Source organism: Colossoma macropomum, unplaced genomic scaffold (assembly GCF_904425465.1).
Source record: "Colossoma macropomum unplaced genomic scaffold, Colossoma_macropomum, whole genome shotgun sequence".
Classification (NCBI taxonomy): domain Eukaryota; kingdom Metazoa; phylum Chordata; class Actinopteri; order Characiformes; family Serrasalmidae; genus Colossoma; species Colossoma macropomum.
The window spans coordinates 25,795,892-25,856,839 of record NW_023494803.1 but is presented as its reverse complement, the minus strand read 5'-3'; the positions used below and the strand labels follow the sequence as shown (position 1 = coordinate 25,856,839).

Below are 60,948 nucleotides of genomic sequence, written 5' to 3'. Positions count from 1 at the left end.
TCCATGACAACGCGAAGCATGATATTTGAATTCCTGCCAGAAGTCCGTTAATACCTCGCCTGGGCAGATCCAGCGCTATATTTATTTGACTGACATTGTCTAAATTGAAGTTTGACACTCTTCACCACTCTAACCTTTATGCAAATGAAAAAATCACCCAAATGTGATGGACAGAATTCAATTAACTTGGAAGACAGAGAATAATCTACTGAACTGAATACATCAGCCAGTTGAAAGGTAACATAATCATCATGCTGGGGTTCGGTGGTGGTGGATGGGAGCGAGAGAGCAGGGGGAGAGGGAGGGATGGGGGGTGGTGGTGGCTGAGGATGTAGATATAGCCCATTTCCCCCCCGTCTTATCTAATGGTGCAAGCTCTATTTCTCCAAAGCGGAGTCTTCAGTCCAGTAAACTCTTGATCTCAAATGAGAGGTCTGAAACACTGTTGCTAAGCAATTAGGGGCCTTTATTGAGCAGCTGATTCCTGCCGCTCAGTGTCCATCAGTGCGATTTCGCCTCACCTAATAGACTTCTATACTCATGAACAGAATAGCCCCTGCGCTCAAAGAAAAATGGCTCAGAAGCAGGTCTGCAAGTGAAAGCAATGAAAGTGGCTTGGCCCCCACTCAGGGCCTGTCCAAAACAACTGTTGCTCTCTATACTTGTCTTTAAATACTATCTCTGTCTTAAAGAGATATCACATGGGAGAGACTGTAAGACAGAAAGAGAGTGAAAAAAAAGAGAAAATTATCCTTTTAGAATTTATCACTGACCTTAAATAAACAAGACAACTGATAATACTGTGTTCACTGTTTAGCATGGCGTACATATGCTGTAGAATAAAACATATATTTTATTTCTTTTAATTTCTCATATTCTCATAATTCTCAGATCCTCATAAATGCTTTTTTCACATCATCTTTTAAGTCTTCTCTTGTGTTTGTAGCATTTCCCTGCTGCTCTCAATGACGTGTGCACTCTAACAGTCGTCTCACACGCTATAACAGTCATTCAGCTCATTTGGACTATGTGCATCAGTTACAGATCGGACTTGTTGCCAGGTGGGGGCACCCTTAACCAAGTTTTCAGATACTTCACTGCTATAGTGTTGGTCATCACAACACCAGGATTTCAACAAAACAAGCCTTCTTCAGTGTTCCTGACCATAATAACCATACATATTTATTGTACATACGATGATAAACAGTTTCAAAACACTGATTAATCAGCTTAATTTATTATAAGGATAAGAGGCCCCACTTAATTGATTAAAGTGTCCACCTCTACTGAATTTGTTCCATGTGAATCACAATATAAAGCTATAGGATGCAAAGCTGTACACTGCCCTAATTTCCTATATGTTTTCAGAGGTATTCTTCAAATACACATTTGCCTTCAGTACTACTACACAAACACTAGATGGCTCTGTTGTGATGCATGAGAATTAGTGGCTGCTCATTAGTAGTTAGATTTATTCTCACATTATTTCAGCAGCATTTTCTTTGTGTCCTTTTTGCCATTCGCTGTGCTTTGCAAAGGGATTAGTTATCTTTTAAGTGTCTTGGGCTATGCTAAATTAACCAGAGGTGAATGCTTATTGCTAGATCACTCAGTGGTGCTACTTTGAAATTCAATGTCATTTCAAAATGCTGCAGCTGAAATGAAAGTCACTGAATCCTTGATATTCGTTATAAAGAAATGCTACTTAAAATCCCCTAGATATGTAGGAATAATTGATACAGGTATGAGCTAAAATATGGAGCTACGCTAAGAGCTAAATACAGGGTATTCCTCAAGTGTTTCCCTCTCAGACAGAAAGGTAAAACAATGTCATCTTTGTGAGGCAAAAAGCACAGCATTCTGCAATGCCTGTAATAGCAATTTATGTCATTTTGTTGGTGCATTAACACCTTCCATTTGTACCATTTATCTGCTAATTCAATTAAAGCATCATTCAATCAGGTCTTTTTTCTCAACAGATTGTTTTATTCTTAAAATGAACCAGCAAGGAAATGCTGCAAAGTCAAATTGCATCCATTAGCGATGGTTAAGTGATTCCCCACCATATCTGTTACATATAATGTAACTTCCATTAGCCCTCCAACTGACTACAGTGCGCCATTTAATTAAATATAGCTTTTCAAAGAAACCCATGCAAGCAATTTAGAGAGTAGCACATTTGAAGCTTGCATGAGGTTACTAGTGCTTTTAACCACTGGTACGAGTGCATAGACTGTTAATTAACATATTTAGAATTAAGTAGATTTGTTATGCACTAATCAGTCCCTAATTGACTAAGAACTATACCCTTTCAAACACTGGACGGCAATCACAGCCACAAGGGCCCAAATATTACATAATCATTAATTATGTTCCTGATAATAAATAAATAAATACATTTACACAAAGCTCATCAATATGATTGGCTAATGGCCGCCCAGAGCTGTCATCAGAGCTGGGCGAACACTGGGCATTTTGTCTGCAGAGTGAATGATTGCCCTTAGCAGATTGAAGTTGGCTCTGATTGCGCCACGTAGAAGGTAGAAAGCGACTGGGACAGACAGACCCGGGGCAACTTCTCAGATTGAAATTCATACAGTGAAAGCCAGCAACGGCATATTGAAAAAGATATATGTATGCAGAAGCATGTTGATTGATATATACTAGTAACTATTCATAGCCATGACTCTTCTGTCTAGAGGCAAGTGCACGCACTCATGTTCAACTGTTGCCGGCAACAGATTTCCACAGATCACATAACCTCAGTGAACCGCATTTGTTATGTGTTTGTAAATGGCCAACAACCTCTTTTCACAAATGTTGATATGCTCCGATAACGTCGCAGATAAAGGAAGAACACAGCTCGTCCGGTCCTGTCTTTTCAAATCATATTTCTGTTTATTTCAAATAGTCTCTCTAGCACCCTCTGCAACTGAGCCACAACTTTCTTTTTAACTGAGTGGCTGTGGCTTTCCTCCTCCGGTTTAAAAGGGCAGTTCTTCCTTTGCTGCCGAGACAGCCTTGACCCCTCTGATCTCAGTAACATGGCCAGTATTGACGTGCAGCTGCCCATTGAGCGCTGCAGCCCACTGAACAGGCCTTACACTGAACCTCTGCTTTTTCTTTACCCAGGTGAGCTTAGGAAACTCAAAGACCCATGCAGGGTACTCCCACTATCAAGGCTTTCTTTTCAAAAAAAGAAAAGAAAGTGTCTAAGAGAGAGAAAAAAATACACACAGCCTGAAGTGTTGATATTAAAAGTAACCAAGAGGAATATGTTTGAAAGGTGATACAAAATCTGAAACGCAATTAATCATGATGTACGAATGCCAGTAAGAATGCAGCGTTAGGCCTACATTCTTAAAAATAATGGCTCCTAAATGGTTCTTTGCTTGGGCATACGTTTCTGGCACAGAACATTTACACTATGTGGAGATTCTGTGAACTTTAAAAGGTTCTCCATACTTGCGTATCTAATTTATAAACATGGGGGCTTTATTTGTATAACATTTTTTACAAACCGATTTGATCTTAAAATGACCATTCACGTATAAAAAGTGAATCTGAAACTAAAATGTCTTTAAATAAATCTGACGTACGAACAGCATCTTCAAGTGTGCTACAGGCAATAAGGTACAAGATTTGTCAATACAGTGTTTTTATAAATCATCTGTACACAAATGCTGAGAACTTAAGTAAAAACATAGAACGAAATTCAAGTACGAAGTATTTCAGCAAAAATATACGTCATACTATAAAGCACCAAAATGTCATTAGGCAGACAGAAATGACTTAACATATTCTGGTGATACAAGGCCCAGCACAAAACTGCAATGCTGATTAAACAGCAAAGCGAGTGAAGCATATCAATAATGCCTGCAGTGTATTAGAAGCTCATCCTTCAGTGAGATTTACCGAGTGTCAAGCTGGGCTGGATCACGTGTCATACGCTGAAGCTGAAACAATGTCAACACGCAGATGAGCACAGCAGGAGTATGCCTCATTGCAGACCACACACACACACAAACACACCAGCATCTCAAGTGAGCTGTGAGGTTCAGCCTCTCTCTATCTTTGAAGCTGAGTCTAATTGAAATGAACTGCTGCAGAGCATCCTCAGCTCAGCCGTTCACTTATGTTCATATAGAGACCTAACCATGACAACAACAGACAAAACAAACCAAAGAAAAATCAAACAAAACACAGAAAAGCTTGCCATGTAGGGAAGCGCTATTGCAGATCTTTCTAGGATGCCACTAAGGTGTTACAAGTGGTAAGCAGTCAGGAATGAAAGACTCTAGTGGTCTATGTCACTGTGACCACTGTAGGATCAAATTCATACAAAAGGAAGACAAAAATAGAATAGAAAGCCGATAAAACTGTATTTTTATTGACATTGTTATATTAAAACTTTATGACTGCAATGCAATTTTATTCAAATACCATTTGAAAATGCCCTCTACGTTGTATACACATTTCATGATGAATGGACCTATATACTTGACCCAAAATAACTCTGAATAACATCTTAATGGTTAATAACAATTAATGTGACCCTTAAATTATTTTATTTATTTAATTTTCACTCAAAAAGTATGTGTTATTTATTTTTCAGGACATCTTTCTGATTAGAACTTAAGTTGCATAAGGAAGGGCCAAAGTCAAAGAAAAATAAGTGAAACTAATTTCAAAATGATTCAAATATACAGAAAAAATGGGACATCTAACAACCGTGCAAGACCTGGAAGACTACCAAATATGGCATCTTCAGATAAACAGTACTTAATGCTTTCATCTTTGAGAGAAAATAAAAATCAAGTTCCACTCTGGCTTCAGATCTGAAAAAAAATCCAGGTGTTCCTGTCCATCCTTCCTCTGTGTAAAGACAACTCAACGCTATGGGTCTGAAAGGACGTGTAGCTGTCAAAAAGCCCTTCCTGAGAAAATAGATGAAAAAAGAAGAACATTGTAACTGGACATCTGAGATGTGGAGTAAGGTGTTATTGACTGATGAGTCTAAAATTGCAGCTGGGATTGCTTGGACTGTGACAAGCAGAAATGCAACCAACTTCTAATAATGAACTTTGGAGTTGTGGAAAAATATCCCTGCAGACTGCTTTGACAAACTGCAAGCAAGTCTCCTGAAAAGTATGAAAGCTGTAATAAAAGTAAAGGGTGGACACATTAAAAGCTGAAATTAATATCACATGTAGCAGCTGAGACTTCTGTATAATTGTCTGTAAATATATGCTTTCTGATTTTTTCCCCCTTTGATAATGAAAAATGATTAACTTATACATGTAATGGCCATTTTGGCTGAATATTAAATAAATTAAGAGTGGTCTGATTTTTGCACACTACTGTACATTCAAGTATTTCTAAGTATGTTCCTCTGTTAAGTTACCACTTTTGATTTACAAGGTTTTGTTATGCAATAATAGCAGACCATCAATTATGGCTAAAACACTTGCATTCAAAATGCTTATGTTATATTTTCACCAAAAGTGTACTCTGCTTTTATTAGTGGTTCACACTACATTTGATCCCCGAAATTAATCAAGGGCAATTTGAATTTGAAACATATGTCAGCTTCAAAAATGCTTTCTTCAAAATACCCCAACATTTCAGGTTCAGTCCATGGCTCGGATGAATCAGGTTGGGTTCTGTAGAGGTAGAAGTGGAGGCCTGGGTTTGTTTTCACAGCTCTTCTCGTCTCCCCACCACTGCTAGACCAGAGACAGTTCAGCACCACAGAGTGCTGAAGGAACACGAGTGGTGCTTTGTTTGACTTCCTCTCAGCCTCAGAGACACCAGCAGGGTCTGGTAATGAGTCTGCAAACAGGACTCGCGAGGAACGCCATGCCACTCATGACTAATTGTGCTCCCTCACTTTTCCTGAAGAGGACTGGGAAGTCACTTCGCCTGTAGCTAGTTTTGACACACTTTAATAGTTTCAGTGGAAGCTGCTAAAGGTAATTTGACATGGCTGTGAACAGGAGCACATACTTGAGGCTGTAGAGGTCACAGATATATCCATGGCTTTAGCATTTCTATTTGTCCAACCTTCTAATGATTAGAAAATAAGATGCAAAACTCAACAGATAAATGTTTGGCTGATAAAAATGGTCAATATCAGGTTCCATGTATTTATTGACAACAGAAATGTTGCTAATAAATCACTGAAAATGTGTGGTGTTTTCATTAGGAAGAATGGACAATGTTAATTGCTCTTGTTTGAGGGTAGAACATTGTGAGAATTCATGTTATTTATCCATTTTAAGGTTCAAAGGTGATGGCTTGGTTTACATATTTTTTAAGAATTTATTTTGGGCATTTTACAAATCATCATACAAATCATATTTAACAGTCATATGAGTCAGTCAGGTATAGTTTAACTAAAGCTTAATATATAAAAGATTGTTCAATATTATTGTTCTTTGATTTTTATACTTAAAATCATTATTGGTAACAAAATGTTATTATCTATTGGCCCCTAATAAGAACAATCCCTCCAAATGGCACATAGCCATAATTGCAATCACAGACTGGATGTTTGTTTGTTCTATTTTTGTTATTTTTCATGTATTTGACAAGAGGTCTGGGTGTCACACTTCTGAAATGCTCTTTAGAAACACTGCCACCCATGGTGACAAACGCCACCGATACCCTGAAGCTATTTTTAAATATAATTCATAAAAGAAATGCCTGCCATTTACAATTTGTTTACAAGTTACCATGTCTGTATTTTAGGGATAAGCAAACATGAAAGCATGCCTTCCCTCCCATCATTGGAAAAGACCTGAAAAACACACTGATTATGGCAAATTACAGGCCCAGAACAAGCTTGCTAAAAAATCCTCCTCTTCCTGTTGGAAAAGGGGAGCAATATTATTCCACCCAAGCACCCCAAAAACAGATCAAATAGGACTCGGTGCTGTGTGTTAGCTGCTCAGGAAGGCTGGTAAGCCTCTGTTTTATTCATGCGCATGAAAGCTCTGCCAGCCAAGAAAACCCCTGCGGTCTCTTCCAGCACATCAAGGTTTCACGCCTGCGTACGCCTGGGCCTGGGTCGCCGCTCTTACACACCGTATTAAAAAGCAACAGGGATTAACGGGCCCCGAGTCAATTTGAGGATTGATTGACGGGTTCTCTACTGTAGCATGGTGGCAGCCTGAAACAGAGCTCAGGCCACCAGTGTAATCAAAACACACCCGTTCTGTTCGTGGAAGTTGATCTGTTTTTTTTTTTTTTTCAGTGGGGGGGGCAAGGTTTTAGGAGGGCCTAAAAGAGACAGAGAAAGTTTGCACATCTGCTGAACTGCATTGTTGCTGATAATCCGGTGGAAATTGAAAGAGAGACACACCGGCCCCAGAGAAGAGGCGATGCAGTGGATGCAGGAGGCTTAACGTCGGGCTTTTGCGACTGCTGGAGAAGTTTGATGATAGCCACAGGGGTCCCAGACTTGGAAGCTGTGTGGGAATGGGGCTGAAAGGCCACATCTTCAGAAATAGCATTAGATATTCAACACAATGTGGGTTTCAAAGTTTTCTCCACTCACAGCATGACAATAAGTAGAAAAGGGCCTATTTTCCATAACTGCCATATGCTGCCATAGCAGACTGTTTTCGCCTGCATCTGGATAAATAGGGCTGTGCTTGGATAATTGCCTCATTTTGAAACATTAATTACGATCCTGAAATCTGTGCAACGTTATGTAACAGGTGTAAACAATAAGTGTGGTATCATGCTGGCACACTAAAAAACAACCTGACAAACGCGCGCACGCACACACACACACACACACACACACACACACACCAGTGAAGATGTTCAAGCAGGCCTGACACTTAATAAGCAGAGAAACAAACACAAATGAGTCACTTTGCCAGCAAGAGGAGAAATAATTGGTCCACTTCCCATTATGCTAATAAACAAGCAATAATGATAAACAGTTCTGAGACTGATAAAAAAAAGGAAATATATTTCTCAACGGGAGGCTTTCTGCACCATATACCCCTCCCCTTTTTTAAAGCAATTAGATATATCTCACAACGTGAGACAACAACAATGTAAAGATTGTTTTTTTTTTTCAAAGCCATGTGCATTTACAGTTTGGAGGACGTCCCTTAATTGCCCTCTCTGAATTTACCGTCCCAGGCTCACCGTCATTATGGCTGTACTGAAGTCCTAATGAGTGGAATTGTCATCCACAAAGACGCCCCCCTTTTTCCCTGCTGTGTGAGCACATTAGGTCCAGACAGCTCATTTCCATTCCCCTGCCATCTCTCCAGAAATGACGTGCGATGCTTGAAACTGTTTATTTCCAAATTCAGACCTCCTCCGCGGCAGCCATCGGCTTCAATTACCAGTTTTCCTGAGCGCAGCCATCAGGCAGCCTGACACTGAGGTCCAACCTAATTCCCACCTTCTCCAGAGTCAAGAGCATAATGTGCAGATAAAAAAGGTGGAAAATAGCCTGTGCCTCATTAGCATGCAGCGGCTGCCTGTTCATTTGCTCGCTCGCGAATGAAAGTTCTGACACTCGGGTGCCTTCCGCAATATGAGAATGGTCCTCTTCAGACAGTGCGCTGTCCTTACTGCAATGGGAGGTCACGGAGGGAGGGGGCAGCAGTGAACTCTGCTAGATGCTCCCTGCTACAAAGGGGCTGGTCAGGAGAGAGGAGGGGGGTGGTGGGGGGTGGAGGGGGTATTGATTCTGGTAGCAGCTCATTACCTGCTGAATCAACACATTACGGCTGCGTTTGAAGCGTGTGCAGACGAATTGTTTACGAGTGTCTTTAGCGCAGGCCAAAAGCTAGCACTGGCAGGGCGCGACCGCACTCATTAGCTTGCGACCCATCCGATTAGATGTTATCCGATACGCTGCTATCTGCTGCGTCTGTTTGACCAGGGCTCCTGGCCTGCATTGGCCTCAGCCCATTACTGCCCTCACTCTCTCTCTCTCCCTCTCTCTCTCTGTCTCTGTGTCTCTCGTGCTTTTTCTTCATTTTCGCTCACCGCTATCCATGAATGTATCCATTAGCCCACCGATGTGTAAATTGTTTTCACCTGCACTGTGGGCAGATGGGGGAGAAGGAGAGGCACCGGACGCGTGATTTCCTATGCATGAGCTTTCTAATCAGCTGCAGAGTAACATGATTCTCCTGCTCCTCATGGATATAGGGAGCGGAGGGGAAAAAAGAGGTCTCTCAAATGCACAATCTGCAATCAATATGCATGCTATGCTATGGGGATATTGGAGGCAGGGTAGCTGGTGACTGAGTTCATCATATGAGCTTGCCTTATGTAACTGAGATAGCTTAATGCGAAGGATGCGGCGCCCGGCCTGATCCCCATCCACTGGAGATGGGAGTTCAGATTGGGCTGGGAGAATTGCAGGATAATTTGACCCATGGAGACAAAGCCCACATAAGCACATTTTCCAGTGGCAGTGTCAGCACAGGGCAAACCACAGTGAGTGAGGATGCGAACGCAGCCTCACACACACACAAATAAATGGTGTCTGAAGTCAATGCTCCATGTAACCCCACAGCTCTTTTTTTCAGGGTGGGTCATGGTGTCAAATAGGACATCCAGGATGGAGCTGATTGACCAGAGTCGAGGTTAGAGGGGGAAAAAATGAGTAAGTGATAAATAATAACCTGACAAGCATACAGTGGAGTTGACATTACAATTATCTAGGAACAATACTGCAGGTCATTATTTACTGCACAGAAACACAGAGGAATAATATTGTAGACATAAAAACCACACACTATTTGGTCGAATATTTAATTTAATTATAGTATATATAAAATAATAACGGGTATTTGGTGTTTAAAGCACATAAAAAAGCAAAACACAGCCATTATCAGACCTGGGCGGCTCACTGTTGCTCTTCTACAAGTTTCTAAGCAGGTGTCAGCAGAAGCAATCATTCAGTCTATGACTGTGATTTGTGACACCAAATTTACAGAGCTAAAAATTCAGATAACCAATAATATCAGCCAGTTTAATTAAATGTGGTCAAAAATTCAACTCTAACAGTTTTAGTTCAAAAGTGTTTTACTGATTGACATTATTGTTCAGATGTCAACTATGAATTGTAAAATATATGATGCCAGTATGATGTCAGCTCTCACTAGAAGATTACTACCCAACCCAAGCATAACAGGGCATAACAAAACATTTGGTTTCAAGCCAGGTTTCATATACAACATTAGCTTGGGTCAAGCTTGTTTTCTAATGAGTGATTTTTTTTGAGTACTCCAAAGTAGTCTTGGTATACTCTGAATAAAATATATGTCTGATTTATTTTTTACTTTAAAATCTACAGCCACTGTTTATTTTTTCTTATCTATCAGAAACGTTATAACAACCATCAATAATGACCAGGTTTACTAACTAAAACTCAAAATGATCCTGGTGATAAATTGAAAGTGTAAGTAAGGCAGGTAAAAGTACAGAAACACTAGTGGGACAAATATTAGAGTTTCATTTCATTATATATGTTAGTAATTAGTACTTTATTTCGGACAGTGTTTTGTTGCATACTACTTCATCTGGATGACAGATTAGGGTCTTCAAGGCATGGAGTTTTCACAACTGACACTCAAACAGACTTTTTTATTTTTTCATTTGATCGTGGACTTGTCATTCAGAATTTTATTGAAATTTTGAGCACTGGATGGTGGCTTTCCAGGAGCAGAATTTGGAGATATCTGGTATGAACATGAGGCACGACTGCATTTGGATTAGTGTCCCAACACTAGGGAGTGAAAAATGGGGAGTTGGGTGAAAGTTTCTACCTGGTTGTTGTTCAGTTGGACTTATTGATTGATAAGTTATAGTATAGCTGAAATAATGTTGTTTTGAATATAAAACACAATTTGCATAATACATTAACAAATTAAATAATTCTAAACAAAATAATAAAAAAACAGGTGATGATGGAGGCATCCCAACACTACTTTTGAGCACTTATATACTTGAAGGAATATGTCTAGGTAAATTCTGTGCATTTCCATGCATTTTCCCTCTTGCATGCTCCTTCTCTATTTCTAGCATAGCAGGTCTTGCTAATTGTTCGCCATAGACAAAAGAAAAAGAAAGCTTGCTAAAGGGAAACTGCTTCAAATTCCAAATGAATCAGGGACATTGTGGAAACATTAAGACCTGGTTGTTACATCAGATAAAACAGGACCCGTTGTCATGTACGGTGTGGAGCTTGCAGTAGAATTTTGAGCTATGACAGCAGGAGGGCTGTCTCTTGAGCAACACGTCATAGTTCCACAGCAGCTACTAGCCAGATACAAATGGCAGTGTCCGAGCACTTTCTCACACCAGTGAAGCCATTGTCATCTACAGCAAAAGCTTAGCTATCCCTTTTTCAGGGAAACTCAAGCTCTTTGTAAGAAAGCATAGCACTGTAAAATCGTGTCTGCCTTAAACTATGTTAGTGTGTGTGTGAGCGAGTTTAGGTCAACTTTAGCAGTAACAGATGGGCTTGGTTGGGTCAGGTCTCAAAGTCATGGCTACATGTTGAGATCAGGCTTTAACTTCATGCCTGTGCAGATCTCTAATTCTCCACTGTCACATTTCTTAAACACAAATAAACAACAAACACACATTGATTTTCACACATACCGATATATCTGTGGGACACTGGTATAGGTCGATATTACTGACCAATATATATCAGTCACGCCCTACTTAGAGTTAGTAAAAAGAATTTTCCGACATCCTTAGGCAACTCAATGAAAGTTAAAGTAATGACATCTGTCTCAGGCTAGCAATGTTAAAGTGTCATTGAGAGTACAATCAATACAAAATCAGGTGCTACAATGTTAATGATTGCTATATTGATTTCACACATGAAGCAAGATCAAAAGCTATTTAGTTCCTAGTATTCAGTATATAGCACAATGTCGAGGCAACAGTGACAAAGTATAAGATGCAACAGGTGTTGAAGATCCCCTTTGCTGTAATGCAAAATGAACACTGACACTAACTAGCATAATCATTGCTAACACTATTGTCAGCCAGAATTAACATTATTGACAAAACTAACACAAACACTGCAGTGGCATCTTGAATGTGTGCATATTTCCTCAGTAATGTCTAACAGCATGAGGAATTCATCTAGCATGACATCAGAAATATACCGGAAGCAGAGTGAAAAGATGGAAACAAAAAGGCAGTGTTCTGTCCCTAGAGCTTTGTCTAGTACACAGTGCATACTATTGTCTCTTCAGACAGCACTCAAGACAGAACTGCTGCCCATACAAACACAACAGCTGAATCAATGAGATTACAAGGCCTAGAATACCACAAATACTCAGTAAAAGTCTTGGGGGTCACCACATTTCACAAAATAGAGCACTGTTGTGAGACAGCAGAAAATATTTTATCATTTATGTTCTGCTCAGTCTGTCTGTTCCATATCCATGTCCCTTACATATGCATGCGTCAGAGAAAGAGCAACAGTATCTTTCTACTGATGAAGGCCTACTCATCTTTTGCTTCCTGGTTTTTGAATGAGAAATGTTATGTTCATAAATGGAGACGTATGTACTTCCTTAATAATCACACCTATATGCTTCATGAATTCCTACTTATTTCTCTGACTGTTATTATTGTGTCATGCATCATGTCACCTTGATTTCTAAGCAGTATCATTATGTGATCAAGAAGTGCAACTGTAACACAATCAGTCCAAATTAGTGAAGAGAACATATGCTTTTATATATGTTTTCTTCTCACGTAACTACTTTGCTTTGCACATTGTGTGTGCATTAAAGCAAAATAGCTCCACTCACTTTTACAGGGACATTGTATCAAATTCTAAAGTCTGTGTACTGTACGGTGGCTGAAAAAAGCCATGATTTGAAATCAGTCAACATGATACCTAAAATACAAATGTGATAATTAAATGTGTGTAGCATTCTTCAACTAGAATTATTACATAGTAAGCTGCACAGTAAGTCATACTTTTATCTTTGCAGCGAGCTTCCGCAATAATTAGATTGGTGGGAACGTTTTAGAAGCCAAACAAGTGCTTTCCTGTGCTGAGCTTGACAGTAGCAGAGAGAAAGTAATAGAGCAAGCGGAGAACAAGTTACTTGACCATTCAGCTAAACAGCCAGTTACAAAACATACACATGCTTCTAGTCAGTAAAAGCGGTTAGAACGTGATGACTATTCAAACTCTCAATGTTGTGTATGAAGTGTGTGAAGCAATAATGGGTACTGTCACAATACATGTGCATCAAGATTTTGAAGGAATGAAATATATAAATATTCAATTTGCCTATTTAAAAAATGAAACATATATAAGATACAGTTTTGTCAGTGTTGCTTGGCTACAATATACAGCACTGTGCAAAAGTCAGAGATAATTCTTTATTTGTTTCAATTTCAGTCAACATGGCCAATAAGTATAAATAATTTATTTTTTCAGGAGGATAGAAGATAACCCAGTTGCATGAGAAAGGGGAAAGGAAAAAAGTGAAAAATAGGAGTTTCCAAAACTATTAACTGTGTAAGACCTGGTAGACCAAAACTGTCACGATCACATAAACACTATTTAAAGCTTTCATCTTTGAGATTAAATTAATATTCACTCTTCTTTGAGATCTGAAAAAAATCACAGGTGTTTCTGTTCGTCCTGCCACTGTGAGAAGACAACTCTCAAATGCTGTGGGTCTGAAAGGATATGTAGTTGTCAAGAACCTGTTCCTGAAAACAAAAAAAAATAAAAGAATAACAAAGAAGAATATCTGCACATCGAACAAGGCAGATGCTGGTGTTCTCATGAGAAGCATAAAATAAAACCAACCAACTTATTAGACTGAACTTTGGAGGTGTGGAAAAAAAATCCCTGCAAAAATATCTAAATATTGAGGAAAAATTATGTTATTTTTAGTTCTTGAGGCTTCTGTGTAAATTTTTGATAAACATATCTTTTTTGATTTTTTCTTGATGCTGAAAAATTAATAACTGACTCACACTGACACAATAACTTTCTCACAAAGAACAAACCAACGATAAAAACGACACACGCACACATGCATAGTACACACACACTAGTTTAATACCATTACAACACATCACAAACACATTAGTGTGATGCCATTATAACATACCTTTGATGGACTTTATCACTGGATTCCGTCAGCTTTTTTAACCTTTAGCTTTTACTCGCAGCCATATAATATTTGCATATTGATAAATCACCAGCAACATCAAAATAAAAAAAAACCACACATAATAGACATACGCCACATTGTACAATCTAAGCCAGGTGCTGATGTAAGCCACCCCACTGTCAACAGAAAAGAAAAAACTAAACAATATCATTGGCTGTTCAACTATCGGTTTGTTGAAAGATCAACTGAGGCAGAATAACAGTTGGTAAGTTTTCTGCCCCATTAAAATGCTGCTCTAGGTAGCTGCCTAGTTTGCCTATGTGGTAAAGGCAGTCTTGACAGTGTTTAGTCTTTAGGTTACAAGAGCAATCATTTTATTTCTCTGCTAGTTACATTCAAATACTAGAAGACACTGCAGTGAGGATAACCTGAATCCAGTATACTAGATTCTTTGTGCTGTTCTGTATGTTCTGTTCTTGTTTGCCATCATGTATAAACATATAAGTCTTTGAAGTCCTCTCGTTCACTATAAAACCTTATTATTATTAGATTCACAATGAGTGATGGAAAAATAATGTCTTGAATGATTCAAGTTGGCCTTGTTTATTTACTTACAATGTACTGCAGTCTATCTACATTTTACAGCCATTAAGTCATTTTTCAGCAACAGGACAAAAGCAGAAAATACATATTTAACATAAAAATACATATTTTCTTTTTTGTTCAGTATTTAATGTGTCCACGCTTTGCCTTTATTACAGCTTCCATTCTTTTCGAGAAACTTGTTTTCAGTTTTTCAAAGAAATCTACAGGGATATTTTTCAAAGTTCAGCCACAGACGTTGGTTGCATGTTCTGTTTCTCTCAACTCAAGTAATCCCAAACACATTCAGTGATGTAGAGGTCTGGACTCTAGAGAGGCCATTCCATCATTCTGAGAACATCAGCAGCTTCATTGTTTGATTTGCAAATGTTCTTTTTTGACAGTGTTCTCTCAGTAACAGCTTTTTGACAGCTACACATCCTTTCAGACCCATAGGTTTGAGGTATATTCTCACAGTGGAAGGATGGACAGAAACACCTGTGGATTTTTTTTTTTCAAATCTGAAGCAAGAGTGAAGCTTGATTTTCTCCTCTCTCAAAGAAGAAAAAGTTTATCTGATAGTAACAGTTTTGGTGGTCTGTCAGGTCTGGTTGTTAGGAGTCCCATGTTCTCTGTATCTTTTAATAATTGTTGAACTCTAATTTTGGAAATTCTGTTTTCTTCCACTTATTTTACTTTGACTTTCCCCTTCATCATGCAAGTGGATTATCTTATATCTAATCTCCTAAAAAATAAATAACTTGTACTTAGTTGTCATTTTGACTGGAAATCAAATAAATGAGAGGTGGTCTCTGACTTTTGCACAGTACTATAGAAACTCAACAAATCACATTTTACACTGTGAATAAAAAGAAAACAATATTTTGTACTGCCTGTTAGACTACAATTACCTTCTGAAATTTCACTTTAGATAAATGCACAAACACTAGAAGGCATAGTGGGGTATTCTTTCTATCTCAGAGGGGGGGGGATGACAGAATGAGAGAGATATTAGTAAGCTGCCAATTTTGTGAAATGTACCCAAAATGAATTAGAGGTAATTGACAGATTTAGACCATCCATTTGATTTGAACTCTGATATATAACAGGAATGGGGGAAAAACTCATTAAATGACGTTTGTATTACAGCAAGCAATGTCTACATGCCAGGCTATCCCTTGATTTTTTTTTTTTCACATTTCTGCAGTAATGGACAGCTTTCACACCTAGGTGTTACTAGGCAGATTCTATGCAGGTTACCTTTTTGTGACACTGCATGCTTTTAGCAGAGTCCACTCCATTCTGATCAATTTGGCCCAATTAAAATGCTTTACATTCACTAGTGCATGTTTTCCAGAGGCATTTCAAATTATCTCTCATAATTAGACGCAATGACATCGCCAACCTACAGAAGCCTTTGTTTTTGAATTAGCTTTATACCACATCAATTCAGAATGTGAGAGAGGTCATCTATTGCACAAGTCAACTCTGAATTCTTCTATTGGAGAGCGACAATTACTGTCACTGGCAGGGGTGACACAACGTCTTGACATTTGTTTGGGAGACAGGCTGTGTCCAATTCCCCCTTAATCTTGGGCTTTGAAGAAAAGCTTTCAGAGGACTGCTTCTCATCAAGCCCCACTCCATTTTACTTTATTAACGTTTCTAACACAAATTTAAAAAAGGGAGGGTTTTGCACCTTTTTATCCACTTGACAGCACTTCACTAATTGCTTCTCCCTCTCTCTCTCTCTTTATCTCCCACTCTCGCTGACACACACATGCGCAGAGACAGTCACATGAATACGCTGCACAAAAAATGCACACAAGAACATATCCCTATATGCACACTGAAAGATAATTATGTATAGAAATAAATATAACACTTCTGAAGTGGCATAAATGTGCTAAAATTATGTCTCAAACGTTCACATTTTCAGAGTCAACACTGAGTCCAAAAGGGGACTACAGCCACTTTACTAAGCATCTTAGAGGAGGACTGTATCCTACCATTGCATACAATTACTCTACACTTCCTCTGCTTTGCATTGCTAAGGGGTAAAATAAAGCAAGTCTGATATAGAGGCAATAAGGATTGCCTTTTAGATAATGCTAAACATGCTCAGTTGTAATATTGTTCCCTTGCAGATTCTAGAATTTTAGATTTTTCCTATTAAGAATCCAGATCATTACTTGCAAATTGCACATTCAACCTTTTTGATATACCAGTGTCAAAATGATACCTCAATGATGCTAACCATAAGTGTCCATTTGCTGGAACAATGATAAAAGCTTGGTCAAATTCACTTTCCTGATGGCATAAACCTATTATAAAACAAGTGACCATTGAATTAACACAGAGAACTTGAAAGCTTTTATACTCTGATGTAGAATACATTCAGAATAAAAATTAATTCACCTCATTTGCAATTGCTCTGGGACTCTCTTGAGCCTCACGGAGACAATTTGCTCAGAAAAAGGAGGAGGATCTTTATTGTGCGCTTACAAAAAAAAAAGTGTCTGGGTGCACACGTCTTTATATCCAGTATTTACTGCTGAAGTCATTTTTCTGCTGCAAAGAATGAGAACAATGAGAGAATGTATGGAATAGGCCATTTTGTGCTCATTCACAATAGAACACACTGGGTTTTCAGTGTATATACAAGGCTTTAAAAGAAATCCAGGTTAAATTCACTCCTGGACATTGCTTTAAAGTCATTCCCGATTCTGAGAAAAGTGATCAAGAGTGACAGGTATAAGAATAAATGTCAGAACGAAAAAATAGGCGCCGAATGCAGATAAAACCAAACAGGGCATTCAACTGAGCTGAAGCGTTCCTGATTTTACACAGGAGACAAAACAGAGCCTTCAGCAGGGACAATTTGGAGACTATTTGTATAAGCTGTTTATCAAATTATTGAAGAGACAGATGTTTCTGACTGCTCCACGGCTGCACCCTGGATCTCCTAGACACAGAAACAAAGGTCTGAAGGAATCATTTGTGGTGTGCCCGGAATATCAATTCAGTTTACTGCTGTTAATTCACATGCAAATTTTGACCTCTGTTAAGGCATATCAATTACCCTACATACAGTATCTGAGGGACAAGATGTACCGGGAAACGAGGGGAATAACAAAATATGGACAAATTGTAATAATGCAAATATTTTTTCATGCATGCATAATTCAGAATTCCATGCATTTATAATTTGTGATAGAACAAAATGAAAAAATATATATCAAACTAGTGGTAATAGCCCTTGCTGTATGAATCCCTCACTATAGAGACATGTGTTAATCTATGGCTGACATACAAATCTACCAAGACCCGAATTCCTGATGATCAACTGTAAAGATGAAAACTGTAGTTTTGAGAAAGGGTTGGAATACTGAAGCTGATGGTAGAGTTTCTGGATAAGTTAGAAATGACTTATAAGATACTGAATTCCAATAATTGTCAATATGCATATATTTTAAAATCAAACACAGTAACAAAGCCAACATTTCTAATTTTCTCTTTTAGGGTCTTACTCACTTCAAGTGTTCTGTTTTAATGTCTCATTCTTATGAGCAATATCTAAACCTGCTCCTGTGTTATGAGTGCTTAGTGAGTGACACATTTGTCAAGGACTGATTACTTTGGATCTCAGCGGAAGCAATGTTGGCTCTCAGGGAAAAAGAACAGCGTTTCAAATCTCACTGTTATCACCTCCAAAATAGTGCCTTTCAGCCTCGCCTTGCAAACAAAGAGCCGTGCAACAATATCAATTATACATGCAGGAAGCAAACAAGAGGATTTATTAGCCAACAAATAGTCTCACAGAGTGACCATGAATGGAGGAGATTAGCATGTGAAAAGCACAGCAAAACTCCCTGGTTCAACAGCTAAAGAGCAATTTGATGGGGCTGGAATTGGGGAAATTGCTTGGTTAGAGCCCACGTTGGGAGGGATCAGAATAGAGCACCTCAGCTACAAGACAGAGTAATATAAAACACGGGGGCATCAGCTGTCAAAACATGGAATGACTGTAACTAAGCAGTGAAAAACACTGGCCTAGTAAGGCAATGATTACCAAACTAGAACCCCAAAAGTCCTCAAGGCTGCAATTATAGGGTCCACAGGAACATCTGTTTGTTCTTTAATGAAACTTCTGTGCACTTTCTGTGGGTCATATTTATACCACTCTGGCAGAAAAGGGATACTGGGCACTAATAGGTGAGAATTCAGACAACATTCCCAAAATTAAAGATGCTGAAAAGCGTTCTTTGGAGCAATGCCATAGTAGAACCAACTCCTTTAAATAAAAAAATTTTGTAAATGGGATGTTATTATTATTAGGTTATTATTACTGCTGTTAACCAATGTAAAGTCTACTATGTTATAGCAAATGTCACGATAAGACTTCATATAATATTGTAATCGAATACTGAAGCAACTATCCTAAGAACATGTTTCAGATCATGGCTGAAAGATATTTGAAGACAATCAATATCAAAATAAATGACCAACGTATGGCAGGGTTCTGTTAAACAGGAGAGAAACGTGTTCCAGCACTTTCTTCAAAACACTCCTCTTGTCATTCTACCACCATTACTACTGAACTCAAGTAAAATGGCAACAGTAACCCAGGGATAGTGATTTCAGTGTGCCCTTTCTAAGAGAATTCTATTATAGTAACACAGACTGTCTGGGAAATGGAAGAAGCTGCAACCACATATTATTAGTTGCTAGAATAGGAGAGCAATTTACAGTAAGTGGGTTCAAATTCTATCTATCTCATCTTAGTGAAACTGTGAAAATCTGGAAGATTACTACCTAAACTGAATCACAATCGGCAGCCAATAGTGTCACCTCCGTATCCTTGTCAATGCCCCTCACTCACCTCTATCGACTTGAGAGACACTTACCTTCCTGCACTAAGCATCGAACTCACAGTTACTTGCCTGTGTTCTAATAGAAAAGCCCAACGAGCTCCTGGAACATTCAGCTTTTTCCTTTGCACTGTAGATATGTGAGACAGACATCAGTGGTAGTTCTTTTTGATGAGGGTCAGTAGTCTCTTCAGCAAGTTATTTTTCTCTGCCATGACTTCAAGGAAATCGGGATGTTTACCTGCTGCCTGGACTTGGGGTCATGAAGGAGAGCGTGTGGATGGGCTCTCAGAGTGGCTTACAGGGCAGATGATTGGAAAAGGATATGATGAAATAGAGCTCATGAAGTAGAGCTTTACACATCAGGCAAGCTTAAGCACCTGTCTCTGTACAGCTCCAATACCTAAGAAGGCAGAGGAAGTCACTGTTGACATTGTTGTATGGTGGGAAAGGGTTCAACATATAGTCGACCTTGTTTTTTGATTTGTTGTTATTATTATTATTATTATTATTATTATTAATAATAATAATAATAATAATAATGGTTGTTAATATTAATGTTATAATTTTTATCATTCAACATGAGATTCTACGACAGTCAAATATACAACTTATTTGTGCCTGTATGAAAGTTCAAATATTTTATTTGCTAATTGCTTTGTAGAGAGGGATATTTACTTTAATAATTAATCCATCTGATATACAGAAATAGGCTATGTGTAATTTCTATGTGCTTTTTAATGTAAAAGCAGTTTACTTTCTGAGCGATTACCAGAAAAGCTAGTAAACGAATTAGCATGTACTGAATAGCAAGCTGAATTAGAAAAAAATTATTCTCTCTAACATGAAGTACACAATAAACTCTTAATTTCCGTAAACCATACAATGATTAGACACAGCAAGAAAACCCTATCTTGTATTTCTGAAGAACTGGACCAAAAATTATTCCAAAGCAGCTGCGGCCATTTTGGCTAAACTGTCGCTATAAGAGCAAAACAGTCCTAAGATTTCTGTTTCTTAAAAAAATCCATTATCACAACAGGCTTCATGTTCTTACTCACCCACAGTGTAACTTGAAGTCACTTTAAACAGCTCAAAAGAAGGACGCATTCTATATTTTACCAAATAAAAGTGCGCGTCGACCGAGGAAACAAAATAATGTTTTTTCTTTTCTTTAGTGAAAGTGACGTATGTTGTTTTCTTAACCGCTTTTAGCTGAAAGACCGTAGGATGAAACTGAATAACCAAAGAAATGGCGTTCACGTGAACGGCGCAGTGCGCGCGTTCACGGTGAAAGCGTGTCTGCTTGTTTACAACTAGGAAACCTGGGTAGCGGTGAGCATGGCAACGAGCGTAAACACTGTACCGGCGCTGTTCGGGGCTAAAAACGGATGATCCAGCTGACCTGCAATGGCTTTCTGCAGTACCGAGTACTTCGACACAATTGGATCTATTCAAAAGAGCATACACGAAAGGTAAGAAGTGTTGTTTCATACATTATTCCCTAACAAAGCTGTGTGAGGCAAGAGTGCAGTAAGGCCGCGAATGAACCCGCGGAGTGAGAGTCCAGCCCTGCCCGATTTTAGGCTGTCTAGGCTCCCCTCGCCATGGTTGGTCTTTAGCCTGCTGTCGTTAGCCTGCCAGCAAGAAGCTAAAGCTAATTTTAGCTGCTCAGAGCCAGAGCTGGAAACGTCTAGCGTCTAGCTTCACTTAATCATATTTGCTAAGACGATAAAATGGTTAAATAGCAATAGCAACTAAAACGTTATGTTTTTTATTTATTTATTTTGAATGTTGGCTAAGTTAACGGTACCTAGCTAGCTAATTAGCTAGCATCCTGCATATTTTATATTCACATCCCATGCATGGAACTGCTGTAGTTGGCGCGACTGGCTAAGTAAACGTGGGGAGGAAAGTAGCTAGATGACTAGTTTTTCTGAGCAGTTTTGGCTTTTAGTCTCACCTTTTAACAATCAAACAAGTGGACCACTGCGATGTTTCAGGTGCCGCTGCCTTCAGGTCGGCTACAAGTCCGTGCCGTGAGCCCTGGTTCGTTTGCTTTTACTGTGGCGAAAGATCTCGTTCAGTCTTGTTTTAGACCTACGTTTTGTTGTCCTACAAATTTGTGGATCATTATAAAAGCAGAGAGAGAGAAAAGTCCAAAATAATTGAACAGAGATAATTAATGAAGAGGGTGAATAATTGAACAGAGATAATTAATGAAGAGGGTGATGTCTTCTCTTTAGGGAAAAGAGGAGGCATGAGCTGGAGGAAGAGCTGTTTGCCTACTCAAGATCAGAAGACAGACTGTGAGTGTTCTGCTTCACTTTAATGTAATTTTGCTTGTCTGTTGTGTTAAATATATTGCGTAAACCAGTTCGAACAATGTGGCTCTACCGTTTTCATTACCATCAAAGCCTAATCTGAACCACTAAAAAAAAAATGAACATGAAAGATTCAAATGTAGAATGCAGAGTTATTCATACAGCACGCTCAGAACAATGCACTACAATGGGAATTGTATGTGTCAACAAATATTAAATATTAATATTTGATGTACCTTTATAGTGATAGACGTTTGTTTGTCTATTAATTCAGTTGTTTTTGCCCTTATGTACTTCCCATATGTTATGCTGTTTGAATGGGACTTCACCTAGAAACTTTTGTTTTAGGACAATTAGATGACTCTCTAAAATATAGCCTCTTCCCTCTCATGGATGATATGATGGCACTTAACACAAGTGCCTGGAGACCCATTTGTTTTTATATGGCCCCACCAAATTTCCACATGCAAACAAACATTTTATGATGATGTTAGGGCAGGAAATATGCACGAGGTTAGTGGATCAGCCTTTATGATTCAGATTCAGAGTTTACCCATAATTTTCCTTGTTGGCCTTTTTTTAGACACAAAACATTTTTGCTATGGAGTACCAATTAACAGATGTACCAAGCACCATTATCAGATATTTTTAGTTTGTCTCTAGGTTGACCGCCATTTTAGTTTCAGACTACTAAAACAGTGTTTGACATTAGCTGTTTGTAACTTAACATAATCAAGTTCCTATAAATAGTCCCATTTGTACAAGATGACACTTTTACCAAATATAGTAATGGGGTTCTTCAGTGTTCCTTATGTTGTTCACAGAGCCAAGCAAAAATATGCCAAGATGCGGCACTATCACAAGGAATTGTGTAAGAGAGAGCAGCAAGCAAAGACTCGCAACCTTGAGCTCCTGAGAAATGTCGAGAGCCTGGTATCAAATGCGAAGGAATTTTCCATTGACTACACTGTACTGCATCACTTGAAGGTAAAACCTTGGATAGCTTTTCTGTCCTTACTGTACTGGCATCTGCTCTGTAGAGTGCTGATATTTTTGTATCTACTTCACTGTTGTTATAGACAGGGCTTGCCATACAGCGGCTAGCTTTCATAAATTAAAGGTCTTTCGTAGGTATGATGAACCAGAGATTTTCTATTAACCTATATATATATATATATATATATGTTTTCTCTATAGATGATTTTTTTTTGTTAAGGACTGCTTGCAGCAGCCTTTCAGCACAGTTTTTCTTGGTTCATCACACTCAGATATAACATTTTATGTTCTGTGTGCTTTGGCCCTTATGAAAGTCAACAGACTGATTCAGCCTAATATATTTGTCATAGCAGCAAATTGCCCTGAAAGCAATAAAATCTTTCAAGACAAAGATTTTTTTCCTCATACACTGTAAGCTTCAATTAGCCTGCTGCCTATAATCCCATATCATTGTCTAATTCTCATCTGCTGTTTGAGCATTTACATTCGTTTTTGTTTAGTAACAATTGTAAACACTCTAACACTGCCATTTATCACTGCAAGGAAATGAGAAAAAGAAAACAATGGCTGTGGTCGATTATCACTTAAAACTGAACAGTGCTCAACAGCTTAATATCAAATTTGCCAATTTGTTTAATTACACCACCCCAAATTAATTGCCCACTATTGAGACACTGAAGTACCTCTGGTTTTCTCCCTCCCTGAAAGGAGACAGACTGTCTCTGTTTTATTATGTTTGGATTATATTTGTTTATTTTTTTTAATTAAAGAAAGGATTGTATTTATTAAGCATTGTTTAATGTTATTGATATGGTAGCTGTAATCTGCAATTGCTACAGATACCTGGTAAGAAGTAACCATAGATTGTTACCAAGCTAAACTGAATTAAATTACTAAATTGCCACAATTCTTTCTATTACCAAATTACCACAATGCTAACAAAGCTGCCATCTGCAGCACTGTCTTTTTCTTTCTTATTTCCTTTCTACAGTGCTAATATTTGTCTGTGTAACTATAATTATATGTCCACTACAGTTGCTATTACTGGTTTGGAAATCATGGCAAATAGATAACAGATTGTGCTTAGCAAGCAAAATGTTCCTTTTTTGTGGAGCTGCTATTGTCTTAGGGGAATGAAGTGGTTGGCTGGAGGTAATCCCAGTGCCCTCACTGCTGCCATTAGGCTGTTTAATTGAAGTTTGGATTAGGCCAGTCAGTCTGGCTAACCACAAAATTGATTAAGAGCCCTGGCAGGCAGTGTTAAGGGCACTCAGAAGGGAATACCCACACTGAGGGACACTACATTTTCAGGGATAAACATAAGCCTCTCTTTTCTTTTCTTCAAGTTCACTGTTTCCTCTGTATGGCTTTAAATATGCACTGTAGTTATGAAGGAACATCTAGCACACAAACAGCAATGTAGCCATTCAAAAGCCATGTAGTGAAATGTTATTTCAGTACTAGAAGGTTAACTCAATGCATTGCTGTTATAGGTGGTTTTAAAGACTTGCTGAGGTTTCATCAGTAATGAGTTGAATGTGTTGAATCATCTTGGCCGATGGTAATTTTGATGGAATTTCTTGCAGCTGGAATGTAGAAATCACATTACGAGAATTCTGGAGGAGAGGAACAAGAGGGGGAGTGCGAGGGAAGCACAAAAAGTAAGACAGATTTATCATGTCATCTTTTAGGATTACAATTTGGTGGAAATTTACAAAGCTATCTCTCAGCCTTTGATGAAACTATGATCTTATGATGGGATCCAATATAAAGTGTACCGTTTCACTTTTCAAAGAAGAGAAATGAGACTTGAGGAGAAAAATAGGCTAGCGTATCCATTATTCTGTGCAATTTTTCTCCTTCAGTAGACACTTTTTACAGTTTATATGGGGTATCAGTGTTCAAAGGCTACAATTAATTTATAATCAAAAGCAATTTGGGAAGTGCTTGAGGTAATTACTGTTTTGCTCACAACTTCAAATGGCTCTTTTACTTTAATAAAGGAGCATCCGAGTCTTTAAACCAAATTATGTTACACAATTTTTTTTTTATGAAGCTCTTGAAAAAGGAAAAAAATAGATGATTTTCTCTGGGCATTGTGCTAGCTACCAGTCATGAGACCACTGCTCCAGTGGAGTCTTTATCCATAACCACAGTAAACATTTGTTATTAACTATAGCTGTATCTGAATGAAATAAAACTGCTTCAATCTGTAGTCATGGAAAACCAAGGTTGCTGTTATGAAGCTCTTGAAAAGGGAAAAAAGGGGGGAAAAAAATCTGTGATGTTTTTTTCTCTGGGCCTCATACTAGCTACTAGTCATGCTAAGACCACCACACCATTAAGGTCTTTAAAGTCTTTTCCATGGCAATAGTAAACTGTTGTGCTCGCCAGCTGTGACTACAACAAACAAAACTACTCTTCGGTCTGTAGTGCTGAAAAACAGAAGTCGCCATTATGTAGATGGCTCAGTGGTGGTGGGGTGGGGTTGGAGGGGTGTCCATTTTTGCTGCCGTATCTGTGATGGCGCAGGTGTCTAATCTGGCCTGCTATGACCGTGCCACCGATGTAGTTCAAGCCTGTGGCTGCTTCTTTCCCTTACTTCAAGCGGTTTGAGCGCTTTCAGATGAAATGTGGAAGACAGCTCATAATGACTTGGAGCATGCTGTCTTGAGCAGTCACTTGTGACTGTGTGCCTGCCACCCTACCTCCCCACCACCCACCACACACACACGCTCCCTTCTTTCTCCCTCCCTCCCTCCAGCCTGGCGATATTGTAATGAGCAGAGATGGGAGGAATCACTCCATTATGCATACGCGCCACTGCTGGCTGCGTGCATGTCCCCGAGGCTGCAGCATTCATTAAGGGGAGCTTACCGGCCTGAAAGCTGGGAAGCCATGATAACGGGATATGATTTTCATATTTAATACATTCCTTGGAAGAGCAGGCGCGTGCCGCAGATTGATAGAAGAATCAATTGCTACTTTAGCGAAACACTTTCTACTTTGCCCCGCAGCTAGCGATGGAATCACTCAGCCAAGAAATTAACTTTTCCTCCCTCTCCCTCACTCTCTCTTCTCTCTCTTTTTTTTTTCTCTACCTCTGCGCTGGATCTGGCAGGCAGGCCGCACGGTTTACAGTGGATGTTATTAAGCAGCTAACTGTTTGGTATTTAAGACCCTTATCAGAAAAGAAACAGAAGCCATGCTTTTTGTTATTTTGTGCGGCAGATTTTTTTTTCTTTCCCCTCCACCACTCCGCAGTGCAATGGCAGACATGAATCAGAGCTCGGGAGCAAAGCACTGCTAATAAGATTAAAAGTTAAGACATTGATCTCAGTACACTCAGCTGAAAAAAGACAGTTGGAGAAGAAATCTAACCTTGGCCCAAATAGATCTCAGACAGTTGTTGAAAAGGCAAAAAAGTGGCACTTTTAAACACTTTTGAGTTGTGTTGGTTGGGAAAGGAGCTGATATAAACAGAATTGCTGGGTTTAGATTGGAGGAGCCACCAGGCTAGGACTAGGATCTGTTAAAAAAAAAGGATGGGTGGATGATATGGCATAAAATATGCTCCTAGTATAAGACATCTCTAAACTTCACGGCAAATTATTCAAGAGTTCAGAAATATTCATTCCTGCACTATAAAACATAAAGGCGCCAAAAAGGGTTCTTTGGTGCAGTGCCATAGAAGAACTACTTTGGCTCCCTAAAGAACCTTTCGAAGCTTTAAAACATCAAACAAGATGTGCGCATATGAAGAATCTTTTAAAAGTTTGAAGAACTTTCGTGTATTGTAAAGGTTCTGGACCAATTAACGTTTTTTCCATGATGTTTAAGCCAAGAACCATTTAGGACCGTTTTACCATTGTAGTCATTGTTTTTCGTTTCTTTTGTTTTTTCTTTGTTTTTTCTTAAAATAATAATTTAAAATAATTCACAGGAACAAAGCAGATCCTTTCTACACAGCATCGGGAGATCACCCCAACCTAGTGTCATCTTCACGGGTCGGCAAACCCTCAAAGGCACTTTGGAGGAGGATAGCGTCATGAGCGTGCACTCACCATCTCTGACAGAGCTGATACCTAATCACCCTTCAGCTTCCTTGCCACAAAGTGGCCCTTTGATGGATGCCCGAGTTTCAAAAGCCAACGGCAGCACGGCTTTATCTGATGACATTCTAAACTCAGACGATTTCCCTGCCGGCACTGGCGACACAAGTGAAAGGCGGCCTGCGTCTGACTGTGGCTTCTTCAGAGGAGCGGGAGAGGAGTGTGGGCCGGAGCAGCTGGCCTCGCCTCACATGACCTTGAAGGCATCTGGAGTGTCCTCTCATCACAGAAGCGTGAAGAGAGCGGAGAGCAGTGCGTCACTCCAGCGCCGTCCCAGCCAGAGCCCTTCCCCAGACACCACTTTCACGAGTGGCCCCTCACGGCACAGCGGCTCTGGAGAGCAGGCCAGGGGAGCTGCTAGAGGGGCCAAGAAGAAAGCAGAGTCAGCTGAAAAGCATTCAGATGATTCAGGTTCAAATTTCTTGCTTATTCAAAACAACTTGTTTTCGTTCATGGTCTTAAAATAACAGTCCTTCTAGTTTACTTAAAATGATCAAATTGGCACTGTTGTGCCTTTACCTCAAAATGTAGTCATTCTGCCAAGACATCTTTGGTGTCTGTAGTTTGCTACTTTAGTTTTGCACTGGAGAAATGAAAACTAGTATAGCCAGCAAGTAAAAGGGGGAAATAGATTAAACTTGATTTTTGGCTAAACCATTGCTTTATCCAGTTTTCAGTATTCACATATTGTTATTTCAGCATCCATTGGTGTTTTATACTGTAAACAAATAGTTACTATTCATAATCCTGTTTAATATCTCTCATTGCTCTCTGGCTTTCAGATCAGAGTAAAAGCAGAAGCCCAAGTATCCCCAGTTCTGATGTGGAGATCACCCCTGAGCCTTCACTGAACACAGCCAGCGATGTTTCAGTTTCACTCAGTGATAGTTTCCATGAACAGCACAGCCCTGGAGGAAGTGCTTCAATGCTGGGAAAGAGTAACATACCCAGTCAAGGTGGTGGAGAGCCAAAGGACAGAGTGGAGTCTGGAGGACCTCTTTCCCCGAAGCCTGAATCTAGGTAGTACTGCATGGAGCAGACTCTCAAAAATAAATAGAATCATTTTAGTGCTTAAAGCAGGCATGTTAAGCTCTGTTCTGGGAGAGCCAGTGTCCAGCATAGACATATCTGATTCAACTCATCTATGAATTGCCAGGTTTCATGGATTTGTTTGAGCAGGGAAATCATCAAATTATACAGGGCACCAGTCTTCCAAAACCAGAGCTGAACACCCCTTGCTCAAAGTCATTTGTTGACAGTAAGGGTATTTCTGACATTTTTTCACAATTTCTGCCTAATTCTGTTGTTGAGATAAAGACAAAGTTTTATTTGACGTGAACTCGTGCATTGTAGAGAAATTTTCTCAACCATGGTGGTGATAGCAACCAGGGGTCATGCTGTCTACAGTGCAACTTTATTTACCACGTAAATGTTTATTAATTAAAATGAGTGGTAAAGCTAAAGGTTCCTTCTGAATGTTTTATGTATAATTATTATAATGGGAAAAGTCTGGAAAATTGAATTCAGACATTTTTTTCTTACCTAAAATGTAGTCAATCAGTCAAGACATATTTGGTGGTAATTTTGCACTTGAGCTATGAGGCAGCTTGCAACAGATGCATATGTGCATCAATTAGCATTGTGCAAACTGCATGCCTGAATTATCAAAACTGTGTGAAGTTGTTAAGAAGTCTCAAACAGACTTACTTATGTGATTTTAGTTTTTATAGATAACAATGTGTCATACAGTATCAGAATCAACAACAAGTCAGACAAGTGTGTAGTGGCTAGAGCCTGAAGTTTGCACACTTTGCACAATAATGCTAATTATTGCTTTAATTGTGAATTATTATGTTAACCATCACTTTAAACTGCTGTTGCTACTGCAGTGAAGTTGATACTACAGTTGATACTGTAGTGAATCTCAGCTAAATCAGCCAACACATTTACCATGACTGATTGATATGTACACAACATTTTTTTAAGGACACAAACCAAATCAGGCCAAGCGCAACATCTGAAAGCAGCGCTATTTGCGAGTTTAGAGTTGTGAGGGCATGTGTGTGCGTGTCTGGGTTCAGGCTGTTTGTGTGTGTGTAGATGTGCATGTGTGCGAGTGTGCGAGAATATGATGAACCAGGTTCACGCTCCAGAGGGTCTCACTCATTGTGGCTCAGTGGCAGCTTCAGGACACCTTGTAGGGAGGGCTCAGACCCTGAATCCAACATTATTGCCCTAATCCCAGATAATGCTCTAACAGAGCAATTTTCTGCTCGGGAGATTTGCCCAAGTCCCAGTGGAGTCGACAATTTCTTGACTCCCCAGAGTGTTCAGAAGAATGGAAGTGTGGACAGCACTTTAGGAAAAGAGACCATGAGATGATGTCCACCAGTTTAAACAATGCTATCATGGAGACTTCCTTGGTAGGGTATTTGATTCTAAACTGATCCTCATCTTTCACACATATTTCCAGCTAAGTTAGTTCATGCTCAGTGTGAGTGTTTTTTTTTGACTGTGGTGTTTAGCAATGAATATTATCTTTCATAATGTTGGTAAATGTTTTTTCCATGATAAATGAATGAAGAAGGTGCAATTTTGCTGACAAGATCTGAAGTTGCCTAGATCTGAAGTAGAATTAAGTTTTAATATAGCAGTATTCAACAGGAGGCCATGTGTTATTGTGATTTTATCGTCCACCCTTTACTCGTAGTGAAGTCACTGTATGCATAGTCTCAAGTGGCTTATTGCTTTTGAAGTGTAGCATGTTTAGAGTATACTGTTTTTACGAAGTACACACTTAAAAAAGATGGTTCTTCAAGGGTTCTATATAGAACCATGAACACTCAAATAACCCTTTGCATAATTAACTGGTTCTTTGTATTGTGAAACTGTTCTTCAGATTGATGGAGAATGTGCTGTAGATGTTCCTATATAGAACCTTTTAGAAAAGGGTTCCATTTGCGCCAAAAAGCGTTCTTCTGTTGTTACAAGCTTGACATCATAACAATAGCACAACCATTTTTGGTGCTATATAGAACCCTTTTCAAAAAGATTCTGTATAGAACCTTATATAACACATTTTCCATCAATCTGAAGAACTGATGCAAAGCACCATTTAGCCATGCAAAGGGTTCTTCGACTGTTCAGCGTTCTATATAGAACCATTGTCTTTACTAAAGGACCCTTGAAGAACCATCTTTTTTAAGAGTGTACCTATGAACTGATGAAGGAAGACAATAACCTTCAGTCGACCATTGTTGTGTATTGTCATTTCGTAAACTTTTTGGCATATGAAAATGAAAATATCATAAAATAGCAATGTTTATTGCAGAGTCTTTTACTTTATACAGAGTTTATGCTCACCAAATTACCACCCTCAGATGCACGGGTGCTGTATTTCAGCTTATATTTACTTCAGCGGTGCTGACCAAGCATGTAGCTGCTGATTTTCTTACACTAATCTGTGTAAGTTGAGTATAAGCAGCTGAGTGTTTTAGTGTGAATGTGTGGCCTTGTGAAGAGACAAGTGTAGGAGAGACACTCATCCCTTTTCTTCTCCCAGCTCAGAGAGAGAGCAAGCCATTAGTGTAAATCTCAGCATCTCTGGACAATATAGTGGCGTGTATGATGTCCTGTTGAGTGCAGGGTCAAGGTGTTTCTCTATTTTCAGTGCAGAAAAAAGGCCTCTTCTATTTCCCTCACCTCCACTTTGACCAAGGTGAGCTGGGAGCTGTATTTTCCCTCAGCCGTTCAGTATGTGAATCTGTCTCCCTTTTGTGAGACTAACAGTAGAAATGGTTTGCAATGATGTATTGTAACAGACTTGATGTAAAGATCTGCATCTTCAGCAGTTCATATCATATCTTCAACGTACAACTGCACTCACTCCCTTATTGGATCAGCTCTCGCTGACCATTTTGGTTTGGACTGATCATGGATACAGGATGTTTCAGGATGTACAGTTTGTGGATTAGTGCTAGTTGATCACATTAAGAAAAGAGCCCAAACAATGTATTGGCTGATATTGATATTAAAGACCTGCAGTTTTATCTACATCAGTGGAAATATGGCTGATAATGTAGCAACAATTGCAGATCTTTATTGGTCATGTCATCGTTGGGGCTCACAATGTTTTGATGGCAAAACTTTAGACAACTTGAGAACCCAACATGAGTTATCCATTTTTAAATATATGCCAACAAAATAGTCTGGACTGGTAGATTTGACCATGAAATACTGTAATGGTTATAATAACAAAAACAGGTAAAATGTATGAAAACCTAACCCTTGGCATGAGAATAATGTTATAACACAAAAAGATAACTGCTAAAAAAATAATAGAACAAGAGAAAGAGAACAATCCTACAAAGAAATCTAAGAAACTCTTTTCCAAGTACTGCAATTAGGAATGTGCAACTAATTTTGATATTCAAGTATACCTAGTTAATGAAGAGATACCCAGTTAATCACAGGTAAGAAAAAGGACTTGGGTTGAGATTATTATATGGCTGTAGGGGTAAAGGCTAAAATAATTAGTAGTGCAAAAAATTGGCAGAAAGCAGAGGAACACATTTGAAAACATTTGATTATTCAAAAAAAGCTGAGGGAAAACAGTGTTTGAATAATGAAGGCTGTCTCTTCAGATGTGAGCTAAAACTATGTCGCAGCTACCTGGCATAGCAATGCACTGTAAATCATAATAATTTTTTTGCTAATTACTAATATGAATCTAGTAGCACATGCTGTTTCTTGCATAATCCTTTGCCTCTCTTTTAATTAACACTTCTTTTTCTAATTTATGAATATAATTTTTATTTTTATAACCTACTGTCATGTTAAATGTGAAATTTGGATGCATTTTACATGTTTTTTTCCTCACCGTGATGGTATTTTGTGTTCAAGTTTACCAGTTCAGCTGATCACCATGAATGCTAACAGAATGGCAAACATGTTAAGCTGCTAGAGTGCTCAGAAATGGGGATTCTAGTCTTATCTAAGCCATTTATTTGTTCCTGTACAAAACAGTCCATTTAATGTCAAAGAGTTGGAAGAATGTTTGATTCAAGTTAACTCAAGTTAATTCAAGAGTAAACAGGACTTGAAAAAGTACTGCCAGCTCAGTAGAAACTTGTTATAATATTTGCTCTTTTTGTGTTAACCTTACTTACTGCAGAAGTTCAAATCACTGAAAATCAGGTAATTATAAATCACGCATAAAAGTATTTAAGCTTGAACCTGATAAGTAACTTTACTTAATTTTTTTGAGACAATACATTTGCAAGTCACCTTATTTAAGTTTACAGTGTAGAGGCCATTAAGGACTTGTCATCTTACACAAGATATATTCTTCTCAGTGGACGATGTTCCAACATGTTACATTTTCAGAGAAATATAACCCTATGTTGACTGTTTCTGGACGTATAGCTAACTAACATCAGCTAACATATTTACCTAGTTAGCAGTAAATCCTCGAGTTGTGAACAGAGACATTCAGAGTGGTTTGATATGAGGTGGTTCATTGCAGAGAAACTTGCAGACTCTGTTTTCTTTACAGTGGTGTTGATAGGACTCACGATAGGGTCACGATGTCTACAAAACAAATAGAGGCATTTTATTTACTTTCCAAAACCACCAATAAATCTTCTGTGTCTTCTGAGTATTTATATGTAATGTTGATGATGGTAAAATAGTCATAAATCTGAAAAAAAAGTAATAAACACCCCTCCACCATGAATGGATTGAAATAAATAAACTAAAATACTTTTTAGGCCACAACTTTATGGCAATACTACCATAGAACAATGTGTCAGACATCAGGCAGCATATATTTAACATCATTTAATTAAATTAATTTAATTAATAATTTAATAATTGAATGACTTTCTGATAAGAAGCTTTCAGAGGCATTAAACTCTTCATATGTCTGGTTCCTATCACCACCACTGTGAACAATTCTGACTCTGCAAGTTTCTCTATAATGGAGCATTTCACATCAAACCACTCTGAATGACTTTGTTTGCATTTTAACCGTTTAATGTAGAATTTTTGAAAAATCGGTAGATGTCCTTGGCAACTTGCTCATCGCTTAAAGCACTTGTGTTCAAAAAGTGCCATAGTGTGATATAATTAGCTACTTATTCACAAACACATGCAAAACTGTAACATTTTTCAGTCCTGTTGAAAGTATGAAACTTGTTCTGATTGAATTGTTAGTCTCTATATTTTTTTTTTCTATTTTGATGTTGAAACGTATCAAGTACCAAATAGTGTTTTTTCCCTTATTCAAATACTCTCAATACTCTCACCTTGAACGTTAAGTACTTGAGTAACTGTGCACATCCCTAGCTGCATTAATTATATTATGTAAGGCTTTTTTATCTTCTGCTGTTTATCTCATATTTGTAATAATATTAATATTAATTAAATTAATATTAAATTATTGCACCCTATATTATTTAATACCGGAATTTTAGCCACTCGCTGTCAGTCTTTTTCATTAGTAATACCCTGATTATTAGGGACATGAAATTATTCTTTTTTTTAACCATATTTTGCTGTACCTTTCATAATGTTATTGAATTGACCTCCTGTCAAGCAGCCCTGTTATTGATTAGCTTAGTGTCTTCATTTTCACGCTGTACTTGTCATCTATTGGGAAGAGACCGTTAGCAGAAGCAGAGATGATTCTTCATGGCAGACATAGAAGAAATATGTCCAAAATCAATATGGACAACAATGCGTGGTGGGTAGGTGCAGCCGATAAATAGTCAAATAATGTAATTTTTGTTCTTCTTGGGAAAGGTCTGGTATGAAGGGTCCTACAGAATAAAATGGAGAGAAGCTCTCGGTCTCTTGCTGAAGGGGGCAGGGCTTTCGCCCATGCTGCTGCAGCCCTTCTGAAGTGGACTTAGCCTAGATGGATTGTGCTCTACAGAATGTCATGGATATAATTCGCACAGGCGGCTTAATCAGGATGTTACCAGGAAACAACCTGCCAAAGAGAGGCAGCGATTGTTTGGTGGCCTCTGACCCCACGGCCCATTATAGATTGTCATAAATTCTTTTTGGGGCTTTCATGTGGCCAGGGCTCAGGATTTGGGCCTGAGCTTTGCAGGCGCCATTCACTGAGGGCCACCCAGCGCTTAATACTCCAGGAAGACAGATATGGTTTCACTAAACCCAAACATATTAGGCACAAGGTTCATATCTTATTTGTACTGCCTCCCAAGATCCACCTAATGGAGACATGTCTCTTTTTGCCATTAAAAAGTGAACACTGGGGTTATGTGAGGTTTTAATATTTTATTGTCGTTATTCATTGGCATAAACGAGCATGAAATATAAATTGAATTGCGCCAACATACAATAATATTGGTATTTGTGAGTGTGTATTATTTGTGATACTGTAGAGTACTGTGTGTATTTTTCTCTCTCTCTCTGTCTCTCTCTCTCTCTCTCTCTCGCTATATATATATATATATATATATATATATATATAATCATATATAATAATAATGATGTTAAGGTCAGTTCATTGTTCTGAGAACAACAGTATCATCTTTGTTTATTTTGCCAGTAATTCTGCTTTTCTTCTCTTGTTGTCTTCTCACAGTGGAAGGTTAGACAGAAATACTTATTATTTTTCTCAGATCTTAAGCAAAGGATGGAGCTTAAAGTATTAAACTTTATTTAATTTATTTATTTATTTATTTTCAGGCTTTCGATGGAAGGATTTTTTTATCTATTGGACAGCATTGAGGAACGTCTCCCTGCTAAAGACGTCAAGCTGTACAGTAGCTCTCCAGTCAGTGAGCAGAAGCTGAGAGATATTATCAGGTATGATATTCTGCTTTGCTTGAATCTTCTTTTCCTCATTACTGTGTAGTGTTCACGCTTCCAGTGGAAATTGCATTATCCTGTGTTTAAGAGCTCTCACTTTAAATTAAGTGCCATTACTTGGCACCAACAACACTCTAGCAATAAATCTTGGCCTTTAAGGGGTTTCAGATCATACTGAATTGTCATAGTAACCCTTTCTTGCGGTTGAATTGTGGGGCCGATAATTAAGATGTCTGTCAACAAATAGACGTGCATGGCATCATAGAATCATCTCACTTTTTTAATTTGCTCCCATATTGGTAGATGTAAAGGCTGTGAATAGTTGTTTGTCGAAGGCAGGTTGTGGTTATCCATTCCTCTTTGTGTGTGAGCATGTACATTAAAGACTCACACATTCAGAAGCACACATGCATATGTGTGTGTGCACAGCCCCTCAAGGCTCCATGAAGATGGCTGACATAGCTGTATGTATTTGCCAGGCTATGCAGTCAGCGTGGGGGGTTGAAAGGAGAGGAGCTGAGTGTGTGTGGAGCTGTGGTCCTGCAGCAGTTGCCCCAGTTGTCATGGAACATGTCTCAGGGTTGCCTGCTTCCCAGCGACCTGGTCAACACACACTGGTCCACAGCTACAGGCGCAACACAGATAAGGTACAGTAAAATGCACCTCTCTGGGAGCAGTTACCAGAGCACGGCTAAGTGCCAGCCACTTGGCTTTTTCCCTTCCTTTGATTATTTTTTGGGATATTTAGTTTACTATTTTAAGTAAAGTTAACTGTAGTATATTAGGTATTGTGATGTGCTCATTTATCATGTTATGTTAAAGGTAATACTTTGCCCACCGCAGTGATTAAGCGGGTGTGCTTAAACTAGTCCTCTAGACAAGTACAGTAGTGGCTGACATCCTCACCAGTTTAGGCTGTAACTTATGGCACATATTGTCAGCGTCACATTAACTTAAACTGACACATTACACATTCCATGAATGTATGGCCCAGAAAAGAGTATTCAAAAAGAGTCAGAGACCACGCTTAATTTATTTAATTTTCACTCAAACAGCTATTAAGTAAAAGTCATTCATTTTAAGGAGGTTTTCTGAGGAGATTAGATATCTAGATAATCTGTTTGCTTAAGAAACAGAAAAAGAGTTTTCTGCTGACTGGAGTTCAAAAAATATTAGAAGATCCAAAATCCACAGGTGTTTCTGTCTGTTTTTCACTATGAGTCAGCTCAACAGTATGGGTCTGAAAAGATGTGTAGCTGTCTAGAAGCTGTTACTGAGCAAAGAAAATTTGTCAATTAAAAAAATGCTGCTGGTGTTCTCAGAACAATGTACTGGTCACTCCATATTACATTTTTGGGAGAAGAAAAAAAAAGCAAACTTCTAAGACTTCCAGCTTCTAAAAAATATCCTTGCAGGTTTTTGTTCTAAACACTGAAAGCAAGGAAAAGTTTTCTGAAAAAATGGTAGTTTTAGTAAAGGCAAAAGGTGAATAAACAATAATAAAAATAAAGGTACTAGAAATGTGATATATGGTGCTGAAAAAGAAATGACCAACTTAATGACCAGGGGTTTCTAACTTTTGCACAGTAATGTATAATAAATAATACAAATCTTCAAGGAAGCAGAACATAACAGCCATTACACTAGATTTTATATTCATTTATACTCAAAGTGGCTCATCATATCTGTTTTTTGTCATGTTGTTGTGTTTGATTACTCTCTTCCTTTTTCATAGTCATTTCTTTTGTGAAATACCACTACAGAATAAATTGTTTCCATATAATTATTTTTAACATAAGTTTAATTGTACATATGCTGATGATACGGATGTATTACTGAGGCCTATGTGTGTGCGCTGCAGGTCGTGTCTGTCCTCAGAGAGTGCTGCTCTGTGGGAGCGCTGGTTCACACATGTCCTTCAGCTACTGCGACAGGAAGTTCTCCCCCTCGACAGTATCGTGCAGCTCTTCACGCCACTCCTAGTGCACAACAATGCCTCCTACACCGGCAAGGTACCCCTCCTTCAGTCTCCCCCTCTGGAGCTGTTGAACATTTCTCTTTTTGATCTCTGTTATCAGCAATAAAGCATATGCTGTCTTTTAGATTTCCTAACAATGCAAGCATTGAAATTAAATAAATACCACAAGTAATCAACAAAGGTGGAGTTTTACCTGGCATCGCTCTGGAATTTCATTTCCTAGTACTGGAGTGTGAAAATGGCAGTTTTACTTAAGGGATGTACAGTATTGTGCAAACATTTGAGGCACCTGAGAAAATCATAATTAAAAAGCTGTTTATCTGGTCAGTAAGCGTTTATTTGCTCAGAAAAAAAATGTATTGCAATAAATACATATAATACTAATACAGCTAGTAGTGGTTTTATGTATGTCAGTGTGTTGGTTTAACCTTCATTCCAGTATTCACTTTCAAAGTGGCACACAGCCCACCCCTAACTGGACATCATGTGCACAAAATAGATATACACAGATCAGGCATAACATTATGACCACCTCCCTATTACTACGCTCATTGTCCATTTTATCAGCTCCACTTACTATATAGATGCACTTTGTAGTTCTACAGTTACAGACTGTAGTCCATCTGTTTCTCTGCATACTTTGTTAGCCCCCTTTTACCCTGTTCTTCAGTGGTCAGGACCCCGATGGACTCTCAAAGAGCAGAAACTATTTGGGTGGTGGATCATTTTCAGCACTGCTGTAACACTGATGTGGTGGTGGTGTGTGTTGTGCTGGTATGAGTGGATCAGACACAGCGGTGCTGCTGGAGTTTTTAAAAACCGTGTCCACTCACTGTCCACTCTATTAGACACTCCTACCTTGTCAGTCCACCTTGTAGATGTAAAGTCAGAGACGATAGCTCATCTGCTGCTGCACAGTTTGTGTTGGTCATCCTCTAGTCCCTCATCAGTAATCACAGGACGCTGCCCACAGGATGCTGTTGGCTGGATATTTTTGGTTGGTGGACTATTTGCAGTCCAGCAGTGACACTGAGGTGTTTAAAAACTCCAGCAGCACTGCTGTGTCTGATCCACTTGTACCAGCGCAACACACACTAACACACCACCACCACATCAGTGTTACTGCAGTGCTGAGAATGATTCACCACCCAAATAGTACCTGCTCTGTGAGGGTCCATGGGGGTCCTGACCACTGAAGAACAGGGTAAAAGGGGGCTAACAAAGTATGCAGAGAAACAGATGGACTACAAAGTGCACCTATATAGTAAGTGGAGCTGATAAAATGGACAATGAGCGTAGAAACAAGGAGGTGGTCATAATGTTGTGCCTGATTGGTGTGCATATATACATTAGCGCAGTGTTTCTCAACCCTGGTCCTAGAGGCCCAATGCCCTGCACATTTTACTGTTTTCCATGTTTCCAACATGCCTGATCCAACTAATCAGCACATTAATAGCCCATTATTGAGTTACAGTTGCTGTGTTAAGACAGGAAGAGCACTAAAAAGTGCAGGACCAGGATTGATGAACACTGCATTAGTGTGTACTATCTCAAGTATTTCATTTTCAGTCAAAACGACCATTAAGTACAAGCTATTTATTATTTCTGAAGGGATTGGATAGGATAATCCACCTACATAAGGAAGGTGAAGGTCATATCTGAAAAAATCTGTAGGTGTTTCTGTGCATCCTTCCGCTGTGAGAAGACTTCACAATATGGGTCTGAAAGGATATGTAGCTGTCAAGAAGCCCTTACTGAAAAAGAAAAAAAAAAGATTTGAAAACAAAGAAGCTGCTGCATTGGCCTGGACTGGACCTCAACATCGTTGTATGTGTTTACCTGTGTGGGTTACTTTAGTTGTGATCAGCAGAAAATGCAACCAACTTTTAAGACTGAACTTTGATGGAAAAATATCCCTGCAGAATTCTTTAAAACCTCTAAGTAAGTCTCCCGAAAAGAATAGAAGCTGTAATAAAGGCAAAGGATGGACACTCTAAATACTGAAAAAATGGTATAATATGTAGTTGTTGAGGCTTTTGTGTAGTTAAATGTTACATATTACATAATCAACATATTTAGTTTTAATAAAGGTGTGCTGGCTTTTATTCAGGGTTGCATGCTGAAATCCAGCAGTTAGCTTTAAGTGTATGAGGAATCCCTGAATAATCTGCACTTAAAATCATTTTGGCATGAAGGTCAGCACATGGCATTTAAAAAAAATAAAAACTTTCTGAAAAGCTAATTAACATCCTTCATTAGTCCAGCTATTTTTAGTGCTTCAGTGGTTTTCGTGGAGGGAAAACCAGTCCGCATAATTTGCTTAACTTGACCATATTTCTGCTGACTCATAAATGAAATCCTGTCAAAATAGACTTATTAACACAAACATCCTTAATTTCAGCGCTTGCTTTCAAATTGAATCACGGTTTCATAGAATGTCCTTGTGTGAATCTCAGCTGTGTAGTAGGATTTGCTATTGTAAATGTGACTGAGAATGTGCAATGGCAAAATTATAGAGAGAGAGAAAAAGAAGTGAAAAGAAGAGTCAAGCTCTCAAGAGTGTGATCCTGCAGCTCTCTCGTCCTTATGGCTGAGGGGAGCAGAACGACAAGTGAATGTGTAAAAGACACTGCGCTTCAGCAGCGTCCTTTTCAGTCTCTCAACCTTGTTCACTTACTCATGAGATCAGAAACCATTTTGCATGTGTCTAACTGCACTGCTGCAAAAGCTCAGCTACCAAAAAAGCATCAACATTTGCCTTCACAGATATTTAAAATGTTTTGTTTTGTTGAAACCTTGGCATTTAGCCATTATTCAGCCATATGTTAAAGTGATGGTTCAGCCAAAAGTCAAATTTACACAAATTTCTCCTTACCCAAATGTAGTTAGCCAGGGTGGAGCTATGAGGCTTGTGTAGCTAAGTGATGAAATTTAGCATTATGCTGCATGCCTAAATCATTGCACACTTCCCTCAAACCATACTTGAATTTTGTCTGTACTTTTTCCCATTTTTATGGATAACAGTATTTCACACAGTTTCAGAAACCACTTAAATCTGTTCACGATTATGCAAGTGTGTAATGTTCTAAGAATGCAGCTTTCACGATGCTAAACTGGCATCTATAAGCTTAATTACTAGCTACATCAGCCCTGTAGCTTCAGTGCAAAACTAAAGAAGCAAACCTTTTTTATATACATATTTTCTCACATCATTCCAAACTTAAAACAAAAAAAATATTAAAAGATCTAGAGAAAATGGGACTCCTAACAACCATGCAAGATCTTGTAGACCACCAAAACCGTCAGAAAATCAAAGTCCACTTTTCTTCAGATCTGAAAATATCCGTAGGAGTTTCTGTCAGTTCTTTCCACTGTGAGAAGGCATCACGGTACAATGGGTGTGAAGAGTGTGTAGCAGTCAAGAAGCCATAACTGTGAAAAGGAAAAAAAAGAAAATTTGCACTACAGCATCAAAACTGGACATCTAAGAGGTAGAATAAGGTTTTATGGACTGAAAATTCAAAATTGGCAATTGGGATTATTTGGATCATGAGAAGCAGAAAATTTAACCAATTTTAATACTGAACTTTAGAGGTGTGGAAAAATATATCCTTGCAGATTTCTTTGAATACCTTACAGCAAGTCTCTCAAAAAGAATGCAAGCTGTAATAAAGGCACACTAAAGGTTTAACATACTAAATACTGAACAATGTAATTATATTTAGCTGTCAAACGTGTAATTCTCTTTTTTTTCTACTTCCAGATGCTGAAAAAATAATTACTTGTACTTAATGGTCGTTTGACTGAAAATTAAATAAATGTTTTGCATAGAACAGTAAACTCTATGCTTGTGCCAGAGTCTGTTCTGTTAATCTCTGTATGCACTGACAATTTTTATTGATCTGTAGATTGCTATTGAAATGTTACAATCACATATTTGAAGTGTTTGAGTGTTCAGATCTGTTGATCAACTAATGCTTCCAACATTACGGCTCATTAAAAGCTACGAACAGCCATCTCGATTTGAGTGGTGGGCTTTGAAGAATAGATAGACTACCTTTTCTCTGATTACAGTGATGGGTTTGGAGATATGTTCAAAGATGTCAACTATCGTCAACTATCAGGCTTCAACTTCTTCTTGTAATATCTTCTCTCTGATCTTGCAGCATTTTCTGTAAAGAGATATCTTAAGTGGATGAGGTGGCCAGGATCTCCTCAACTGATAATACCCCCATTGTCAGAATAGTGTTATCGGTTACACAACTGGTGACAAAACAATCAAATACATCCTGAATTTGCTATCAGTCTTGTCCCATCGTAGGTCTGACTGTAAGTGGTACAAAATATAATTTACCCAGGATCAGAATGCCGGATAAAGCTCAGTCTGGTTTGAGGTGTCTGGTGTTACAGGTGTTTCTCTATGTGTGTGGTTGGGATACAGGCCGAAGTGCTGTTGAAGAGGCTTTTGACCCGTGCGGCTGAAACACATCACTTGTCAGAGAGTGAGGAGTCCTCGTGCAGCAGCTTACCCTCACTCCTGCATGACAGCGTGGAGATCAAACCGGCCAGACCCTCCAAGAAATCATATAACACCACCGGCACACAAGGTCAGTGCAGGTCTGGAGCTGCTCACTTTCTGTGCTTAGCATTAGGAATGAGCATTGAAACTGTTTTCCCATAGTACTTGAATATCCCAATGAGAGCATATTTAGTGCTATTATGAATAAAAACAACAGTTAGCATAAGCGATACTTGGATACCATCATCTTTGGGTTGATTTTGTGATATATCTCTATAGTTCAGACATATGTGGTTTAACATACTACCAGTCAACCAGCGGAATGATAGTTTTACACTATAAATAATCTTTTTGTTTGAAATATTCCCATATTGTGTAATCAGATGTCTAAACTTCACTCAAGGTGAGACATAAGATCAGCTGCGTGTATTCTAACATTCTCTGTTCTACAGTGCATACTCAGTGAAAAACATTTTTAAAATGGACATGATAATATGTGATATGTTTATTTTTCATTCCAAATTACATATAGTCATGTGCAAAAGTTTGGGCGCCCTGGCAGGTTTTACAGGTTTCAAAAATAAGTCAACACATCCTTACTCAGAACACACTGCTGAAAAATGTAATACACAATTACACAGTTTGTTGAATTTGGCATATTGTGGGAAAAAAACGAAACATAAAATACGGCAATATTTTAAAATACGGCCAATGCAGCTATATGTATTTATGGCTAAACTAATAAAAAACCCACATCTTATAATATTTTACACCAAACCTATAAATCATAATTTAAACAAAGATAACGACACCAAATTTAGTTCATATATTGTTTTAGTGTATGATGATTACATTTTCAGGAACATGTCATTTGTTTATTCCAAGCATCACATCATATTGTTAACTGAAGTTATGTTAAATTGCCTTGTGTGGAGGCGGGCTTAAAGCATGAGTTGTGTCCTATAAACTGACTGCAGGATTCCCTACAGATGATTAATTCCATATAGTATCGATCAAAAAGATGAAAAACAAAAAACTAATTAAGAAACCCTAACACTCTGCATTATTTAAATAAAGAGTATAAGGATATTATTCTCATTAATATTATTACAATTATCATTTCTTGCTTTAATTTTTATCATATAGAGAATACTTTCCTAGCAGTATTAATTAGTGTCTGTGAGTTTCTTGACTACTGTTTAGTGAGGAGGCAGAAGCTGAAAAGGTTGCAACTTATTTGCTATTTTAGACAACACCAAGAGAACCAAGTGGAACTAAGAGCCACACCCACTTTAAGCAGAAATTGAGCCAGACAGTTACAGCACTTGCTGCCCCACAGGTCAGAGAGGGAAACTGTAAGTATTCCATAACCAGGCAGACAAGCTGTAAGCATTTTCTGTAATGCTGTGATGGAAAGTTCCAATATAGCATCTTCCATCCTAGTAGAAGATACAGCAGGGTGCTGGGGCTTTGTGGTCCTCAGGAGAAAACACTGTTTCAGAATTCCATTTCTTCTGTCTGATAAAGCCTTGTGGACCTTTTTTCCCCTTTTAAACCTATTACAGTCTCTGTCCTCATCAGTTCTGCTGTTTAAACACAAAAAGGCTGCTCAACAGCCCCCCTGCATCTCTCTCTCTCTCTCTCTCTCTCTCTGTCTCTCTCTCTCTGTCTCTCCATCTCCCTGTTTCCCTCTCTCTCCTGTTCCCCCCCTCTCACTGAGCTTTGCTTTCTCTCTCTCCCCTTTCTTCCAGGAGTACAAAGTGGTGAAGAGGACAGAGCCGACCAAAGCCCTGTGGAAAGTATTCCTATTAGAGGTAAAAAGGCAGTGCCGAGAACCGCCCGTTTGGGAGTTCTTCTGTGCTTGTTTTGTCTTTCTCTTGCCTCAGTGGATAATGGGGGGTCCCCTTTTTTCCCCAAATGGATAGCTGTGGAAGGATGATCAAGGTGAATCAGGGGTCAAAGTCCCACCTGAAGAGTAGAGCAGGTCCTCTAATTATCGCCAGAGAAAACAAGCTTGTCTGTAACATCCCCCCCACCCCCACCTTCCCTCCTTGGTACGGGTGAAACTGAGCTTCTCGGGCAGCATAATGTGGCCGTTTAATTGTCCGCTGGCCGAGTGGGGGGTGCCGCACGAGATCCGGCATTGGTTCTCATTATCTTCTAAACAATGGCGGCTAGAAGCAGACTTGAAAAGACTGGATGTGAAGGCATGTCTTTAAGAGTCCAGGGTAGCAAGTCCCCAGCACCGGGCTCAGAAATGTAAAACTGTCCATTATTCCACTTGGCTATCTGATTTCATACTGTGCCTTTCATCTGCTGGCCTCCCCAAAGTGCACGGCCAACAGAAAGAAGTCCAGCTTCTCACTGCAACTAATCAAAGGCATGGTAGTACAAAAACCGCCTCCGCTGGCACTGCCTACTTAGGAGATGTTTACAGGCGGACAGTGGGGACTTAGTGTGCAGTTTCTTTTGCAGTCATCACAGCAAACACCCCAACCACCTAAATATAACCTTTTTCATGTCTATACCCGTAGCTGTATGTGCACAATGGTGTTTATGTAAGCCATGTAGCATACATGAAAGCCACTTTCAGATTTTCTACATGTAACTAATGCCTGGATTTCTCAGTCATTAAAATGAGAAATGCAAATGCTGTTGAAAGTTACACGTCAACAGCACTAAGAACATCGAGATAATGGGGCATTGCTGTAGATTTTGTCCTCTTTGCGTGGAGCTGAGCTATGTACTTTGAAGGCATGACTCATAACCAGTTTTGTGATGACTTTTGGATGTTTAAATGAGGACTTTTCAGTTGTTTAGGCCAGAATGTTTTATGCAGCTGTTTGTTGTCTTGTTTCATTACTTTATACATACATGCATTACACTGAAGTGACACCTATAACTTTGTAATATAACAGTAAAACTTAAATATTTAGCTTGACATGCATGTTTTTTTTTTTCATTCAAATTTTAATTAATGACCACTGTTTTATATTCATAAACATTGTTGGGGGTTCCTCCTTCCTGCATGTGTTGCCTGCGACAACCGACTGCTTGACTGCTGAGTGCATGTATCAGAAGTCCTGTCGAAGCATCTAATCTTGCTAAGATGAAACTGATAGAAGAAGAAGATAGATCCCCACCTCACCTAAACCAGCCAGACTTGATTTACATTCAGGAACGGCTCAGTAGGCATTACGTTTTATTCATAAACATTTTATTTTGAGGGAGCTGTTTTTAGACTGTGTCTACTGACTGGTTTATAGGTGTTTACAGCATCAGCCGATAATAATGTAATCAAGCATAACTGACTGTGTGTTCAGAGCAAAGGCAGGACTAGTGACAGGCCGTTTAAATTATATCATTAATAATTATATTATTATATAATATTAATGATTTCCCAGTGGTCTTTAAAGTCGGTACAGATTTGTATGGGTTTTAGAGAGTAACTTAGAAGTAAAGTAATAAGTACATTTTTATGTTTTTCTGTTTTTCCCTTGCAGTTTGAGAGAAGTAATTAGGAATTGATTACTTTTTTGAGTAACTACTGCAACACTTTTCATAAACCACTACAGGGATTAAATAAGCATCAATAATCAACATGTGTTACTGTAGCTAACCTACATCAATGTGGCTAACCTGAATGTTACATTGAATAGGCTTTACAAAAGTTCTAGCCAGACTAAAATTGAATAAAATGCTGCAAGTGTGTTTTGTTGGAAGCTATAAGAGTGCACATAAATGGGAAAAAGTGATCAAACAGACAGACATTCACTCACAAGGATTTAACTTCTACAGTCTGCAATGGCAGCAGACCTGAAGCAAAAAGCCAAATTTCATTTTCCCCTTATGATTAATCTTGATTAAAGAGACTGCAGTTTAGATTGAAGTTGCTCTATCATCAATGTCTTCCATTCAGAGTTTGTGGAGACTGAAGGACAGTTTGTCTGAATAGAAGTCTAACAGATGTAGTGATAACACAAAAGGATGGTACGCTTGTTGTTGCGCAGCGACGGCTGTCTGTCTGTGGACTAAATCAATAGTTTAGTGCTGTCTCTCTGTGTTTTCCTCCTCCTCTCTTTGCTCATCAGAGCCCTCAAAGGGTCCTGTTGGTTTGTCAAACACGGATACTCTGGAAAGTTGGAAGCCCAGGTCTTGCGCAAATATTTGATCAGCCGATTTTGTGTGTGTATCTTTTTCTTTTTTTCCAGAGACAAAAGCATATCAGCTGCTTAAACAATCAGTCACACAAGAGAAACAGTGGAGAAACACACAGGAGGAGGGTGGTTCTGACTTGGAGCTGTCAGGTGACTAGACTCAGCATTCTGGCGCTATATACAAAATTCAGGCAAATTTTTAGTATATAGTAAAATATTAATATCCTCATTGTCAGGACAAAACTTTTTATCTCCAAAATGTTTGTAAATGTTAATGTAATTTAATATAACAGTTTTTTTTTATTATTTTGGTCAAATATTCACATCTAATGTGTACATTTCAGCTTTTGTGCATACTACATAGTAACGGTTAGCTGCAGCGTAAAGTAAGTCGTTAATTAGTAACTGGTGCTTAGCAAAATGTTACAGATATATATAGAAAATATGCTGCTTTGCTTCACCAATAGACTGTGCCATCAGAACTAACGGTAGTATAAAATAAAAACTGTTATATTCTATATATGGTAGCATATTAAGTCATTACATACTATAAGAAGGTGTACTATATTCACATAGGTCATGTAAAACTGCTTCTTAAATTGTTACTGTGACAAAATGTGCTGTGTTCACATAGCTTCTTTAAATATCCCTGAAACCCACCTTTTCCTTCATTCTTTTAAGGTTTCTCTGATACTAAAAAAACAGAAAAGAGCAAGAGGCTCCATCAAGAGTCACGGTAAGGAACGATACATGCTAATGCTAATTCATGAGAAAGAAAGCTCCTGTGCATAACGCCTGTTAGTTGAGCTCACCACTTTCTTATTCTAAGCATCCCCACACGGCAAATGGTATATTTGATTGCCTTCCCAAATCAGGGCTTTGAATGGCGGAAGCTCAAGAGAAGAATATTTTGGCTTGCACATCAATAGATCTTCATACAATCAGCTAAGAAATGTAGAGGCGCGCGCTCTCCGTGCTGATGCGCCTCTTCACTGTGAATGCATTAGGGCAGGTAATGGGTGGGCAAACATTATGAGGAGTAATCGTCTTTGATTTCATGTGATTACCAAGCGCCGTGCCGACACAAGGGCCAGAAGTCTACTGCCCCTGCTCTACCTCTCCCTCCTCCATGCTGCTTTTATTTATTTATTTTTTTGCTCACTCGCCCACTCTTTCTCTCTCTGACTGCCTGCCGCCTTCTCTCACTGTGGTTCTGTCTCTCTCTCTCCCTCTCTCTGTCTCTCTCTTCTGGCTAGCATAGACTATTAGCTGAGGGAAGGGCATAATGGCCACACTCTACCAGCGCTCTCTGATGGATGCCATGGCCTGCCCAATGAATGGATGCATTAATAAACATGAGCCATCGCCAGCGCGAGATGCTTTCAGATCATAACCCCCCCCCAACACACCCCACCTCATAGTCACTAGCCACTGAGGACTCCTCAGAATGTGTTCAGTAGGACCCTACCCTTCACCTCTATTTTCTGTCATGAGGTTACAGTGCTTTGTTTACATTTGTTTTTATTTGGTTTTAAATCACAATAATCTGAAGAGTGAAAGATATTTTCACTACTGTGTAGTTTCCTAGAGAACGCTTTCATTTTCCCGTGTTCGAGAATGCCTCTTACCGTAGTCACTTCTTGCGCTTTATTGCTTCCACAAGTGCCCTGCACTCGAACACTGGCAGAACATGTGCTCGTCTCTCTCTCACTCTCTCTCTCACTCTCACTCTCTCTCTGTCTCTCTCTCTCTCTCTCTCTCTCTCTCTCTCTCCCCCCTTCTCTTTCTCTCTTTCTGTCTCTCACTTATTGCTGTTATTTTGTCACTGAGCTGATGAGCAACATCAAAAGACGCTGGCTGGGCCCAAAATACAAAAAAAAAAAAATGGCTGCCTCTCTGTTGTCTTAGCCATAATTACGATGTGGCAGTTAAGCCGAGGCTACAGCTGAGGGATTGGAGTTTAAAGCAGGGGCTTTGGTGCAAAAAATGCATTTATGGGCCTTTGTGCTGCTCCTCATTATGTGTGGGGCCGATTCATTAAGTAATTGGTTTGCAGTTGTTTACATGAGTATTAAGGCTCCCTATTCAGCAGCCTTTGAGAGATACATTGTGCAAATGTTGCATGTTATGAATGCCCAATGGGAGGCGGGGGGCCAGGCCTATTGGCCAAACACTGCACTCGGCTGAAAGGAGCAGAGAAAAGCGCCGGGCGCTGCTTTGCATAGCAATGACTCGGCCCTTAATAAGCTTTCCAGATTAAATACATGCAGTCCATACAAGATGCAAGAGATACTCTTAACACATTTATATGTGCTCATTTCACTATTATGCCACTGGAGAGAATTGGGGTCTTTCATATTCCTCTTATTCCAACAGCCCCCCACCCACCCAGCTCTCTGCCAGCCCCTGTGTATTGCTGGCAGATACTTTTTATAGAGCATAGTTTTGCTTTTAAATTTTTTTTTCTGGGTCCTGAATTTCTTAATGACAGTGGAAGCAGACAGATCAGCTACAGTTTATTAAGGATGGGCCATTCTAAATCTTTGGCCGGCATTGTGGCGGGTGAAGCAGCAGCGCTTGGTGCTCGAGTGTGGATGAAAGGCATGATGCTGGACGGAGAGAGTTGGAATAAGCAGCTGCACTCCATGTAAAGACCACTTGTTCCCCTCCTTTGTTTAGGGGTGCATGCCACAGCTTCCTCCTCTCCTGCTGCCATTGTGTCCTCCTCTACTGTAGGCATGTGCTCTGGCTCTGAGAGCTGCATCATGGGTTGCTTATTTATTTATGTAGTTGGTTATTTATTTGTTGTAGCAGAATCCAGGTCATGGCGTGAATGCAGTGAGGTGGAGGCTTGAGGATACTCATTTTTTTGAGAGTATTTTTTGTTTGCAGTGTAAACTGTTTGAGACGCGCGCACTTGCTCTGCAGTGAGAGTTGTGTGGCTGCGGGTGGGGAAGCAGGAGGTAATGCTTACACACACAAACACACTTTCTAACAATAGTCCTCCTGACCCATCAGCTAGACACTTGTGAATTAGTGGGTGTGCATGTTGCGTATGTGTGTCAGAGGGAGAGAGAGAGAGAGAGAGAAAGAGCTGTTTGTGGTAGCATTTATCAGTAGCAGCCAGTGGGGGTCACTCTGCTTCTTTGTGCTCTGTTCTGGCACTTGCCAAAACAAACCATGTGCAGTATTTATTTATTTTAATTATTTTAATAATTTATTGGTATACTTATAATATATATATGTATATATATATATATATATATATATATATATATATATATATATATATATATATATTTTAATTATTATTATTTTACTATACATAGAGGTCAGTAACAAACAAAAATACCTTAAAACGTAATGTTTTTTGTTTTTCAAAAAAAAGTATTGATATCTTTTTGAAAAGAATACAGTTAGGAGAACACAGGTTTGGTTCATGACTGCTCGCTGCACTCCAGACATTGCGCTGATGTCTTAAATTATATCAGCAGCTCACCTGATTTAATTTTTGAAAGACTCTGTTAGGATAGTATGGCTGTTACACTGAGCAAGCTGTCTAGCATTGCGCTCAGAATAAAATTAAACAATTGAAATCCCAAAAATAAAGGAGAAGTCAAAAATAAAGGAGAAATCAAGAAACAATGCAAAGAGGTTAGGAGATAACTGCAGCTGCAAAGATTACAGTCAACAGGCACTAATCGGAAGTAAACAGTCATGAAGTTCGAAAGGGGATTTACATCACACAACACTGTGCAAGTAGTCCTTTGTATGGTAACTGTAAGTACTGGGCTTCCTAAAGGATACAGTACTCTGCAGAAGTTTTAGCCACCTGAGAAAATCATACATAAAAAGCTATTTATCTAGTCAGTAAGCACTTAATCGCTTCGAAAAGTACTAATATTAAGATAGACGCAAATAATATTAATAAAGTAAGTAGTGACTTTGTGCATGTCAATATGTTTGCTTCACCATATCTAACCCTCTCCTCATGGCAGCCCAGTTTTATTTGTATTTTGTTATTTGTATTTTATTGTTACCATCTAAAACCTAGTTTGACTTAATCAGTGCTTCATTATATTAAGTCAAGGGTGCTAGTGGTGAATTTGACCAGTCTATGTGGAGGCTGGAGACATGGGCAGAAATTTGGAACCAAACTTGGTTCATCAAACAAGTTCACAAAATATATATTTATTCTAGAGTCATAGTACACACTCTTAAAAAGATGGCTCTTCAGGGGTCCTGTAAATAAATCTATCTATCTATCTATCTATCTATCTATCTATCTATCTATCTTTCATGTCATATAAAAGGCATAACATATATAATAATGTAGATTGTACTGACAATCTACATTACTTAAAAAAAAAAAAAATGGTGACATTAAACTGGTTAAACTGTAAAAATTTAAGAATCATTTTCCATCTCTTGAGAATTTGCCATACATACAATTATGTATTTTACTATTTTTACTGTTCCATTTGTTATGAAAAGTTCATATCATATAAAAGGCATTTTTTAAAACAAAAAAACAAAACAGAGATTTTAATCTGACAGCAACAATATACATTTGATTGTTACTGTCTCAATGTTTTTTGCACTTTGTTTTAATGTTCACTAACAGTGTCAAACTGGCCACTCTCATAATTCAAACTATCAGCGCATCCTGGAACTAACAGATCCTGTAACTTTCCAGTAAAGCAGAGATCTAAACAGATGGAGCTCCACTGTGTATGAAACCATCTCCTCTCCTCCTGCAGTTCTTCTGCTCAGCCAGCAGAGAGCAGTCATACTTAGGCTTGCTAAGAAAGAGTGCATGGGTTCTGGGCCGTGGCACATAGAGGGCGCTCGGGCTGCTCTTCTGCCAGTCATTACCTCATTGTGAGCCCCCCGCGGTGCACTGCGGCTGCCTAATCAATCCTAAATCAGCGCTGTTGCAGGTCAGTGCTGGGATGAGTGTAGGAGGAGGTGAGAATGGCGGCGCTGCCTCATTTTTGCACCCTTACACAAACATTGTTCCAGAGTGCATATGCTATTAGCATTTTTGTGTGGGTGGTAGATTTTATTTATTTATTTTTTTTAAAGCCAGGTAAATAAAGGGAACTGTCCTTAACCATGAGGGACTCATTATAATAATGATTGTCAGCTTGAAATGATTCTTGACCTGCTCTGCTGAGATGCAGATTCTTTTGTTATGTCTTATCATGTCTCAACGAGACTGTTTCTTTCTTTTTTTTTTTCCCTTGCTTTCTTTCTTGCTTGCTTGGCGTTGCTTCTCTGCTTTCCTGCCATCATACATTTTGTTTTAATGCATGTCTTAAGAGAGACATGCTTAAGTGAAATGAGTGATGGCTAGTAATGAACGTAGTTCAGGGACTCCTTGTTTCTTTCTTTTCAAAAACAATATTAGAGCAGAGAAACATTCTCATCTCCTGTGACCTTTCATTTTTTTGTGTTTAATCACGCAGCTACAATCATGTGAGATCAGTGGCATTATGAAAATGACTGCCCAGATGCCAAGCATGGAACACCGTCTATTTACATGCAGCATAGTGAATCCAACGAGCTGTCAGTCTTTTATTTTCAGTTCAAATTCATAACAGCAACCCACACACGCCATATATTAATGTATAAACTGCTCGCATGAAAATGAACAGGGGCACTTTGCGTCCAACATCACAAATACACCCAAATGCACCAAACAATGTGCAACAGTGAGGATGGGGGAAAAAAAAAAAACAAGCACCATAGCGGAGGCAAAAAAGAGGTTTCCGTCAAAGTGGTAATTTGCATCATTTTACACATTACATTCACCTCTGTGTATGAGACTCAGCCAAACATCGCCGGTCCAGTCTTACATATTCAGATTCGTTGCCTCAATTAAGTGAACCTCAGCGCAAGATGAACTGGCATAAATGTTTATGGAAATGGAATATTAGACTGGAGGGGTCAGTGGCATCCGCGGCTCTCTATGGTAATCGTGTCTTGAAATCAGACCCGTCCCTGTCTGAAGAGCAGCATCTGATGGAGCGTTCCCGTGGCACGCAAGTTATATAAAAGAATAGCCCAATTTGTGCCCTGAAACATGGATTTATTATTGTGCTTGTTATGTCTATAGAGAAAAAAGGCTCAAATGTTGTTGTGGATTTTCTAGCAGTTAAACGGAAAGGCTGCTGCAAATTTTACCTTTTATTTGTAGTGGAATGGAAGGGACTTTATCTCTTTTGCCTTGATGCATTGTTTTAGTGTTTGTATGATGCTACTGCTAAAAGGAAAATTGCAGAACTATTCAGTGGTCTGTTTGTAGTGTAATTACAGTACTGCACATGAGCGTGAAATACAAATACTCATGGCATATGTATACATACATACATATGTCTCGCGTATTGTGTAATTTGTTTTAATGTTTCTGATAGTGCCTTATCTATACTTTATATGTATACATTACTGTGAATAAGGCATCTGTAAAAATTATACATAATGGCATTTATCTGGGCACTAAGCATTTTATTTGTAAAAAAAACCTAACATTAGAACAAAAGCAAATAAACAATGCATTGTTATGTGTGTGAGTTTGTTAGCTTGACCATTTCCAAAGCTCTCCTCAAGGATGTCCAGTATTTATAGTTACGATCAAACTCCTCCCTAATCATTTTTATTATTATTATTATTATTATATTACTATTATTATTACTATTATTATAATAGAAGTAAAACGTTTAAAACTTATCTTGGCGGTTAGTCTGTTTTTCTAAGAGAAAATAAGTTAACACATCATCTATAGGGAACAAACTTTAATATGGCATTTTCTCCAAATGTTAGTGCATGATTTCCTGTTTATTTACTGAGTTAAACATACTGGGAAATATATAATGTAATAAAAAATATCAGAATACTATGATATAAAATGTGACATATTTTATGTTTTATTTTGTTTTCCAATATGTTAAATTCAGCAAATAACTGTGCATTAACTGTACAGAAATGTGTTTTTATGTGTGAACTATTGTGTGGTAACTTATTTAACAAAATGTCATTTGACCTGGGTGTCAAAACCTTGGCATATGACTGTATATTATATGCAGGAGAAATGTGAAAATGTGAAAGTGAATGTGCTTTCGTACCTCAAACTCAACACGGAAATTGGTCACAATACTGTCTGTTTGCTACATGCACATGCTATACATCTACGTTTTTTAAGGGTGTCTTAAAAATGTACAAATATTTCAACATTCCTAATTGCTTTTGTTGTCATCATTAATAAGAGCTTCCAATAACACATAGATTTTGTTTTGCCTTATCAAGGCTGGAGGGGTGGTGGGGGGACTTCATATGTCCCTTTTGCGTCTAGGCTTGCGTTTAAAACATCGTAAAGGCCTTGCTGAGATATGCAGTGCTAAACCTGATCATAACTAGCTCATCTTGCCGAATAGCTCTGACAAAAGATATGTCATGGGCTTTAATTATGACATATGACCCCGTTGCCTCAGACAGCAAATTAATATCTCTGATTTCTTTTTTGTGAACTGTATCTGTGTTTTCTTTAACCTTGACACTGTGTCCTTTTGGCTTACTGTTGGACAAGCGATGAAGCCAAGGATGCCTCCTAAACAATCCTATAGATAATGGTCAAAGCTGCAGCTGTAAATAGACTGAGTACACACATCAGTATGTGTTTATTTCTGTACATCTATCACAGATATATAAAGATTTATACTAAGGGTAGCTCTGCATAGCTCTTGCCAATGCCAAGGACAAGCGCAGTTGTTTGTGCCAGATGAGCGAACCCATGAATCTAGACTGATGTCAGTCTTTTCTGTTGATCAGCATAGTTCAGTAAACCATTTTTTTTCCTTACTTGGAGAAGGTTTACTAGCTATCCAAGAACAGAATAAACAATATGGATATACAATAAGGCAGAGGACGCTGATAAAGATGAAGCCGAAGACGACATTGTTAAGGCCTGAATAGGCGCTGTGCTGATGTAAATTGAAGAGGAAGCCTGTATGAAAAGTAGCTCAGGCTCTTGCATATGCATTGCTTCAGATCAAAGGCTTGCCAGGGGTCACTCATTTACATAGAGATATCACTGATGCTATGGGAACCCAGCAACCCTGCGCTCAGATCACTTATGAATAAAGAGGGCCTTGACTGGGTCCTTCAGCACAATTAGAAAAGGAGTCAAGGAAGTTTATTTGGCCACTCGGCCCATCTGAAAATGGTCTTAGCAGGGAAATGGCGCTCCTCTGGGTTTGCTTAAGTATCCAAAAAAAAATATTATTAGGTTTTGATCAGAAACTCAGAACAACTGGGCTATCTGTGGAATGTAAAATATCACAGCTGTAACAAAAGCCTCACCTCCGAAATGGTAACTACAGAAAAAGTTCTTCACTTTAATGTTTGTTAACGTAATGAGATTTTATTCCAGCTTAATCCATTCTTCATTAAGTGTTTATACAGAGTAACTGATGTTTTTTTCAATGGTATAAAAATAAATAAATAGATAGATAGATAAATAAATAAATAAATAAATGGGTTAATGATATGAAAATGTTTTTCATTTGTCAAGTGCATTTCTATCCGTGTGCCTATGTGATGAAAAAAATCATATTGCTTCATTTTACCTTGTACATCATCGCTATTACTGTGTGTGTGTGTGTGTGTGTGTGTGTGTGTGTGTGTGTGTGTGTGTATACATATATAACCTTCTTGTGACCATTTTCATTTTGTTACAGGGAGGATCCTAAGACTAAAGTTCAGGCTTTCTCTGCGGTTCAGTCCAAAGGTAAGACAACTATTTAAAAGACACTGAGAGACTGCAAAATTCTACAGTATGTTTGTGTGATAGTAATGAAGTGTATTGTCCATGTACTACAACACAAAAGGTAGCACTGTTTACATGAATTGCATCTTTTTCTTAAACATTCTTATAAAGAATCTCATTTACACATTGTTGGTGTTGTTTTGCAAAGACAAGTGAAAAGTGTTTTACAGTATCTGCCAAAGCCTTCACACAAAATTCCATTTTTAGTCATTTTTAATCGCTTAACGAGGAGCTACTCTAAATATGCACAGGCTGCATCAGTTAAAGTGAGTTACCTGGGTGAACTGCATGTTCTTAGTACTGAAATTACCCATATACGCTAGGCATGGGCATGGTTGTTCACATATACAGCTATCCAAATTAATCTTAGTATTTGTTAGCAAAGCATGTGCAAAAAAAATGATTTTAACAAATAAATACATAAAACTGTGATGTTTTTAAAGTTTTAAGTTTTCCAGGCTGAAATTAAACTGCAGAGAATGTCAGGACACAAACAGCTGATATTGCCTCTCTTGTTATAGGAAATGTCAGCATCCTGTCTGAATTATAGCTGTGCAAAAGTCTTAAGCAAACCGCTTAAAACCATTTTTCTGGATAATAAGTGTGTTTATGCTTGTTAAGCACATTATAGCATTAGAAAAGATTCAGGTAAACATTAATGCAACAAAAACTAACAACACTTTCTTGTTTTCAAAAAAGTAGTTGAGATGTTGTGAGCTAGAGTGAAACATGGATGATAACTAGAAATAGTAATTAGGTTTGGAAATTCTTAAGGGAAACATACTGACATACGTAAAATCACTACTTATTGTATTGATACTATTTGTATTTTTGTAATATCAGTATTTTTCTGAACAAATAAATACTTTGTGCCCAGAGAAATAGCTTCTTAAATATTATTTCTCAGGTGCCCAAATCTTTTGCACAGTACTGCAAAAATGGAAATATATAAAAAATGTGTAGAGTGTGCCAGTTAAGTCATTGTGCTACAAGCCTGCTAGTAATGCGTTAAATTATATATGCCTAAAACCAGTGAACGATCGGCTATGAATTACTTCTTATTCTGGGTCCATGCAATAAACAAATGTACAGTCTCCCTTGTATTTTTTTCCTGATTACCAACAATTTCTTGTTGGGCTGTTCATCTAAAAATGCACATATTGGAATAGCAAAAGCCCTTTTTTAGCCTATAGTGGATGTATTTTGTTGCATGAATGCACATTTTAATGGAGTAATTCAGACATTACCAAGAGGCAAGAGCATTAATGTGGCTAGAGCATAATAATTGATAAACCACCTATATTATTCCTGAAGGCATATTTATGAGTACTTTTAATACAGCAATTACGGCACTTATTCAGCAACATTATTCCAATACTAGATTAATTTTGTACTTTTTTTCCCGCAGCATTTTGGGGTGATTCAGACGACACCAACTCTGAAATTGAAATGGCCTTACGTCCTCGGTCCCACAATGCCAGTAACGATGACTTTGATGACTTTTATGATTAAGTTTTCACTAACAAGTGATCGTACTGTAAAGTTCGTTTTTTAGTTATCGGTCAATGTGCTGTAATGAACTGCCTTTTTTGCAAAATAAAAAATGTGTAAACACAAATATTGACGGAGAAATAATATTAATGTTTCATGAAAACAAATAAGGGGAAACCTCTTTATTGTGGGCAAAGACTGTGGAGAGTTTTCAAAACATGATGGTGTTAACCCTGCTTGAGTCTCTTTAACTGAACAACACTTGGGCCTGGTTGAAATAGATTAAACTTGGTTTTTAAAGTGATTCCTTTGCTCTGTGGTGAATATTATGCATTTCAGATGTTGCAGGCATCTCAACACATTTTAGCGTCAGAGAGTTGGAGTGGAATGTTGTGAGTCAACTCCTCTGAAAAGCCCGAGCACAATGGCCTCTCTGGATGCTGCTGAAATACCTTTGAACTCGCTCAAGTACCTGTGGCCCATTTAGAAGGACAAAATGCGCCGCGCTCATCTCAATATAGAAACAAATGCTCTCTATATTTGTAGTGGCAAAAGAACAATATTTGATGGCTTAACACGACAATGTATTCCAGTCTGCAGACCTTACTTTTGATCAAATATGAAAACGTGCTATTAACTATTTAAATTATAGAACGTTTAAACCATATGTGTATATTTTTTAGTACTTAATGTGCCCTTAGTGTTTCTTCATTGCTGTGACAGTCAGCTCGGTTGCTAAAGGTGATTTCAGGGCAATTTATTTGGTTTTAGGGCAGTTTTTTATCATTTCTAATGTATGTAGCTTTGTAAAACTGTAGTGTAAACTGATACAATGTTAGTGATAGTTCTTTATTTGGTAAAAATATAGATTTAAAATACAATATAGTTTTCAAACAAAGCCAATCCAGCAGAACAATGTCATTATTGTAATAGTAGTTTTTTTTTCTTTTTTTTTAAGCAGCTAATCAGTGATAATAAGTGCAGCCATTTTAATGGACTTGAAAATAACAGCACACATGAACTGATATCCGCAACGGTTTTCCCCGACCATCAATATTCCTCATCACCTGTGACTTGCATCCGGAGGGGTGGGAGTATTTTGTCTGCTTCACAATCCTTTCCTGCTTCCAAGTTCATTTGTTTTTATCAGTGCGATAATATATTTAGCATGCGCAAAAAGGCATGGAATCCTGTAATAATATAAAAGCACTGGCATTCAGTCCATCAGTAGGATTCCATTAGTCAGCTTTTAGGTGACTTTATGAGGCTGAACCTGCTAAAGTAGGACTCCACACTCATTAGCAGTAATGGCTGTAGCCAGCCTTGACCCCAGAGCGGCGCACACACCAAAAACCCGTCTGCATCATTTGGAGTTTGCTAAAAAGCTCCCCTCACATAATGTCTATGTTAAGGATCATGTCAACAGATACTTGTGTGGTGGAAGATAGCGCTGCGCGAGCGTAACATTGTGCTGATCTCTAACAACAATAAACTCTTTTTAAAGGACCTTTCTCTTCAAGCAGCTTAGCCTGGGAAGCAGTGATCATCATGCAAACCAGTGCAGGCATCTCCGAATTTGTGGTATACAGCGTATGCAAATGATATAATGGACTGCATTACTGTAGCAACCGTGCACAGTTTTCTTCTGTTGTGCACATGGACCTTGAATAGTTAACCAGCATGTCACTCCTTCATGAAGCACACTGGTTTATGCTGGATCCATGAACCAAAATACTTCATAGCATTTAAAAAATTGAGGCCTCTTTGCTTAAATCGCAGTGTATGACACTCTTTTTGGTTTTGTGTTTCTGCTTAAGTGGAAGTGTACTCCAGTCATTGAAATACGAGCAGATGTTCAAGTTCAGCCTTGATGGATGTTGTGCCATCAAACATACAGGGCTCATACGACAAGACGCTTTAGTTTGGGCATATTTTAATTCAAATTTGCTTGCATCTAGGCGCCACATGCTCTATTATACCCCTCTGCAATGAAAACCAAGCGTTCGAGTCTTTCGCAGCAGCAACTCAGACAATAAAAGAAAGGAAGACCCAGATGAAAGCAAGTAGGGAAGTTAAACACTCTCATTAACAATGATATGGCAGCATTGTGCCATTTGCATATTGCATGTTTGTGTAATTTATTCTCGCTTGTTGGGCAAGTTGAAGTTTGAAGTGTGTACCTTCCATTCTCCCCCTCTCCACTTTTATTTTTATCAGGGAATAATGATTTAAAACAAGGTCATTTGATCTTCTGTTTCAATGGGCCTTAATTAAATATTCATTCATGCAGCTATGGTTTCTCTGACGGGGTTTCTGAGGGAGTGCAGTGAAGACACAAAGGCGAAGCTTTTTGTTATTCAAGCCTACATGAGCTTTCGGGAAGATCCAGACATATGTGGATGGTTCCAAAACAGCTACTCAGACTCCAAAACGTGACGTTCTTGTGTTTCGGGGTAGTACATCGACTCATTCAATACATTATATATTGATTCATGTATCTTGGTACGTACAGTACATGAGCAGGCAATAAGGCAAGCATATTTGCCTGACTACACTCATATAAAGCGCTTGACTGGTGCAGAGAGACAAAAGACTGAGAGTATATGTACTTACACAATGTGAATCACTCATAAGTTGAGAGAATAAAGTAGATATTTTAGTCTGGGAGTGAATCAGGCATCTGCGATTAAGACATATCACTGTATGTCCAGTGCATTCAGCTATCTTGAGTCCTGCCATTAAAATGGGACTTGATTCAGCAAGAATCTGAAAGAGCAGGGGGACAATAACCACATTTGCACATGAATGGCGCATGTGAAAGCAGAGTGAGGGTGGACGAAGGCCTGCGTGCACCGAGGTCTGCTCCGGTCGCTGTGTCCAGGTGAGGTCCGCCCACTCAAAGGCCATGATATGAGCCCAGATTCAGTGTGAATGCTAATTATTAGGGGTATAAATCTGCAACCTGATTTGTTTAATGCATCTTTAGGCAATGATTAAAATATCCAAATTCACCACAATTAGATGTGATTTGATTATTTTTGTAATATTCAGAATTATTCTTAAAAATACACTGAATATAAAAATGTGACTGGATGAACTACTTACATGGTACTGGCAAATAGACAATAAAAAGAATACTTTGTGTATTTTCAGAGTGTTTTGACGCTTAAAAGCTGTGTTCGAGCAAAAAAAAATGAGTGCATATTTTATTGAATACTATTAATATCCATTATAATCAATTCTGTATCTGAATCACCAGCACCTTAAAATGAATTCATCATGATGAAAAGATATATTTTCGGATGTTCTGATAAAGCTATAAATACTATTTCACTCACCATACACTGTGGTCAATAGCATACAGTAGTGTAGCAAGTTCATTTTTCAGGACATCTTTCTGAAGACAATAAATACAAAATAATCCACTTGCATAAGCAAAGGGGAAGTCAAATAAAAAACTGGAAGACTGAAGGTATAGAGAAAATGGAACTCCTAACAACACCACAAAACCTGGTTGACCATCAAAATCGTCACCATCAGATAAACAGTACTTAAAGCTTTCATCTCTGAGAAATGTAGAAAATGAAGCTCCACTCTTGCTTCAGATCAGAGTTTAAATTAACTCAACATTATGGGTCTGAAAGGATGTGTAGCTGTCGAGAAGCTGTTACTAAGAAAAGGAAATTGACAAAAAAGAAGACCTTTTTTTCAAATCAGAGAAGCTGCTGGTGTTCCCAGAACAATGGACTGTCCACCCCAGAGTCCAGACCTCAACATCACTGATGGTTTTTGGGCTGTGATAAGCAGAAATGCAACCAACATCTAAGACAGAACTTTGTAAGTGTGGAAAAAATATCCCTGCAGATAACATTGAAAAAGCTGAAAGCAAATGTCTTGAAAAAAATGGAAGTTGTAATAAAGGCAAAGCGTGGACACACTAAACACTGAAAAATATTATATTAGTTGTTAAGGCTTTTGTGTAATTTTCTCTGCCTTTTTTCTGACAGTGAAACATCAATAACCTGTACTTAATGGCTGTTTGGCAATGAAATAAATGAAGGGTGGTCTCTGACTTCTGCACAGTACCATAGGTCAGACTTATTATAGAAGGAAAAAGCAAGAAGCCTCACTTTCGATATCTAAAATAAACGATATCTTCTGAACTTACTTACTAGTAAAATCTTTCCTTTTTAATCACTTTCTTTGCATCAATACATGCGCAGCTAAACTGTGGGACAAAACGAACTGCTCGAGATAAATCATGCTGCGAGATCTTTGAAGGCGACTCCACTCTAGACCGCTGGGCCCCTGCGTCTAATGCACAAAATCAAATTATAATTAACCACATTTAAGTTGGAGCAGCAAGTCCCTCCTTATAGGTTTTCCTGTGATCTCTGTGTTTTTTCTCCCTCATGCCCATGGAGTAATTAATATGGGGAGGCATCATGCTCTGCAAATTCCTATGAGATAGGCTTGCTAAAGCTGTTAAAGCCAAGAGGCTGAATTAGTATTCATGCAGGTTTTCCTGCTACAAGTCCCCTCTCCCATTGGGAGTGAAGGCTAGATTGGGTAGACAGACAACGTTCATCCTTGATTATGTGAGCAGAATGCCGCTGAGCAGCATGAGCGTGGAGGGAAAAAAATGTTCCTTAGGCAGCAAATCAAGTTCTGTGATGTGCTAAATGGAGCAATAGTGTGATTCTTTAACCCCACATGCAAAATAAGAGGCATATTCAGAGTTTGCATGATTGCTGGCCACCTATCATACAGTTTCTGCATGAGTTAATAACTATTTAGGTGAAAATTATTCATGTTTTCATGATTGTGCTCTTATAAACAATAGCTTTAATGTACTACCCATATCCTTATTCTGTCGATTAGTTCACACTATAAAAACCAGCTATTAATTAATGAAAATGGAAGTGGTTTACCAGAGAGTTTCCGTTCTGAGGTTCAACAAGTTGAATGTTCTACCTTTACCAGTGTTTGTGTTTCTGATCCTTAACCTCTTCTCATCTGTATGTGTGCACATCTATTATTTCATGCATGATGTGGTGTAGCGTTATACTGTAAAAGGTCTTTCTCCATTTACGCAGCGGCATCCAAAG

The 60,948-nt window shown here is 38.5% G+C and overlaps 1 protein-coding gene and 1 long non-coding RNA gene across 2 annotated transcripts; one reads left to right on the top strand and one right to left on the bottom strand.

Annotated features, from left to right (window-relative positions):
• Positions 1 to 19,696: 19,696 nt before the first annotated feature.
• LOC118823975 lies at positions 19,697 to 21,646 on the bottom strand. The gene is made up of 3 exons (XR_005008562.1): positions 21,564 to 21,646; positions 19,842 to 20,003; positions 19,697 to 19,730 (listed from the first exon to the last, which is right to left on the bottom strand). It is a non-coding gene; the product is annotated as an uncharacterized LOC118823975 (long non-coding RNA).
• Positions 20,874 to 56,144, top strand: kiz (kizuna centrosomal protein). The gene is made up of 15 exons (XM_036593850.1): positions 20,874 to 21,075; positions 21,847 to 21,909; positions 22,749 to 22,911; positions 24,507 to 24,581; positions 26,864 to 27,443; positions 27,815 to 28,052; positions 34,749 to 34,868; positions 35,351 to 35,518; positions 36,733 to 36,883; positions 41,291 to 41,456; positions 43,120 to 43,182; positions 45,580 to 45,675; positions 46,207 to 46,261; positions 54,261 to 54,310; positions 55,758 to 56,144. Exons 1-15 carry the CDS (start codon positions 21,011 to 21,013, stop codon positions 55,859 to 55,861), a joined length of 2,157 nt encoding a protein of 718 aa, XP_036449743.1. The 5' UTR covers positions 20,874 to 21,010; the 3' UTR covers positions 55,862 to 56,144.
• Positions 56,145 to 60,948: the final 4,804 nt, after the last annotated feature.

What these genes read in the sequence shown, in the direction of transcription:
- kiz (XM_036593850.1), top strand. Translation starts at nt 21,011, where the DNA reads ATGGCTTTCTGCAGTACCGAGTACTTCGACACAATTGGATCTATTCAA. An exon ending in AAGCTGAGAGATATTATCAG is followed by an intron (nt 34,869 to 35,350) that starts GTATGATATTCT and finishes TGTATTTGCCAG; the next exon opens with GCTATGCAGTCAGCGTGGGG. An exon ending in AGGCTCCATCAAGAGTCACG is followed by an intron (nt 46,262 to 54,260) that starts GTAAGGAACGAT and finishes ATTTTGTTACAG; the next exon opens with GGAGGATCCTAAGACTAAAG.